The following is a 72,089-nucleotide window of genomic DNA, read 5'->3' as shown; positions in this document are numbered from 1 at the left end:
GCTTATTTATTTTAATTTTAAAAACTATATCTGTGGGGCAGGAGAGATGGCTCAGTGGTTAAGAGACTTGTCTGCTCTTCCAGAGAACCTGTATTCAATTTCCATCCTCCACATGCCAGCTGACAACTGTCTGTAACTCCAGTTCCAGGGGATCCGACCCCCTCACACAGACAGACATGCAGGCAAAACACCAATGCACATAAAATAAAAATAAATAAAATCACAAAATATTAAAAATATACATTTGTGTGTGTACAGATAAATGTGTATGTGAATACATGTCCATGGCAAGATACATTTGTGGTGGTTAGGGGACAGCAGTGGACTTGGTTCTGTCTACCATATGGGTCCCTGATACTAAATGCAGGTTACCAAACTTGGTGGCAAGTGCCTTTACCTTGTTAGGCCATCTCTCTAGCCCCAAATGCTTCTTATTTGAAGGATATATAAAGGCAAGTGATCCAGTAAATAGGCTAATGATTTGATAGATATTCTGTAAAAGAAAAAAATGTCTAAGGTTACTGAAGAGATGCTAAACATGAGGAAAACACAAATTAAAACAGGAGTTTACTCCTCTGAACATCCAACTGAATGACTGATATTAAAGAGTCTTAAATATTGAGCACTTGATGGCCATGAAGTGGAGTTTCTGGAGCCCTTGTACACTGCTTCTTCAAATGCAGACTAGTACAGCAATTTTGGAAAACAGCTTAGTCTAGTGTATTATGGGATTAAGCATGCCCTTTTCTGAATGCTCAGTTGTTCTATCTCCAGATATGTAGCTAACAGAATGAAAATATGCACCCACACAAAGATGTCCATGGACATTCTGCTAGCAACTTTGCTCATAACAGTCCAAAGTAGAAAATCAGTCAAATGTCCCTCAACATAGAAATGGAGAAACAGGTTCTTATATAGGTATATGTAAGAAGTGCTTTTCTCCCCCTATCCAGTGTGGTTAGCCCAATAAGGGCCCCACCCCTTCCCCTTTGTGCTGATTGGCCAGTAGTGTCAGATTGTAAGTTGTGATTCAACCAATAGGATGAGACACAGTCACAAGGATAAGAGATAGAGGCCATTTGAGGCATGCCTCTTTGCTAGCTTGGTTGGGGTTCTGGTACACTTCATCTTTTTGTGGATGACTTTCACTTTGGTTACATGTTTCTTTGGGTGAAATCAAGAATACTCATTCATATGACTGCATATTCCTCAGGAATAAAAAAGAAACAAATTAGTGATATATCCAACAGTGTGGATGAATCACAGAAGCATTTCACTGTGTGAAAGGAGCCAGACACAAGAGTGCATACCGGGTACATTTACATGAAATCCCAGAACAGACAAAGCCTATCTGTAGCCATGGAAAGTGGGTTCATGGAGAGTGAATGCCTGGAAGTGGGTGCAAGTGGGCATTTTGGGGGTGATGGGAATAGTTCATAGTTCAGTTGTGGTAATAGTTATGGGAGTGCATGTATTTAATAAAATTATCAAACTATATGCTTAAAATGAAGATATTTTGTTATATATACTATGTACCTCAGGGAATGTTTGTTTTACTTTAGAAGTAAAACAAAAATAGAGTGAGGAGATGTGGAATGCGAATTTTTAGAAGAGCTAAGTAGGCCACAGACTGTGTATGGAATGACCAACTGGGAAAAAGGGCTCCGGAGGTCAGCTAGCAGCAAATGTGTGGGAGGGTGGGCTTTTCCCAGAGGCCGATGGATCTCAACTTGTTTACAAAGATACAATAAGACATACTGTCTGCATTAATGCATTGGAAGACGGTCTCCAACCCTGTGCACCCATCCATCCAACTGCCTCAGTCAGTTACAGTTGCTCTGCTTTGAAACCAACGCTTCTCTTTAAACAAAAGATTCCTGGATAGACCAATTCATCCCACAGTTCATCAGTGTGTTGTGTTCGCCTATCTTGAAGAAGCAAACCAGAAACAAATAACCATCAGCATGATACAGCTAACTGACATGGTTTAGAAATCTCTGAGAAATAAAAGGGGGTGGGCAGTTGTGAGTGAAGGAGATCAGGAAGCAGTCACGGCATCTCTCTGTTGCTTACCACGTGACCTGTACTTTGCTAAACTCTACCCATGGAATCCCAACATTAATGAAATAGGAACAACCATCCCTGTTTTGCAGATGGGAAAATGGGTAGATACGTTACATAATTTATTGAAGTTCTTGGGATTAATAAGGATCACAGTCAGGAATGGGAATCCTGGATAGTCAGCCTACAGAGCTTCAGTTCTTAATCTTTGGACTCCAAGACCAGAGTGAGTGAGACCAGAGTCAGTGGTGGAAAGTGAGAGGGAAGAAGATAAACATTGCTGGGATGACCTAAACTAACTGGATTTACAAAGCGTGGGGAAGTATGACTGACTCTCCACTCCCTAACCTGATTAACTAGGTAGAGAGAAGCACCACGTAGAATTCTGAGGACACAAAAGAAATTACTTATTTTTGGGGGTAAGGGAGAAGGAACAGGAAGATGAGTTTATCTCCAGACAGACTGAACATTAAAGCAACTTTGGAGTATCCATGGGGACACAGCCCTGTGGTTTTACAGTAGGATTAGGTTTCCCTCTTGCTATCTTTAAATTTGCTTCATCTTAGTCCCTTTGTCCTCATAAACTGCCTATTAGTAGATCTGAGAGTCACAAACTCCCTGGTTCATTAGTAGGAGAAAGTAACAATTGCCTTCTCTACCTGCTCTGAAGATCCTGGTGGGTTAGAGTGGGCTATCTATCCACTCTCAACTGTCATTGAAGTTAAGTGTGTACTTGGAAGGTCTTGTTTTCTATTCTTGAGACAAGAACAGGACCACTCAGACCCTGTGGGCCACAGGAATGGGTCTCTCAAGAAAATGAGGCTGTTTTTAGAAGTGGGGTAAGTGGATTCTGGGTAGTAGAAACAACAGTCCATCCATGACTCAAGCAAGCTGAATGCCTTGTTTATTCTCAGATATCATGTGCTGTTCCAGAGGCACACAGCCCCATGTCTGTTGGATGAAATTCTCTTGGTATACATGGCATCCTTGCAACGATGCCAATATATCCATCTAGATATTCTTGAGCTGTTTTTTTCCCAAGCTTCATTGATATACTTATCTTTCTTTCATTCCTTTTTCTCACTCTACCATTGTGTTGGATTCATTTTGTGCCCTTTCCTCATCATTTTGTCCAACTATCTATATGCAGCTTGAGGGCAAGGCGTCCAGGACACATTGTCCAACAATGCCTGCTACAGTGGGTGTTTGTTATAGGCTTACTGATACAAAGTAATTGCAAGCAGTAGTATTTTAGCTCTGATCTGGGAGATGTGTGAAATCACTTGTTTTCACATGGAGACACATTTGAAAGAAACCCAGTGATTTTCCAGACCAGGTGCTCACAACAGAATCAGAAGGATTTGCCCTGGGATTAGATTTTTAAAATTAAACCATCTCAATGTAAGTTGAGGCCAGAAGGATAGACGACACTTTACAGACACACATAGCTATGGATTATAAAGTGAGATGGTTGCCACTATAAAACTAGTATTTGTCTTAGGAAACTTCGAAAACAAAGGAAAAATAATGTTGCTTTTGAAAACCACGAAGGCTGATAGATGGTAATTATTTTCTGCTCGGCTGCAATTATGATTTCATAACATAATATAGTATATTAATGACCGTGTTGCTTTAATTGGAGAAGCAAGTATATTAAGCATATCTATGAGAATTTAACACCACTAATGTATCTGAATTCTTAACTTTATGGGAAAGGCTGTAAACCATTATTTTTCAAAGTCAAAGCATTTAACTCTAAAGCCAAAGAATTTGAGGGATGAGCTCTTCAACATTGAGAATGGCAGAATTTTTGTTCACTATTTTTTTTTTCTAAAAATTGTTACACTCGAGCTTGGAAAGATGCCAATTTTGAAAATTCTGGTTACAAAGGGGAGAACACTAACCATGATGCTCCTTGACTCTGGCTGTTATTTCATTTGTTGTGAAGTTGTTCATGGTTGTTTTCTGTGTCCTCAACAGGCACAGACGACACAGATGTGAATTGGGGCATTTATCAATCTGGCTAGAGGACAAGACTTCTCTTAGGCTCTTCAGGCCTCTGTATGCTTCTCTGGGTCTTGTGTGTCCTTTCCCATTATATATAGGGGTAACACCAGATTTCACCTTGAGGGCTGATTTAGGTGACTGGAGAATATGGTTAATGAAAACCTTCATATTATATATACTCCCTCTGTCCCACTGGCATAATGGCCAGGGTTTCCATAAACCTTGGTGAAAACTGACAATATTTGTTGAGTGCCAATGGTATCCTGAATGCCACATATTATGTACCCCCCCACCCCCCACCCCCCCCAGCAAGGATCCTGAGTATTCTGTAGAAAATCCTATAAGGCAAGTATTATTGCTTTCATTTTACAGTGAACTGAACCTTTGGACAAATAATTTTGCTAAAGAATATACAACTAGTAAATGCTGGGGTTTGATGAATCCACATTTGCTTATTTGGGAATTACTTTTATAAAGGTGCTGTTTCATCGAGATCTTTGGCTATGAAGTAAAGTTAGAAGAAACAGGGGGCTGGAGAGGTGGCTCAGTGGTTAAGGACTGCTTTCTTGAGCAGGATTGGAGTTCAGTTCCCAGCAACCACATCACGTGACACCTCACCATTGCCTGTAACTCCAGCTTCAGCACTGGCTTCTGGCTTCTCTTCAAACACCTGTATGCACACCCACACCCACATAAATAACAATCAAATAAAAAGAAGGGACTGGATATATTCACAAATTATTCAAGATTTACTTATAAATGCATATCCTCACGTAAGCAGCATTTTATTTAAGGTGGGCAAAGTTAATTCACATGGTCCTCTTGGCAAGCCCTGTTCTTTTCTTTCTTGGAATTAATGTTGCCTTTGAAGCTGAATAAATAAGCGAACGTAATCAATACATTTGTCCTTTTAGTCTTTGGGGTTGAAAACCTGGTTTTAACAAAATCCTGTCAATGCATAGTTAATAGCCCCAGTGTATATACACAGATCCCTGGATGCATAAGGTTATGGTTTTACGTATTTGTCATGAATGGCTGCAGCATCCATATATTATCCAACCATGCTTTTCTAATGGGGATAAATGTGCCGCACAGTGGACTCTCAAGATGGCAAGATACACAACTCATGCTCAGTGAAGCAGGGGAAAATGTATTATCCCACTGCCAGGCTGTGACATGCATATATTCCATTCCAGCTTCATGAGGGTCTTAAATCCAGAGAGAGATCAAATGAAAATGCAGAGACAGATCTCCACTTCTCCAAGACTTTCTATTGGCCTAACGCTATTTGTATAGACTTGAGAAAGCACAACTGTTTTTCTTTTGTAAGAGAAATCTGCTAAAATATTATACAAGTTTTTTAATCTCCCTACAAGGTACAGTTTGTTAAACTGCGTGGGAATTCAGGGAGATTTTTAATAAATGATAACTTAAGGGAAAGCATTCCATTTTGGTTTGATAGTAATGAAATGTGGAAAAAATGTAAAAGTTACCTATAAATTATCAAAACAATGTAAGTTCAATATTTTATTTCCTAAAGGTCATAGCTTACATAACTTGTTACAAATAATTGTTTTTGTCTGGCATATTGCCCTCTGTCCCGTATTGTGGTGGCATTTTAGAATCTTAAATGTATGTACCTCTGGTTAATGAATAAATCCTGTAAGCAGACACAATTTCATTATTAAAAAATGCCTTCCCCTCAAAGCATGTCCTTTGGTAAGTGCATTTCTAAAGGAGTCACCATTTTCAGACCTGATTTTTTCTTTGAGAGAAGACTATTAACACTGGTGGGATTTGGGGGGGGGGGGCAGTCAGTGTCCAGTGGTTCACAGAAAGTACTCCATGATACTCCTTGTTTTGACAGGCCAAGCCTATTGTTTGATTTGTGTGGCTGGCCCCGAGATCAGATATCCTGATGGAAATGTAAGTGAAGAGTGGACTTGGAATCCTGGGTATCGGTCTCTTGGGAACATGGCACAGCTCATACAGCGCTTAATCAGAATTAGAGTCAGAAACTGTGGACTTAGTTCCTGTAACTTTATCATAATAGCCTGAGAATTAGAGATGAAAATGTAAATAAGAATTGTGTACTTGGACAGAAAATTTGTCAATGGTTTTAGTTTAAAGAAGAGAAAGCTAAGTCTTTTAAAGGGCATTGGTCTGAAGTTGGTTTGGCATGGGCGCCATTGTGGTTCACTCTCACGAGCCCGGATGTTTGCTTTTCTGGTTGTGGAGGTTCTATAACCTTTAGAGGGATTCAGATTGCCTTTCTTAGGATGATTCAAGATGATGACTAGAACTCAACCCATCTTCTGGTAAGGAGTTTACATCCTAGAGTGGATAAGGAACTGACATCCTTAAGAGAAATTTCCAAAAATGTGTTAATTTACTTTTCCTTACAACTCATTTGATATGTTATTTTTTCTGTGGCCACATCTAGCTGCAAAGTAATTTGGGAAATGGAGTCTTAACTCTATGAGGTAAGAGTCAATGGTGCTTGTTACTATAAGGAAGGAAGAAACAATATTGGAGTGGTAACCTGCGTCTCTGTTACAGCTTCTCTAAATAAGTATTTAAGAATGTGCAATTTTCTAATGGCAGAGAATGACTCTCTAAATTTAATAGGGCCAATTTCTAAGGATAGAAAATAAGAATAAGGACGTTTATGCATTTTATTATCCTTCTATTCACATATATTTGTCTACTACAACATCACTTTCACCCTCTTTAGTTTTGTTCTCCAAAGTTTCAATATAGGCAAAAGTCTTCTTACTATAAAGGCTATATTCTTTCCAACACTGGTGAAGCAAGGGAGAACGAGTCATCTGCCTTTGTTTACAGATCTCCAAGCAGGCTGTCTGCAGTGCTAGACAGCACTCAGAGCTCCCTGGACAGCTCACAGCTCTGCTCTTGGAGACCTAGCCTGGTCCTGTTCCTGCAGCACCTAATACCCTTTTCTTCCATGCAGATGGTCTTGTCTCAAATTTCACTAAAGAATAAAGATACACTGAAAAGAACAGTTCATGGCAAATTCATCCACACTAGATCCAGACCCTTGGGCTCTTCTTTGTTTCCGTGGATGGAGAGTCCTGTTTCTTTGGTAACCCAGTTCTGCTCTCCTGCAATAGATGCCATCACTTCTCACCTCCTCAAAGGCTTTACCCCTGCAGTTAGGTGTCCTTTCTCAAGCATCATTTTTTCCTCCATGGAATTACTGCTGTGAGAATTCAAAAGTATGTTAAAAGCTCCCATGGAACAGAATTTGCTTCCTATTTTTGGTTACCTTCTGTCCCTCTTGAGAGAGGGATGTGTCATCTGCATTCCTGGCCCACTGTACTTAAGTCTTTCTGCTACAGAAATCTTTGTCAAGCTTTCTAGGGGCTAACATCTTGCCACATCTAGGGAACATTAACATTGATCTTGCAGGAGATGTTTGAAACAAATACCTGGCCACTCCTCTCACCTTCTAGAAGCTGGTTTTCCACTTGGCGTATGTAATGCTTTCATGCTTCTATTCCTTCTCAAACACTGGTTGGCTTCTCCATTCTTCTCTGATAGGCACTCTTAATTCTGCCTTAAAGATTTTGGGGGTACTGTAAGGTAAAGTCTCATGGTTATTTTCTTTCTTTCTTCCTTTCTTTCTTTCCTTCCTTCCTTCCTTCCTTCCTTCCTTCCTTCCTTCCTTCCTTCCTTCTTTCTTTCTTTCTTTCTTTCTTTTTTTTTTTTTTTGGTTTTCACTCGTTCCCCAGGTGATTTCTCTAGGCACTCTGGGTTTTACCTCTCATATATTTCAAGGTAGTTCTAGACAATTCCAGCTCTCCTCTTTCATTGGCTTCTGATACACACGTTGAACACCCTCCTTAACATCTCTATGGGAAGTAGAAAGAACACCTTTAAATTTGGCACAGCGGACACAGAGTTCTTGGTTCCCCTCCCCCAGTCTTTTCTTCCTACCATGTCAGCAAACAGTACCACTGCTCACAGAGGGATTCCTGCCCAAAGCTAGACGTGACCACCAGAGCCTCTCCAGTTCACAAACCTCTCGATAATACATCAGAACCTATCATTTCCTGTTCATAAACATGGACAGAACTGATCAACTTCACCATGATTGTCATGACTTGACTGGCTTAAGCCCCTCCCTCCGACTTCTAGCCCATCACTCCACTTCTGATCTTGCCTCTCCTGTGTCAAGAACTCTGTCATCTGAGATGTGAATGAAATTGCTTCAGATGCCCTTCTGCTTACCCTCCAATGGCTGAACTAGAAAGACAACTTAGCTTCTTACGATGGCCCCTGGGCCCTGCATGTTCTCGCCTCTTCTTGACTAGGCAGTCTCAGTGTCTATTTCTGTTGCCATTGGCTCTGTCACGTAGGTTATTCATCTTCTCCAAAACATCAAGCTTGAGCTACCTGTGTGCATTTTGTTCTCGCTGCTTGGGAAGCTCTGCCTCTTCATATCTGTAAGGCTTGCTGTCCTCATTCATGTGAGCCCGTGTTCTGTGAAACTTCTCTCAGACAGACCTACTATGGCTCTGTTCTAGGCGTTTCCCTCCATTCCCTCGTCCAGGCTTATTATTCCTCATAACATTTATTAGCATATAAGACTGTACTACAGGCTCACGCCTCTTTTGGTTTCATTACTGTCTTCCTTACAGAGTAAGTTCCGTGAAGCTGTGGACTTTATCTTGCTTGCCTTTTGAACTCTATGCCTAGAAATGGCCAAATACATGGAATACTAATATATAAAGTTATGATTCTGAAATTTTAAGTTACTTAAAGAACAAATTAATTTTATTTCTCTTTTTACTTTATCTGGGCTGAGTGACTTCAGTCTTTAACCGTTTTTTCTTTCTCTTTCTTTTTGGAAGGGCACATCAGTATTCAGCAGGGTCAAGAACAGAAGGCAAGTAAAGGTCGGTCTGACACAGACTCTGTAAGGTTTTCATTCCAGAGTGGCCAGGAACAGCTCCATTAGCTGCTGGAGCACAGGACACACTTCAGAAGCAGAAAAACAGGGAGCACGTATTCTCCACCCAGCAATCCACTGGTTGCAAGCAAACCATGGTTGCGAAACAAGCACAAAATTTTCTTTCAAGTTTGTCTCTGCTTTCCACAGGAGCTCTTTCTACATGTGTTGACATAGATTTGGTTTGAACAACCATTTTTCAGGATGTTTAGGGCCACATCAAAAATACCTGAATGTCAGGGTGTGGTGGCATACGTCTCTAATTCAGTCCTGGGGAGGCAGAGGCTGGCATAGCCTCTCCAATTCTCTCCATGTTCCCTTTATTCCCTCAAGTTTATGACCTTATGACCTCTTCTTTATCATTCTTCTTACACACACACACACAGACACACACATATAGACACACAGACACATATACACACACAGGCACACACACATAGACACACCGACACACACACACACATACACACATACACACACACACACACACACATAGACACACAGACAGACACACACACACACACACACACACACAACCTACTGAGTCCATTTAGTGTTCATCTAATGTACATGTTTAGGGCTGAGTACTTGAGACTGGATTAAATATCAGAGCTCATCCCTGGAGACTGATTTTCTTGCTTCTGGCAGCCATTGATGACCTATAGCGTTTTGTCTAGGGTGAGGCCTTTTGAAAATCTCCCTATTTATGTAACATGGCCTTCCTTCCTTCCTTCCTTCCTTCCTTCCTTCCTTCCTTCCTTCCTTCCTTCCTTCCTTCCTTCCTTCCTTCCTTCCCTCCCTCCCTCCCTCCCTCCCTCCCTCCCTCCCTCCCTCCCTCCCTCCCTCCCTCCCTTCACCTTTTTCTGATGGCAGTTACTCTTGGACAGAGCAGAAAGCTCACCTGGACAAATTTCTATAAGATTAATGGAGCGTCCTCCAAAGGAACATAACATCTGCGCATAAATCTACTGTTTTAGTCCCCAGACTAGAGCCCTTCTTTTCCTAAGTCTTTGGTCATGATCACTGTTAAAACAAATATCTCTTTGAATCCTGGACCAACATCCACTTTCATATTGGAGTTTTATCTCAGTGCTAGAGACTACGAAGGGGCTGAAGGCTAGAAGTTGGTGCGTTTTATTTTAAGTTGCTCTATGTGGCCAATACCAGGGTGATTTCTCACTGGACTAAATTCCATTGTCATTTATTTTTATGATAATAGTAAGTAGGATCTGTGAACATTCTGGAGTTTTGGGGATAAAAGAAAATGTTATTCGTAACTTGCACTGTACTTGCCCCATAGGTATTGTCCATTTTTTTTTTTTAAGAAAGCACCAAATAGATTAACTGCTCCATATAGCTTTGAAGAAATGAAAAATACTATTGGAAAAGGTGCTGGTGACCATAACAATACACTAGCAATTGCCACTTAGCTTATCCCTTTGTAATCCTCTGTTCCGCCTCACTGAGGCTGGTAATGTAAAAAACATACCCAGAACCCACAGCACAGACCACGGAGACAGTTGAGCTTGCGCCTTCCAGTGCCCGCCTCTGCCCCTGTCTCCTGGGGATGGAATCTCCTCATGATCAGAGGAAGCCACTAGGAATGAGAAGGGCTCCTTGGCCCTTCCTTACTTTTTGATGCAGGCATTGCAGATGAGACACTGGCTCTGGAATGTGTGCAGGCGTTTGCTGTTTGAAGATGCCACCGCCCGTCACAAGTACCAAGTGGCCTGCATGCTTGTTTCTTGAGCTGTGGTCTCTGATGTACAGAATCAACACCATCAGACTGGAAACTCTTCAGATATACATAATTCAAACTGGCCTGGTGGATGCATGACTGTCATCCCCTCCCATGGGAGCCTCAGGAAGAGGAGGGAATTCTAGCCAGTTTGAGCTACACAATGAGGCCCTATCTCAAGACAGACAGACAAACAAACAAACAAACAAACAGCACCTGCCTACCATCCCTTAAAGGAAAAGCATGCTTTCCTAGACCTGAGGAATTTGCCTCATTGTAACAAGGTCCCCAGTGATGAATCTGGACATCCACAATACATTTTATACTTTAAATAGTCTAATAATAGTATTTACAATGTTTTTATCACAAAGATGAGACATATTTGAAGTGACAGATATGTTCATTATCCTGAATTGATCATTTCATAATGTGCATGTTTTTTTTCTATGAAAATATTGCATTGATTCTACACCTCAAATATACAATACAATTATTATTTCAGTTAAAAATAAAGGAAAACTCTGCTAAAGCTCCTGCCAAAGGCAGATATCCTACAATCGCGGATGTTGCACTCTGTGTAGCCAGAAAGACCATTCTGTGATCACTCGGTTTATTTAGCATTAGTTGTTCGGGAAGACTGACTGGAAGGGTCATCGGAGGTGTAGCGTTTCTGATTTGCTCCCTCACCCTGTGTCCCGGGGTAGAGAAGTGTGGTCTCCCTTCTCTACCTCCTGTCCTCATTTGACAATGTAAACCTTCCAATTTCATGTTTAGCTGTCCTTTCATACATAATAGTTTGTCTTTGGGGAAAAAAAAGAAATCAATATTTGTCCACAAGTCATTTCTTTTGGGAGGCTGGTTCAGAAGAATGAAAAGGATTGAGGAATATTGTTAGTGTCTACCGGAGCTCTTACAAAGCGGCAAACCTCCTAGGTCCGCAGAGAGGCTAGGATGACTAACGTGCACAAACGTGGCGAGGAAGGACACTGAAGCGTCTTCCCTACGGCATGCAGCTTTATTTCTTCAGTGAGACAGCCAGCACAGAGACCACTAGGGCAGGCCTTCAAAGAGGGCCGTTTTCTGCCCAAAGTGGCTCAGTGGGATTCACAACAAAGGACTTCTCAAGATCAACGGTCTTTGCTGACACTGGAACGGGTGAGGGGAATGAAAATATGATTAAAATAAAACCAAGAGACAATGGCACTAGTGGAGAGGGATCCCACTAGTGGCCCTGTGGGAGGGGAAGAAAGACTCAGCAGTTTTCTGGAGATGCGGCGAGGAAGTGGTTGCAGCTGCAGATCAAAGCGGTGGTTCTCTTTTTCATTCTTGAAATATCAGTAAACGCACACACGGATCCTACACTCCGAGATGCAGCATACTGTATTGCTAAGAAAATTTGAAGTAGTTATATCAATCACTCATTGTTTTATACTCCAATAAGCTCAACTCTTTTTTTTTTTTCAGGTCCCCTGTTCAGTTAATTCTATTTGCACATGTAGATGCTGGCACCGGCTCTCGGCTCTCTTGGCAAACAGAGTGATACGGGGCATCATCCTTTAGGGTTGGTTTCACGAAGCTTAGCATGTCAGTGTGACAATAGTCTCTACTAACAGCCAAGGAAGAACTTAAGGTATTAACTATTTGAAGGGTATTTGGAGAATGAAAACCCAAACAGAAGCCTGTCAAGATGAGGCATCTCAGAATAGGATTGCAGGTGAAGGCAGACTGCCCATAAGAAATTCAGGGCTCCAGCATATGGTCACACATATTGTGTACTGCACAGCTCCAGGGGGTGGCATTTACATGACCTCCATGAATGTCACTCCAAAGTTATGAAAGCAGCAGCTATGAGTGCTGTTACTACTCCCAGTATAAGACTCAAAATATTCCGGTCTTATTCATTTGTGCTAATATTTTAAATTCTCTAATTAGTCTAGAGCCATGCAAAGTTCATAAAGTGGCCCTAGAAATGGTCCTTATGTATCCTATTTGTTATATGACAGGAATCTGACAGAGCAAAAAGCCACCTTTTCTTTTTCTAAATGGAAGGATGTGCCAGAACACTGTTTAGAACTCTTTTGTTGGGATCACAGTTGTGAACTGGTACTCAGAGGCAGGGGTGCACAAGTTCAAATGGCATTGCATGGTAAGAGAGTTCATCAGTATTGTTCACTGTGGTATGCTCCTCAGGAGGAACACTTCGTAGCCCATACTTGAGTTAGAATCCATCTTTTGTCACTAATTATTTCTTTAATCTTCTTCTCTGTCCTGATTCAATGCTTGGATAGGGTCCCAGCATCCATGCTTCACACAGTTGCTATGAAGATTGTGTGGTGATTCCTATAGACCATGAAGAATCAGAATCTGCCCAGAGCTCAAGTAAATGAGAGGGACCGTGTATTTCAGTCTAATGCTCCGAAATCTAAGTTAATATTTCCTCAGTTTTACTGGTAAATGCTGCAATGTGTAATGTTAAAATGTTAGAAGAAGGAAGGGTGGTCTCCAATGGATACTCACATTTACATGTGGGTGATGCGAAGAGGGAAGAGAGACCTGTCTGTTGACGCATACCTCTTTCTTTTGGTCCTGAGACAGAATAGAAAGATGGAAAATTATGGGGATGTGGGAAGACAAAGGAATACTTACCTAGGAGTCTAGTTAAGACTCTCAAGAGCTGAGAAGTAAACATTTCAGCACAATCACCAACTACTTAGACTTTTCTCCCTTTCCAGCTAGAGACCCCCACCTCACCAGAAACCTCAGCCACAGCAGAAGACATGCACTAAATCCCTTGTACAACCCCAGTGGCTCCTGGGCTTTACCTTACCAGTTTATAATCCATCCAAGATATCTCTGGGGCACTTCATAATCTTATCAGAAAAGAGAGAGACAAGGAAATTTGTAGCTAGAGACACTCCAATGGTATACATGGAGGATGTTGAGATACTTAGTTACTGTTCTTCCTTGAGAAGCTCAGATTTGGGGTATGTTTTGGCCTTTTTTTTTCTCTTAGCCCTGTGCTCTAAAAATCCATGTCAGCAGTAGTGCTGCCCAGTCTTATGTCACAATTAATGACACAAGCTAATGCTATATGAAAGGAGGGAACCTTGATTGAGATGATGTCTGCATAAGATCTGTCCCTAAGGCATCTTCTTAATTAGTGGTTGATGGGGGAGGCCCCAGCCCATTGTGGATGATGCTATCCCTGGGCTGATAGTCCTGGGTTCTATTGAAGAAGCCAGAGGAAGCAATCCAGTAAGCAGCACCTCTCCATGGCCTCTGCATCAGTTCCTGTCTCCAGGTTTCTGCCCTGTTTGAGTTCCTGCACCTGACTTCCTTTGATGATGAATAGCAATATGGAAATGAGAGCCAAATAAACCCTTTCCTCCCCAACTTGCTTTTTGGTCATGATGTTTCATTGCATCGATTGAAAGCCTAATCAACAGTAACCTTTGCTACACTGGGCTCCCTCTTAAGAAGCCCATGTCCATGCTGTTTTGTGTCTTTACTCTCTTTTGTGAGCAGCTTCCTTTCTATTTTTAGTAAAACCCCAACTCAGATGATTAGTTCTGAAATTCTTTTCTGTACTGATGCCATGAATCTCAGTTTGTCTAGGTTAAGATCCCTAAATGATTAAAGGAACCACTCAAGACGCTGGAGGTGGTAGTATAGAGCTGTGACTTTGTCCCCTCACTGATGACAGTCTGAGATACAAAAGAATAGAATGAATTTCTTTGAAAAATATTTGGGTATTTGTTGGGCAAGCTTTTAAAACCTCTGCTTTCTTACTTCATTCCTCAATGGCTGAGTGAGTAGGAGGCATAGTACGACCAATGCCTTTCATCATGTGTGTTCTTTGATCCTCAACACACGGAGGAATGGTACTTTCTTTTGCACACAAAACTCGACAATGCCATGCAACTTGCCTTGGCTAATGAAGCATGTGGGGATAGGCAGGGGCAATCAAGGGTCTGGCTTTTTCAGGGACCTTAAACACTTGGTTTATTAACTCTTGTTTCAATGATTCAGTGGTTATTCTGAGCATGGGTGCATATGGGTGCATATGCTGGCAGATTTGTGATGGTCACACGCTCTGAGGCAGATGCAAATCTTATGTTTGCAAGCCACTGAGATCTGGGGAACTGTTTAGTTTTGCAGTGTGACTTGCTCCTGATTTCCCCAAGCAAGCTCTGATAGCTTCACATAGTGCTGAATCAGAGACTCTGAGCGCCGTACCTATTTTCTGGAGACGGTCATTGTATAGTATGACTGGTAGATATGAATCTTCTGAGTATTCCTTGTGTGTGTGTGTGTGTGTGTGTGTGTGTGTGTGTGTGTGTGTGTGTGTGTGTAGGTGCACTTGTATACATGGGTGTGAGTGCACATTTGTGTGCATACATATAGATGATAGATAACAACCTCAGTTATCCTTCTTTTGATGCTGTGTACTTTGTTTTTTAAACATGGTTTCCCACTAATCTAGAACTCAACAAATGAATTAGAATGGCTGGCTTGTCTCTTCCTTTTCAGCAGTAGCATTTTAAGCATACACAGCTCCACCTGGCTGTCCTCAGATTCTGTTTACTCTTGAAAATATAAACGCTAGTCAATAACTGACTGTTTTATGTATTATAATCAGTTAATAATTAATAATAAATGCTACTTATCAAAACATCAGTTATATTTTTGAAAGTTAAATATGATCTTTAACAAATTAATTGTCCCTGGTCAAGTGTGACATTATTAAAATGGACTGGAGTAAAATGTGTTTTGATATCCTCAAGCCTATCCATTCTTCAAGAACTCTGAGTAAAATTTGATCTGTCTAAGGACAAAGATTGTGAAAATTACTGGCTAATTTTCTCAAGAAAGAGAAGAAAATTAGGATCTACACAAAGTAATTCTTTCCTGTAACATGGCACCAAGCTAGTAACAGATATGAAATGATTATTGATCTCCACACATTGTTTATGGTGTTGAGAGAAGGCGACGTACATGGAATGTGAGGATGATTGCTGCATTTTGAACTCCCCAGTCAACTAAGACAGAACTGTCTCATAGTGAGCTGTGAAAACCAGGAAGATGACATCACAACTATGGGAGATGACACTGTAAAAATATTAAGGGTTTAAGAAAACAAGGTATTGCTTCTAGGATAGGAAATTTATATTTCAAATACTTTTAGTTATCTCATAGCTGATCAAATGACATGAATAGACAAAATCATAGATTCATAACCAGTATCCCTACTAAAATAAATTTGATTAAGGAAATATACAAAATAATGAGAAATCAATACACTTTCAAAACCAAACCAAAAATATGAAAAAAATGAAACCAGAGGTTGATTTATCAAAAATTAAATTCTGTGTTTCATAGGATATCTTAAATTCCTATTTTCTCAGATAATGCCTACTTTGCTGTGTTTTAAAGTAATTTGTTCATAAATTTTAATGTTAACTTAATATTATTCTTGCTTATGCTCCCTGGTGGTAGGCAAGAGATACTCTGAGGGCTAGATTAATTTTACTCTCACCAGGATATGGAGTTTTGTCACTTGCTAGGAATGACACAAACTTGTTTATTCATTAGCTTCAGTAGCCCACATGGGGTACTTCCTGTGCCTCTCCTTAGGAGTGTTTTCTTCACATTAAGATCTGTTTCATACATCCATCCTCTTTTGTTTTAGAGGTGAGGAAAGTGAACTTCACATGTATGAAGAGAGGCTGGAAGGGTACCATCATCTACTGTGGCAGAGTGGCTTCTGAGAGCCACATCCAAAGTGTCCAACCTACTTCAGTTTACTGGTGTCCATCTATATTATTTCCCTGGGTCAATCATGGGTGTGAAAGAGAAAAGAATATACCAATCTTCTGGTCTTCAATTTCCCTGTTGGCTCTGACAGATGAGTATGTCTAATCATGCTTATCCTTTGAGTGAAACTATCTAAGGTAGATGTTGTCAGTGTCTCCTATGGACCTCTCTCAGAAGCTCAGACCCCTGTCAGCCAGAGAGAACACTATTAGGTTCCAAGATGTTTTTCCAACAGAAGGCTGTAGCGTTCAGTATGGCAGCCCAGCATACACATTGCTATGAAGATCTGCTTAAGTTCATCCCCCAACCCCATCCACTCTTATTTAATTACATTTCACCTTTCTTAATTGTTTTTCCATTATTAAATTTGGATTTCGGTTTTATCATCTGAAAAGAGATCCACCCATTGCCCCATGGATCCGCCCATGTTTTAAGGTGTATTGTCTTGAAAAGTTGTTCTTCAATGAATTGATTATCGGATTGCATTTTATTTCATTATTTACAAAAATCATTTGAAGACTGAAACCTGAGAGTACTTAACAAGAACAAGTTAATAAAGATTAAAAATCTCTTAATCTACCAAAAATAGAAAACTTCTATTCATGGTTCAAGTAACTCCTTAGTTTGAAAATGGTGTGATGATTGAAATGTGAAATGTTCTCCATAGACTCATGTTCAGAAGGCTGTTCCTGGTAGTGCAGTGTCTCTACTTTGGAAAGCTGTGCAATCTTCTGGAGGTAGGGGCTAGCTAGCAGAAACACATCATTATGAGCTGGTCTTTGAAAGGTCCTTGAAAGACCTTGGTTCCTGTCCCCACAGCCTGTTTCCTCATGTTCTGTGATGTAAAAAACCTCCACCACACACTCCCACAACACGCGTTCCACCATCCTTGCCTCAGTGGAGGGAAATCCCCTGATACTGTGAGCCAAAGTAATTCTCTTTTCCCTTAAGCTGCTTCCGCCAGGTGTTTTCTCACAGTTATTCAGGAGTAACTACGGCAGATGGATTTTGTAAATGGACTTAGAAGAATAAAAAAGCTTATTTCACGAATAGAGCCACACTGCTCAGACAGCAGTCATGTTTCTGAGCCTGTGATAATGGTCATGACTCACACCAGTTTTCATATCCTTCCCTTACTGTTGCTGGTATAAAAAGTGTCTAATTTTGGTCATTTGTAGATGCTGGATATAGTTTCCTAAATATGTTTACTTACATATTTCTTTGAAGAAGTATTACATTTATTTATTGTGTGGGCACATATGTGCCAGAGAGTATGTGTGGAAGTCAGAGGACAACTTGCAGGATTCAGGTCTTTCCTTCTACATCTGCCATGTGGCTTCTAGGAACTGAATGTGTGCCATCAGACTTCCCCACTGAGCCGTCTTGCCAGCCTACTTAAGTACTTCTACCTCACAAGATAGCAAGTCCTTTGAGAATGAAAATATCTGATTCATATGCCACCTAGAGCAGCCACTAGCTCTGAAGAGGTGCTTGGTGACCTCATGAAACTCATGAAGAATTGATGCTGTGCATCGACACTCAGTTATCTGAGCCTCTACATGAACTTATCCCTCACCTTCCCTTCTCGTGGTACTGAGGATTAAACCTAGGATCTTTTGCATGCTAGGCAAGTGCTCTAACACTGAGATATATACCCAAACCAGCTTATTATTATTATTATTATTATTATTATTATTATTATTATTATTATTTTACAATTCATTGTCCTTCAATTTAGTAATAATTTTGCTTAATTTCTCCTCTGTGTTTAGGGCTCAGTTAGGGAGACTGAGAACTTAGCTTAAAAATGTATGAGTTGTTCTTTGGCTATGGTATAATTTATAATGTTGCCAGTCACCTTTAACAGACAAGGAAATTTACCTTGCTGTGTGAGTGTGCATGAGAGAGGCAAAGAATACCTTTAAAAAAATACTATTTCCCCCGATTTTGCTTCTAAATTGTCCTCAGAGAATTCTTAAATCTGATGAATCCAGCTAAGGTTTTTCTCAGTGGCTTCAGAGAGCATCAGTTGGCTTTTGAGGTTTCCCTAAAATCCCACATCTCACAATCAATTTTCTTCCTGTGCAAGGGCTTGTGGGCACAGTGTAATGTCTGTGACCTGCATGAGGGTGGGGCTCTGGTAGCACCAAGTGACAGAGCGGCTCAGAGGAAGCCAAGCTCTGCCACCTGCTCCCAAGTCTCTCCAGCTCTGGTTTCTCTGCAGCCATTCATTTCGACAACAAGCAGCAAAATAACAAAAAGCATATGGAACAGACCTTGGCATCCCTATGCAGGTGGGGAATGGTTACCTATACCACAGGAGAAAAGAACAATGCAGCTCACACAATAAAATCTCATTGGCTTTCTGTTAATTTGTCTTGGAACTGTGGAGCAGCTAAAGAAAAAAATAAAAATGACGATAATGTTCCCAGCTTTGGAGCGGGGAGTTTGGATGCTCTGGAGATTAGGTTTTCAGCCTAACGGATGGTTTTCAGAATTGCACAGCCCTGAATTGGCTACCTGGAATTGTTGGAATCAGACGAGGAAATATTATGTCAGGGAATCATAGATTGTGAAGTTGAGCCCTGACTCTTTCCTCTCTCCCTCATTTTAAATCCCTTTATGGAACAAAATTACATTTCATGTAAAACTCCAGGATTCTTAACTCTACCCTCCCTAGACAATCTGTCTCCTTCTTTCCCCCATGTTGCCTTTTATCTCTGTTTCTCCTTTTTTCTTTCCCTTTCCATTCAGGAGAACACATATCTGGCAGCTATTTTGCTGGGAAAGCATTGCTTTGTCTATTTTGTTTTAACATTCAAATGCTCAACTTGAATTCCTGTTTCTTTAGACCTCATGTAAGAATAGTATGCGTTGGAGTTGAAGATGTAATTTCCTTTCTCCCCACTCTGCTCCTTGTCACCAGCAGCCTGGCTCATGGCTTTGCATTTCCCAGGCATTCAAGTGTTTATAGAATCGAACGATCCCAATCTCTCACTTCTTCTTCTTCTTCTTTTTTTTTTTTTATAAAGCAGAAAATGATAGTCGAACATGGCACAGTTCCCAGGAAAGCTGCATGACAAGTGGCAGGTACACTGAAGTTGGGCTGTGGCAAGCAGCCATGGGTATGTGATTGTGATCTCCAAAGAGTTGCCCTATTTGCCCAACCGCCACGTTAAATGGCATGAGGACTCTGCAACTTCATTTGCTAGGAGAGAAGAAAACTGAAAGAAGATGTTTGAAATCTTCCCTCATTAGGCTCCTTTTGAAATTCTGTCTACTAGCTTATAGTAAAGACAAAAAAAAATTGTAATGCCAAATGAATTGAACAGCTGGGGCAAGATGTGATGGGATGATTCCTACAGCAAGGTGATTCCCTATGAAAAAACAAAACCAAAAATGAATAGAGATTACTGTTTGATTTTCTTTGTTCATTAAGCCAGCAAGGAGAGACATTTACGTAGTTTCGTATCAAGGTAAACTGATTAAATTCACAAGAATTCTTCAAGCATGAGGCTTGGATGTCTTTAGGCTACAAGTTTGTGTTGGCTGTATTGTCTCTGAGGTTGTTAGGTAGGAAAAGACTGCTAACAATAGCAGATGTGAAAAAGATCAGCTGGGCTTGGAAGGATTTGAAGATTGGATTCAGCGTTGGAACTGCAGGTGATAATGGATGCAAGAAACACGCCACTGGAACCCTGCTGTTGGAAGAGGGACAGTCTGAAGGTAGGTGCTGACACAGTTTAATGCAATGTGATGGCAGTAATTCCATGCCAGGTTCAATTCTAGGCAGTTCGATCAGCTGACATGTGATGCTTTCTTCCAGTTTACACATGTAACAGCTAAAGCATAGAGAGGTCACACAGGAACAGAGTGTCTGGGCCAGGGTTTGAACCATGTTCCTAACTTCTATAATGCTCTTCTAGTAGGTAAATGGCTTCTAGGAGACATAGCAGTGTCCAAAGACTGATCTTCTCAGAGACTCTGGTCGAGTCTACGAGTAAACACATCATTTGTTGACAGCTCTAGTCTAGAACCATGTGGTCATCATAATTGTGTCCTCAGCCACTTCCCCAGAGTGGGATTTCATTTGGCTCTTTCTTCTTCTACAGCAGTGGTTCTCAACCTTTCTAATGCTGAGACTCTTTAATATAGTCCCTCATGTTGTGGTGACCCCCAAACCACACAATTATTTTCATTGCTGCTTCATAACCGTCATTTTGCTATTATTGTGAATCTTAATGTAAACATCTGTGTTTTCCTGATGGCCTTAGGCAACCTCTGTGAAAGGGTCATTTGCCTCCAAAGGGGTCACAACCCACAGGTTGAGAACCACTCATCTGAAGGCTGGAAGGGATGCATGGCAGTGGTTCTGGGTCTCGTAGCAACCTAGACATAAAAATAACAGATTTTTGTGCTGTTCCAGAGGAACAAGGAAGAACTTACTCTAGTCCAGGACAAACCTCTTTCCTCTTGCCCATTGATGACATATTGCTGACAGAGAGCATAGCATTGCATCTGGGCTGTCCAAAGCACGAGGCTGATGGTTCCTGAACTACATGACACTGAGGAGTAGGGCCGAATACTTAAATATATCTCTAGATCTCTGAGGGAGAGGAAAGAGAAGCTGAATGGTTACCCTTAATGGCACTTCAGAAAAGCCAGAAGTTGGTCCTGGAGTTACTGATCATCCTCTATGCTGGGGATTGGATTCTTGGAATTGACAGGTGTGGGTGGAATTTGACTCATATCTTGGTTATATAATTTGACCCATAGTTCTGATATAGAGATGTAAGCAAGAAAGGTTGAGTATATAGCATGAGCCTTCCAGTCTAGGCTTCCCTTTCTTTCTTCTGTGCACAAGAAAACTAGTTTGAAACAGCCTTGTTCCAACTAGCAGAACCAGGCAGCGTTTTTTGCAAAGTAGTGTTGAACGTACAACACTCCAGGCCAGCAGTTGCAGAGAACTTTGGGAACAATACACACCACTTTCTTTCACTGTATTTTTCAAAATTTGTTTTAAAATTCTGGCTTTTTAGGACTGGAGAGTTGAATTTTATTTACTGATACTTAGGACAGCTACTGAACACAACTGTGAAGTCGGTAAGATCTTGGATCTGCTCCTTTATTAAGATGACAACTGCAATGTCCCACACAGCCACTGCTACCCCTGACTTCTGTGGCAGAAGTGGAACATTGATCATGGCCCTTCTCCCCGCTGAGCATTGGGATGGGGAGGAATTATTCCTCATCCAGCTATCAGGGCAGCCACTGGAGAGCTGGCACCAGAAGGGGAAATGATTTCCTATTCTGGCTTGAGGATCTTTGTCTCTGCCCCGAACACAGGAGAACAATAAGAGGAGGGTACTTGGGACTAGGCAAGCTTCTATTTGGATCCAGGCTCTGCCTCTTTCCAACTTGCTCGCCTAGCTTACTTGCCGGAGCCTTTTCGCCTTTGAAAAGTGAGACTAATGGGCACAGTTTTGTAGGCTGTGCTGTGATGCTAAAAGAGATGGAGTGTGTCCTGTTGCCAGATTGCCCAGCTCTCTAAAAGCTAGTGCACCTTTCCACCAAAACTTCCACCAAGGGGAAATAATAACAAATGCATTTTTCTAAGAATGCATCATATTCATGTCTTAGTAGGAAAGTATCTTTGATGAAGGGAGTTAATTGTGGTAGTATTGTATGTTGGGGATGAATACCTGGAGAGAGGCTCAGTTTGCTCCAACTACTCAGGCCATTCTGGTTCTGTAGACAGACATGGCTCAATTTCAGTTTCCAAAATGTCAAACTTGGCAGAGACTAGTGTTTCAGGGAGTTACAGAAGGCATAGAATCCATAATCCTTGCCCTTGAGGAAGTCAAGCCCAAGGTACACAATGACAAATAAACATTCTGTAGAATACAAATACTGAAGCCTGGAAATAGACCCACATATGCTAAATTACAGCTCCATAAATGTATTCGCTTTTTAAAATATCTGCATAGGCAGACAGATCAATGGAACAGAATAGAATCTTAAGTAGGTCCAGATACTTCAGGGAATCTAGTGGATGATAAAAGTGGCATTTTAAATCAGTAAAGAAAGATGGATTGTTTAGAAGATGGCACTGAGTCAACGTTTTCAGCCATTTAGAGAAAAAATTGGATCTCTATCTCTCTCCTCACACTAAAGTGCATTTTGGATGTACCAAAGCTTTAAAAATAAAATGAAAAACTGTAAAATTTTCATAAGGTATCATAGGAAGTTTTTTTTTCTTTTTTTAAAAAAAAGGAATCTTGAATTGAATAAGATTATTTCTTTTCAAGCAAGAAACCACCTGAGTAGGTATTAACAACAAAAGAGTCATGTAAATTTGCTCTAAACCTTAAACCTCCTCCAGGGAAAAATACAGCAATTAAAGGCAAAGACGAAAAGATGATCCATGAATGCAAATGTCTGTCTCCAAGTGTATTCCAAAGAGATTGAACCAAGTTTTACACATGTACACTGTGTGTGCACTGTACGGTCACACATATATTAAAGATTGTTCTAGACTGACAACAAAATTACAAGTGTTCTAGAAAAATGGGCAAAAGATATGAAAAAGTAGTTCAGAGGGAAAAAATCTCTATTTTATGCATACAAGAATCCTTGCTCTCATTCATAATTCAAGAAATGCAAATCCCAATTGCAGACCGGTTTCTCACTGACCAGACTGATGATAGGAAATGTAGAAATTGACAGAGTGGATGAGAGTGTGAAGACACAGGCACACAGACATGCTGATATGCTAAAAGTTGGTACCATTGGCTAATACTATGCAAATTGAAACCTGCAGATCTTACAAGTCCTAATTTTGGTGATTTGCCCTCTGGTTTTATTTGCAAATCTACACAAAATGGTGTGAATAAAATAGTTCATTACTACATTATTTCAAACAGTTGAAGAAAAATAATCCATGTGATGAACAACCCATGTGTTGATCAACAGTAGACCAACTATATGAGTTACAGTGCAATCATGAGAGTTGTTATATAGCCATAGAAAATAATGTAGTGTACTCACATGTGCTGTTATGGATTTTCAAGGCCTATTACTAAGTTGAAGTAAGAATGTCCATGGGCATACTGGTGCACAGTCAACTTCTGGGTGCAAGGAATACTTTTGACTGTGGTTACCTTCAAGGAGTAGGCAGGGCTGGGAGGGGTAGGGAGGGGTCTTCACTTATCCTGGATACATTTGCCCTATTTGAATTTCTGATCCAAATCATTTGCTCCCAGGGCTGGAGATTTAGTTCAGTTCTAGAGTGCTTACCCAGCATGCAGGAGGCCCAAGATCTATTCCTAGTACTATGCCAAAAACACAGTAAAAATCATATGTTGTGTTTCAACCAGTAAGTGAATTATGGCCGACTAAACTGATTGCATAGGCATAGCTCTTACATTGTTGTTTTTGTTGTTTGTTTGTTTGTTTTCTGGCTGGGCTGCACTCAGCGTCTCCCTCACCAAATCAAAGCCAGGGATAAATTTTTCTTAGAGAAATGAAGCCTTTTTGAAAAATAGGAAGCAGATTGAATCATAAGGGCCACTCCATGAGTTAAAAGCTTGGGGGTAGGTAGAGCTCTTCGCTAGTCCCCTCCCCTGTAGAAAGGAGTGATCAACAGGCAGGGGTGTGGCAGGACCAGCATGCACTGGGAGTCACAGCCTCTGAAACCAGTTGCCTGATCTCTGACTTGCTTCTGAGAAGAATGAGTTCACCACAACTGTGTGCCACCTGAAGTGTGCTGGGTCTGCAAAGCAGTGGCCCCTGCAGTTACCAAGACCAGGTGTCTCCACAGAAGAGAATGTACCACAGCGTTCCTCAGGCACCAAGCCCAACCCTGCCACTGCCCCCCTACCCCAGTGACCTTGGGCAGGCTGCAGCAACAAGAGACAGAACTTGTACGTTCAAAAGCAGAAGGCCAGTAGCCCAGGAACAAGAGCACAGGTAACAGCAGAAGTTGTCACATGGAACCACTGATAATGTGAAACACAGGCCATGCAATTTTAAGGATATTGTGACCACAAATCGTAGAATATATTAGATGAAATAAAACCAGAATACAAAGTTTCCTCACTTTGCACTATGTAAAAATTTTCATTGAATCAGCCTGTATACTGAACGGCTTCATCACTGGGTACAGGTGGGCATTGCTATGTCTAATAATAATGCACTTTCTGTAAACCGTGAGAAGTTTTCCTCATCTGCTTGTGCCTCCTCTGTAAAGTAAGTCAGACAGGGCAGGGCAGCTACCATTGTAGCCTGCAGAGGTAACGGCTTGGGATAGAGTTAAGTGTCTTGCCTGCAGTGAATTCATCTGTGGCAAAGCTGAGGGTCACCGCTAGGTTTTGAATTTCAAAACAATAGATCCTCAAAATCTCATGGTCTTTGTGGCCTTATTACATTGTGGCTGAAATGGCCACTATGGCTTTTAATGAGGCCAGGGTACAAGAAGACCAAAGAGATACAAGTGTGGAAAATGATTGGATTTTTGTTTTCACCTTGTATTTCTTAAACCTACTGAGTACAAGATTCCTCCGGGCACCTTCTGTGTACACAACACTTTGGATTTATGGTTGTAGGAAATAACAGCTGAAAACTAGTGTCATGACTTCATTCTCTCTCTCTGTCTCACGTGAATGTGTGAGGGGTGTATGTGCACATGAGCACGTGTGTGCATGTAGGTGTGTGTGAATGTTGTATATGAAATGTTTGTATGTGTGTATATGTATGTGTGATTGCACATGTTTGTGTGAATGAGCTGTATACATGGTGTGTGAATGTGGACAACACATGGTGTGTGTGTGTGTGTGTGTGTGTGTGTGTGTGTGTGTGTGTGTGAGCCTGAGGAGGCTATTGGGTGGCCTGCTCTGTAACTCTGTCTCATTCCTTTGATTCAGAGTCTTTCACTGAACCTGGCACTTGATAGGCAGCCTCCCCATCCCAGAGGGCCTCCTGTCTCCACCAGCCTCCCAGCCCTCACATAGGACTAGAGTTACAGGTGTAGATGGCCATGCACAGCTTTTGAAGTGAGTGTTAAGATATGAACTCAGGTCTTCAGGACTGCACAGCAGGCGCTATTACCAGCTCTGATTCAATAAAAAAATTTTATAGGGGCTGAAGAGATGGCTCGTGTTGAAGGGGTGTACTGCTTTTGTAGAGGGCCCAAGGCATGATCTATATAGCTAAAGAAAATCTTCTCGTCCTCACAAATGTGTGTTTCTGGATTTACTCGAGGTCCAAAGCTGGAGTTTGCAAGAATTCTGGGGTCACTGTCCACCAGGACCACACATGTTCTTGTCTATGAGCATCTTCCAGGCATAACGTCTTTCCCTCCAGTCCTCTCTGGATTCTGGGAGCTTGTAAACAGACCCAGCCTCGGTAGATGATGCTGCGCGGCGAATGAGCTCTGTGCCATTCAGCTGTGAAGTACCATGACCAGTGTCTGAGAGTTGAAATTAACTTTTGATTAGCATGACAGAGCTGTGGGCGGTTTCATCTCGTCAGCACGCATTTCTGGTTCTCTCTGGCCTTTTCATAGACCGCCCGTTGGTTCACCTCCAGCTACTCCCGCCACCCACCCTCACCCACACTCTCCCGCTCCTCGTCAGGTTTTCCTAGTGCGATAGCTTCTTTATGTGGCTTTTTGATGTTTCAAAAGAAACGTGCAATGTGATAGACCTTTCATTTTCAAATGTGCTTTTCCGGCTTTGATGCCTCATCAGAGCAATATGTCGGACAGACCAGGTGAAGGGGAAGTGGAGATCAGCTCTCCTCAGGGCTGATGAACAACCTCTGCTCTGCTAGATTTTTCCCATCTGTGTCAAGAATGTGGGTTAAACAGTATGTCTTCACGTCCCTTGACTTTTCAAGACACCTGCCAGGTTTGTTGCCGGGACACCTGACAGAATTCAGGCCTCCAGCGACTCAGACGCGCCCTAGATATGAAATGGTATAATCCTCAACTGAACAGTGGAGCGGTGTGAACTTCCGGTTTTCAAACATCTCTCTTTGGAACAATTAGGGTTAGGTAGGCATCTCACGCGCTGTTGTCTGTACTCCTGTCTTTCCCTGTTTGGGCACCCAGATAGCCATCTCGTTTTGGCCTGGGAGTGTTTAAAAGCCTTGACCTTTGGGAAGAAATAGCCTGAAACAGCTGAGAAAGTGTGAATATTCGCTTTGCTCTGCAGTCTTGATCTCTGGAACGTGGTGTTTCAGATTGCGGGGCGGGGCGGGGGGAGGGGGGCTGGGGAGAACAAAAGGCCTCGTCTTGACATTCAGTAATGGTACATTGTGTTCCGAAGAACTTGGACGTGCTTAAGCTATAATCGACAAGGTCAGCCAAAGATTAAGATAGAACAGCAAAGACATTAAAAATTCATGCTGTGCTGTCAATAGTATTTATATAGAAGTACCCAGTAAATATTTTAAAAAAATTTAAAAGCCAGCCTGGCATGGTGGCTCACACCTGTAATCTTAGTTCTTGCGAGGCTGAGGCAGGAAGATAGCTAAAGTTTGAGATCAGCTTAGGCTACAGAGTTAGAATATATCTTTAAAAAAAATAAAATCTCCAATTATTTGCATTTTTTCGTGGCTTGTTATCAAGGTGGGGAAGGGAGGTACTGGACTATGCCTTACAGAAGCATGTCATAGCTAACGGTGGTGAGGGTGTTTCCTCTAGAGGATATGAATACATTGCTATTAACCTCTGAAACTCTTGGTTTGAACTGGAATCTCACACAGCACGTCCACCTAAAAGTCAAATTACCAATTAGAACCAGAGGTAAAATATCAACTGACCCAAATTCCTGCCCAGTGACAGAGCTTTGACTGTCATCAAGTGAGACTCTTCCTGTCACTTCATTAGGTCTCCCCAAATTCAGTGAGTATGCTTGTCACTTGAAAAACAATGGCTCATTGTCTTCTAGGAAGCTGGGAAGAGCATACATCAGGCAGGCAAATGAAAGCACACTCCAGGTATCTCAGGAAAATGTACACCACTTATACAAACCACCATTCTGTTCTTCAGGAACCCTGGGTAAGAATAGGACCGAATGGAGATGGGAGACTTCCATTTGCTTTTACTCCTGGGTGAAAATATTCTAAAGGTGTTAAGTTGGTGTATGCATAGAGTAGAAAATTGTATCTATTTAATAAACATTAATGGGAAATGTGCTCAGAAAATTGAGTGTGATTTAGATCAGATGGATTTGTGCTGGAGAGTTGGTTTCCTTTCCGTGATACCACCTCCCCAAACAGAGCATATACCTATTTGCAGACCCAGGCTTCTCGAGGCATGGACCCTAACTCATCTAGATGGAGTGCTCTCTCTCTCTCTGCTTTTTGAGACAGGGTTTCTCCTTGTGGTTTTGGTGCCTGTCCTGGATCTCGCTCTGTAGACTAGACTGGCCTCGAACTCACAGAGATCCTCCTGGCTCTGCCTCTCAAGTGCTGGGATTAAAGGTGTGTACCACCACCACCCAGCTAGATGGAGTTTTCTTAATTAAGCTACCAAAAATGTTCCTCCGAGCTGTTGTAATGTTGACTATGGGAGATATTTGGTAGTGCAAAGGTTTTGGTTACATTTCTAAGTTATCTTTAAATTCTTTATCATATGCTAAATACCAAGGTTCATGTTTGTGGTACCTTTTGTGGCAGATAAAATACCCTTTACAGAGATAGACTCAGCCATCTTATAACTTGATGCTGCACCCTTCATTTTTCACAGTTAGTGCTGCAGGGTGTGAAACAAAACGCTGTAACTATGGAAGGGAACATCAGCTGCAAACGATGAGTTGGCCTGAAAAGTATAGAGAGGATTACACTCGGGCTTTTGGCTCAGTCCATTCCATGTTTAACAAGTGTGCTAGTCTGTGTTCCCTAGGTACTTCCAGGAATCCTACTTAAAGCAAAGAGCAAATGAGGATATAAGAGAGTGTAAGGACACTGTTTGAAACCCAGAGGTCAAATATCTGAAACTGACAAATTAGATAATTTAAAAAGTCAATTCAAATTCCACGTAAAATGCTGCCCCTGAGATATGGCCGATTCCTCACACTTGGGTCTTTCAGATTGTACACTGACTTTCAGTTCTCAAGGCAAATGAGTGTAGTATTTTGAGTGTCTCATTTATACGTGTATAGTACTTACAACTAGAACATGCTTTCCCATTGTAGCTGAGTCAAACTGTTCAGAGAACACAAAGCACAAACCATTGAGCCACTCCCCCACCTTCTGCCTTTGCTTCTGACAGTCCTTCCTAGAGGAAGCAGCTGCCCCTAGGCCATACATGTAGGCATTCTCTTTTGTATGAATTAGCATATACTCTCCTACACTGTATTACATGCTTGCTTACACATACAAGTGCACATGTGTAGGTTGTCTGGAGAAATAGAGCTGGGAAGATGGATATATCTATAAAATGGTTTTATGGGGTTGGCTCATGTGACTGCAAAGGCAGACAGGTCTGCAATCTGAGGACTTGGGAAGGTCAGTGCTGTAGTGCGTAGGCCTAGGAGCTGGAGAGTCAATGAGCAGATGCCTGATACCATGAGCACCAAGGGTGGGAGGAGAGAAATGGCCCAGCTTAAGCAGTTAGGCAGAGAGAGGGTGAATCTTTTACATTTCTGTTCTATTCAGGCTATAGCAATCTTGTTGGCCTCATCCGTACTGGACAAAGAGACCCTCTATCTCTGTCTCTGCCTCTGTTTCTGTCTGTGAGTCTGTGTGTCTGTGTGTCTATGTGTCTGTCTGTGTGTCTGTCTCTCTCTCTCTCTCATGTGTGTGTGTATGTGTGTGTGTGTGTGTGTGTGTGTGTGTGTGTGTGTGTGTGTGTGTGTGTGTGTTGGGGATATATGCAGGTGCCCATGTGGTGCACTGTGTGTATGTGTATATGTGTGCAGGGGATGAAGAGGACACAGGATAACTTCAGAATATCCTGAGCACATTGCCATTTGTCTGTCAATCTTCTTTTTTAAGCAAGGGTCTCTCACTGGCCTTGAGTTCACCATGCAGATTACGCTGCATAGCCAGTGAACCCCGAGAACCCACATTTCTGCTCCCATTGTGGGTGGGGCCATTCCCTAGGTAAGGGATTCTTCGAAGGTGTAAAGTGAAGACAGTAAGCTGATCTCCAGCATGCCTGTGTTCTGTCCTGCCTTCTGATGCCATGTGACCAGCTGGCTGAGGATCCTGCCACTGTGATTTCCAGTAGTGACGGATTGTGACCTGGCACCGTGAGTCAGAATAAACCCTTCCTCCCCTAAGTTGCTTTTGTCAGGGTGTTTTATTACAGCAGCAGGAGAGAAGATGAGGACACGTTCCCAGGCTCCGTTAGTTTGCTTGTTTGCAAGTACACACAAAAACTGTATCTTGCTTCCCCGATGGTGCTTTATATGTGTCTTTGTGAACTGTGGGTGGTCTGAGAAATTAAAATAATAAATAACAAGTTGCTACAAATGATGGTCGAGTTTCAGTTGTGCAAGGTGAGCAATTGCGGAGATCTACAACATAGCGTTGTGCCTGTGATTCACAATGCCTCATTGTGTCACTTAAGTCTGTGGATCTCACATGAAGTATTCTTACTATAATGAAAGACCACTGATACTCTACCGGAAAGCTTTGTAGTCCTCTGACGACCAGGGAGATGGTTTATTTCTGTAAGTTTACAAATCATTTTAACTTCTGGGACTCTCCTGTTCATCTGCTTTTTCTCCCCTCTTCTATCCGATTGTTTGATTTTCCTTAATCAGTGAGTGTGCTAAAATAGAGCTTGATCTAGTACAGGTATTATGCCTTTGTTGAAAATGCCATGGATGCCTTTCCCCTTTCAATCTGTTGTCTTAGACTTTGTATAGTTTTTCCATTGTACCGACATGTTCAGATTTATGAGTTCAAAGGTAAGTGTTATCTTGTAGACATTTCTATTCTCTGTCTTTCTCAGGGAGGCCTTTTACATTATACAATTATAAAAATAGCTCACTCTTTTCTTCTCACACATGTGCACACAAATTCACCTCTTTATTCCACCTGTAGTTTGTAAAGGACATCTGCAATTTTCTAGATCCAGCTGTAGGGCTGCAATCTAAATTCATATTTTCCTCAAACTAATTGATTTTATTGAATTATTGCTGAAGAGTCTATTTGTACTGTTATTCAATAGTATAAATTATATGTAATATAGAAATACATCCATATATTATATGGAAATTATTCAACAGTATAAATAAGACTAATAATAATTCTTATTGAATGGTCAATTTCCCTTACTAATGTGAAATACCAACTCTCTCTGTATGTATATATAGGTATGTGTGTGTAGACTCACATGGAACTATGTGAGTGGAACTAGGGAACTATGGAGTCTAGAAGGCAACATCGGGTGACTTCCTCAATTGCTCTCCACCTTATTTTGGGGGACAAGGTCTTTCATTGAACCTGGAGCTCACCACTGCCTTCACTGGCTAAATAGAAACCCTCAGAAATCAGTTCTCTCTGGCTCCCGACCCTGAGGTTACAGGTGCAACCTGTCACACCTAGCTTTTTGTTTGTTTCAGACAGAGTTTCTCTGTGTAGCCCTGGCTGTCCTGGAACGTTCTCTGTAGACCAGGCTGGCCTTGAACTCAGAGATCACTTGTCTCTGCCTCTTGAGTGCAGGCACCACCACCCAGCTCATACCTAGCTTCTACCTGCATGATGGGGATCTGAATTCAAGTCCTCATGCTCACATAACAAGGGCTTTACCCTCTGAGCCATTTCCCCAGCCCGGATGTTGACTTTGTTATAAACTTTATAATCATAAACCCCCATGTGTATTTGGCTTTGTTTCTACACGGCAGTCTACAGGTTTGGATTTTAATTCTCACACATCTTGCTCAGCAGAGGACTTCGGTGGGTTTTATGTCAGACAAGAAAATACCGCTGAGTGCTTGGTACTAAGTTGACCTTCATATGATTTAATTCTGACTTCTAAATGCTTAATAGTATTTAGAGATTTCCCAGCATGTGCAGGTTTTCTAGCTCTCAGGATGTGGACTCATGATAAGCAACGCTGGCCCAACTGCATCCTGTGTAAGTTCACAGTGTAGCCTATGTGGCCTTCTGTGCCGTGGCTCCTGCCTGGCACCCTCTTACTGCCCATCTCACCATATGCTTCAGGATGATCCAACACTTACTTCCCCCAAACTGTGCCATTTTATTTTATGTCCTTGCATATGGGACCCCATGTCCATCGCTTCAGGACCTTCAGTGTCTAACTCCATCATAAACATACAACACAGAGGCTCTTGGCCCTGCTTTAATGGCTCAGAGAATCTACAAAGCGTGTGTAACTGTAACAGCAACTGTAACAGCATTTTCTTTTTCATTTGAGACTATTAAATATATACACGCCAAGGTGTCTATCTGTCAGCTTTACCAAGTTCTGAAACTAGACCATAACTTCCCAAAGGAGAGTGAAGGTCCCTGATGGAAGGATATAAATAAAAACTTGTCGAACTGAATTCCATTCTAATGATAAATTTTTAGAATTCCATTCTAATGATAAATTTTTCCTCAAGTCGACACAGCTGATTAATGTGTGTCCACGTCTGGGTGTGAGCATGCATACATGCCATAGAGACAGAAGATAAAACCAGTGAGTTCCTTCAGAGGTAAGTGCCTTTAATTGCACCTTCTCTTCCTAGTTTAAGTGGAGAATTAATGCATGAGGCCAGATGACACTTGCATGCCAAATACCCATTACAGACAAGAAGCCGTTTTTCCCCAGTGTGATTCCTAGACTGATTGACTCTGCCCCATTTCTCACTTAGTATGTGGACTAACAGGATTGATTATTTTGACTGACTTAACTTAGCTTCAGATCAATAGAATGAGACGATTGGCTTTCTCCACCATGGCATTGACCAGACCCACTGGCTCTTTTGGTGCCTGAGAGAAATTTTCAGTGTCTTTAATCCAAGGCTTCCCTGTTGGAGAGTAGTCTGTGTCACGGTCTTAGTTCTGGAACATTGAGTTTCATGTCAATGAAGTTTCTATTTCTAGTTCAGTTCCTTGCGGACAATCTCTCTGTCTGTGCTTCCATGACTCACAATGATCTGGTCAGTCTTGGTCTTTCCATTCAAATACTGGCCATAGGTATTCCACAGACCTATGTATATGCTATAGAATTTATAAAATTACTCATTGAAAGAAAAAAGGAGGGGATAGTTTACACATAAATCAAGAAAGTAGCTGAGGAACAAGTTCTGAATCTTTTCTTTGCTAACATTCCATATTAAACACAATACAGTCATAACTGGAAATTTGTTTTATTTGATAATAAGTATGAGCATGGTATCTAATAAAGAGGGTTCAGAATGCATAGTGAGCTGGTTAACTACATGTCAAACGGGGTAGAACTGTCACAAATCTGTGCAGATTCCTCGTTTCCCACTGCAGTTAGTATAGACCCAGATCTGAGGTTGTCTTAGCATCCAAATTGGTTTATTTTGTAAGAAAAATCAAAGGGAACAAAAGGTTCTCTACCAAGTGCCCAAGAGATGTTAGTGAATATGCTAATAAAAAGTGTGATTTGAACATGAGATTCCTTTGTTCTGTACTTTGTGTTTCCTTATATTGACTATTTCATAGTAAAACTTACACCTGCTATTTATGTACTATCTAGGTCCACACATATGCATATATATCTTTAAAAATATTTTTTATGTTTAATTAGTTTGTGTATATGTGACTGTCTGAGTGGTTTTGTGTATGTGAGTGCACTGCCCATAAATGCCAGAAGAGGGTGTTGGATCCTCTGCCGCTGGAGTCACACACAGTCCTGAGATGCCTGCCATGGATTCTGGGAACCACACTCTGATCTTCTTGAATAACATGCTGTGCTCTTAAACACTGAGCCATCTATCAGGTCTGAGTAATTATGAGAAAGTGTCCTTTGCCTTGAAGTCAGTTTTGTGATCTGCAAGTCTTAGTTATTATTTGAAGACATGGATCTGCGAGTCTTAATACATTATGAAGTCTCCTTGTGAACTTCTCTTGCTCAAAATAAAATTCCCGATTGGTTGTGAGCTCCTCAGAGAGAGGGGTGTGTAGTGGGTCCATGGATTGCTATGGCTCGGTTCAAAGCCAGATAGACATTTACTGCTCAGATGAGGCAGAGCCCCTGGAAAGTCCTGCATAGTTTCCCAACACCAAGGCTCATGCCCTTGTCATTTGGGTATGTCACAGTTTCATGTTGCACATGAAGAACCTGAAACAATGGGTTCCCATGACTTGTTACTACATGGCAGAGCCAAGCTTGAAACCCAAGGCCTTTCCCATCTTATTCTAAGGTTACCAGTAACTCAATAACTAGAAATCTAAATTTGTAACCTCAGATGGAAGAAGATAAATTACTGCCAAGCCACCACTAAGATGGAATAATGTTGACCACTAGGAAAGAAGGGGGGAGCTGACAGATGTGTCTCCCTCTAGTCCAGTCACCCAAGTGTCAGAGATGGTTCTGTCCTGCCTTCCTTCCTGTATCTTTTCTCCTCACACCACTGAGTCCATTTGTCTGTTAATACCCTTGGTGCTATGTTAACTGAACTTCAACTAATTCTCTATGCCTTGGATAACTTTACCGCTCATGAGAAGGAGCAAGCACCATTTCTAGTGAACTAATAGGCATCCAAACAGACCCAAGAGCAATAGAATGAAAAGATAATAGGTAAGAAGTGGGAGGGAGACATAAATGATCTTTGAAAACCAAAGTGAATTATAGCACTCATTATCTCTTGAGAAAGAGATTAGAAACTGGAAACTCCATCTCTAATTCTGAATGTCCCACACAGAAGGGGTTTGAAGCCCACACTTGTTCTCTAGCTTCACATAGCCACTCTTCTCCAATCATCCATCATCTCAGAATTGATTGACTTTGTTATTTTTTCCCTCATCATTAAAGGATTTTACACAGAGCCCCGGAAGATTTCAATTTGGGATTTGTCTCATTAAGAAATTGAAGCAAAAGGGTAACCTAGATTAGTCTCTCAAGGCAAGAATTTGTTTTTGGAGAAGGAAAAAAAAAGATTATGGAAATTATGTTGATACAAACTTCTACTTTTTTTCATATAAGTAACCTTTCCTGTGGCTAGTGTTTCATGTTTCAGCATTTTTAGATGTAAATATTTCCCTCTGACCCTGGCATAAATATGTTTTCAGTAGCACCGAGGTATATTTGGCTTTAAAATCAGTGACCTCTCATTAAAGGGCTTTCTGAAAGACACAGAAAAAGAGAACGTGGGAGGAGGTTGTGGTCTCTTTAGTATTATCAGGCTTCTTCTGTGTCCCCACTGGGGTCCCCAGTGTGGCAGTCTCTGCTCTTGCCACATTAATCACTTTCTCCTTTAAATTCAGGAGCATCATGCTTGGGCGTCCAGGGTCAAAGACAAGATAAAACAATGAGAAAGTCAATTATGGTAAATAAGCCTCTGATAGTAAGTTAGAGGGAGCTCCATGATGATTTTGGCAGCAGCCGGTAAAAGCAGCCTGCTTTCAATTTATATCATTAGGAGTAACTGTATTTATAACCTCGATTAGGAAAAAAATCTATGCCTGGGAAGGTGATAAGGTACAAATCTTGTTCCACTTAGAGTGATTTGAAATGTAAATATGCAGCATCTCAGGAGAGATCAGACCCCATGCTTCTGAGGCGCTCGAGCATGCTTCCACCCTGCAAGAGCTACTTGCCTGAGGCTGGAATCTGGTTTCTCTGCTTGCACCATCAGCGACACTCAACTCTGCCCACTGTAAACAGAATTCTTCCCTTTCAGAAAGGACATGTAAGGAATCCCTACATAATTTTTCTCTTTGCAAAGTCATATGTCTCCTTATGACAATAAAGAATAGCAATATAACCAAAGGGAGTCAAGCAGGCTCTGGTGTCTGATATTTTCAGAGATAAGGACTTTGTCATCAACAAATGTCACTATCCCTCTCCTTGTGATAGAGAGTGGCTAGATGCTTAGTAATTTTTTCAATGAATGTCTAAGTCATTTTCAAGATTTGCATGCATTTGAACAATGGTAGTGAGCAAATGGGGACAGTGGAGTCCTCTAAGAGTGGGATGACTATCACACTGAAACACCCTTGTAGCTTCATGTTATTCCCAAGAACCACTGGAGAACATCTCCTTTGATCTCCCGTCTCTCCCTTCTTACAGCATTCTCCATGTTCCAAGAGTCAGTACAAAGACTGCCTTCTCTCTGGACCCACCAGCCCATCTCTACATATTGGCTGTCAGATGTGTTCAACCTTTCATTGCACTCTTTCCTCCCAAGGTCTTCTCAAGTCTGCCTGAGATGATTCCTCCATGAAGACACCCTCTATGGCTACTCAATTACAAACCCACACTTCCCCCTGACAGCCACTCTTAATTGAGTGCCTTGTATCAGTAACACTTTTTACAATGTGTAATTAATTACTTGTTGGTGATGCTTCTTGCTAGACTATTCTCTATGGTCTATCAGGCTTTGCCTTTCTTGTTGTCTAGAGCTGTGAGCACCTGTCCTTGCAGGTGCTCATTAAATGTTCATAAATGAAGGAAAGTGTATAAGTGAGGTTGCAGATGCATGATAACCCCCAGTTTTCCTCCCAACTGGAAAAGATTGGCTGAAATTCTCTTCTTTCCATATAGACCCGACTGACAAATTGGCTATAAAAATAGGTATTTGATGACTGTTATCCTTTTTGTTTAGGAAATTTTAATTATGCTCCCAAATTAAATCAAAGAATTGTTCAGAGAGATTGTAAACAGACTCTAACAGTGCTTACTAAAAGATTGCTAAACTGTCAATTCTGTTTACCTACTCCATAATTATTCATTATTGTGACCAAAATACCCATGAGAACAACTTAAATAAGAGAACTATGTTTTAGCTCACAGTTTCAGGGGTTTGGGTGGTGGACACATGCCTCTGTGTTTCTGGGATTATGTGAGGCAGGACATCACGGTAGCAGGAGCACATGGCAGGATCCATTCTCCTCATGGTGGCTAAGAATCAGAGTGATAAGAAGGATTAGGAGCAAGATGCCCACAAGAACCCACCTAGTGTTCTGGTGTAGTAGGACAGGCCCACAGGGTTGAGGAAATCGGCTCAAACAACTTTCCAAGACATGCACATAACATACTTCCTTAGGAGCCAACCTGGAGTCTGTCTGAGGGCCTAGCAACAGGCGCTGTCAGAGGTCCTGATCATGCCTAGCTAATGAGAGATGACCATACAATGTATCAGATTGGGACACAGCCGGGGTACTGGAAGGAGGGTATATAAGGCCTTCCCCATTATTGAATAAATGAGTCTGTTGTTTGCCTTCACCTGACTCCCGGTGTCTATGTCGCTGACACTGTGCCTTCTCACCCCGCCCCACCCCCCAGGGAGCCATTAGGACCCAGAAACCTTCTGCATACTCCATCAAGACTATCTTCTAAAGTCTTCTCTAATGTCCAAATATAGCACTACTAGGTAGGGACCAGACATTTTAATTCAAGCTCTTTAGTGAGACACTTCATCCTTTAACCATAAAAGCCCACCTCTGGTCTCTAAAAGACTCCTATCTGTCTTGTGATAGAAAATATATTTAGTCCATCTCCAGGAGTCCTTTGTAGTTACAACAGCTCTAGCATTATTCAAAAGTCAAAGTTCAGTTTTAATTATGAGCATCTATAAAAAATAATAAAACAAGTTACATACCCCAAAAACAAGATAGTTCAGACTGGACGTTCCTGTTCCCAAATGGAAGAATATGAGGTTGAAAAGAAGGATTGAGCCAACAGAAGACGTAAACAGCAAAGGGCACAACGTTGTGTGTTCCTGCATGTGTTGTCATGATGTGAGCTTCAGTGTGCTTGGACGGCCTTGCTCCTGTATTCCTGCGATTTGTAACTCACATGGCCTCTCTCTTGGGCCATTTCTGCTTACTGCCTGCAGAGTTTCTTGGCAGAGAGCCTAGATTTCTGGAATCTCCAATATCCTGGAGTTTCCTCTGTAGCTTTGTCTTTATTCTCACAGCTTTGTACCTCCCACCATTAGAGAGTAGCCATTAGAATTCTAACCTTGCCACATACTGCCTGGCCTCTCATGCTTGGGTTTCAAATCTCGGTGGAAGCTACTGTTACATTCAATATGTCCACAAAACCAGCTTTACATGTTCAATGCCAAAGTCTGGGGCAGGCTTTGGTAGTAACCGAGCCTCCATAGACTATGGCTGTGGCAGCTTCAGGGTGCCTAGGCAGCTGAACTGGTGAAGTGAGCCCTAGAGAAACAAGTTCCTAGGCTGGTGTGTTTAGGCAGGGTACCCCACAGATTCTCTCTTCTCAGGGAAAAGCCTTTCTAATGAGTTTACTCTTCCATGCTCTTGACATGGGAAAATATGGACTCTGGATAACTCCTCAGGTTTACTCAAGGTGTCTTTCCTATGGCTTTGGTGTACATAGCTCTTTTTCTTTCTTTCAGCAATAATAATAATAATAATAATAATAATAATAATAATAGTTATTATTATTTGAGACAGGGTCTTACAATGTAGCCCTGGCAGGTCTGGAACTCTCTGTGTCAGCAGTTCCCAACCTGTGGGTCATGACTCCTTTGGGGGGGGGTCAAAAGACTCTTTCACAGGGGTTGCCTAAGATCATAAAAAATACAGGTATTTACATTATAATTGTAACAGTAGTAAAATTACAGTGATGAAGTAGCAATGAAAATAATTTTATGGCTGGGGGTCACCACAACATGAGGAACTGTATTAAAAGGTTGTGACCTTAGGAAGGTTGAGAAACACTGCACTATGTAGATAAGGCTAGCTTCAAACTCACAGAGATCCACTTGTCTCTGCATCCTGACCAAATTCTGGGATTAAATGCATGCACTGCCATGACTGGCTTTCTGGCTTTTTTTTCCCATTATGTGTATGTGTGTATGTCTGGGTGTGGGTATGTTCACATGACTACAGGTGCTTGCAGAGGTCAGAGTAGTCTGATACCCCTGAAGCTGGAGTTACAGGCAGTTGTGAGCCACCTGCTGTGGGTGCTAGGAACCGAACTCTGATCTTCTGCAACACTCTTGTAACTGCTGAGCTGTCTCTCGAGCCCTAGATCAGCTTCTTTTTAATCTCTTCAGATTCTTTTCCTTTTCTGTCATCAACTTCGCACTGGCTTCTAGGACTGACCCGCAAAGTTGTCAAGTCCTTCTGGTCTCACGTCCACCTGGCTAAAAGCAGAGAGAGTAGTCACCTCACCACAGCTGGACTCTTGGGTTCTTTTCATATTTTCCTACCAGACTGATAAATCATGCACCTTTAAACTCAGGACCCTTTACAGAGTTTCAGAGCACAGACATGTAGACACCTGGGCAGGGTGAAATCATTTCATGGAATACTTCTTAGTCACTGGATGGGAAATGAGTAGCCATCATTTAAAGCCATCTCTACATAACCATATTCAAGAAAAATCTCTAGGGACTGTGGTTTGGTTAACCTATGAAGGATTTTACAGGTTATTTTATCCCCCTTCAGAGCGGTACAGGGTGGGACCCTATGACATGTCACCCAGGTTACCACTTCAGTGAGACATGCCTTCAGACAGTGATCACGGCAAGGGGACTTTAACCAGTCAGGGGGATTGCAGAGCACCAGTGGGAAACAGACTTTGCCCTTCTAATTCTTGCCATAAAGGCTGAGCAAAGGAGGGAGAGAGAAGATGGAACAAGCCTTGCATCCCACTGTTGCCCTAAAACAATGCTTGTCCTGCATTTATCATTCCTGTTCTTCACAAGACCTGTTAGACCCCTGCCCCTAAGTGCCTTCTCCCTTTTCCTCTTAATTATGCGCTATGGATTTATTGTATGCTATGTGATTTGGCCCTTTGGGGGTCCACACATCACTGAGACAGCTGAGAAATTTTTGTCCTCCTACCAACCCTTTATCCTCTTGAGGGCAAAATCACCCCTACTAAGAATACTGTTTCTAGACCAATAATTCGTAAGTGAGGACCATTCTGTATCCCAAGACAAATTTTGACAACATATGTATATTTGGTTGCTAGAACTGGAGAAAGTCATATTGGGATCAATCCAATAAAGCTGGACATGCCACTAAACTGCCTTTGACATTCAGGACAGCTTCCCACAACAAAGGCTGAGGTGAAAATCTAGCATGGGTTCTAGAACATATAGACTGAGAATCTTGGGTAAGATGTGTTCTTAAAGAAGGGGTGGAATTAACTCAGAGCATGGAGTTAAAAATTAAAAATCTGAATATGACCCAAAATCTACAGAATTTGAACCCAGTGCTCTACATAGCAGTAGAGGAAGGTGTGATGAATGAACCAGAAGTGTGGGAAAAGAAAGTGGTTTCCTGACTGCGTGCTCCTGAGTTCAGCTTGTTAGTGATTTGGTTTTTATGAACTCTCTCTCTCTCTCTCTCTCTCTCTCTGTGTGTGTGTGTGTGTGTGTGTGTGTGTGTGTGTGTGTTCGAATGCCATATGTGTATAGGTGTTCACAAAGGCCAGAAAATGGTGTTGGATTTCTTGGACCTCGAGTTACAGGAAGTTGTGCAGAGAACTGAGGTCAGGACCTCTGTTAGAGCAGCAAGTACTTATCACTGCTGACCTACCTCTCCAGCCCTCAAAAGTCCACTTTTAAATGACTGGTTTAGGGTTTGAAAACTGCATTTGTATGGGTGTTAGTGATTTTCCTTATTACCGTGGGCCAATACTGACAAACAACTCAGGGGAGAAAGGATTTATTTTGAGTCACAGTTTCAAGGACACAGTCCATCATGGTGGGGAAGGCATGCTGGCTGGAGCAGCTTGATCCATGCTGGGGGAGCTTATGTTATGGTTTGTTCAAATCTTGGTGGACCCAGAAGCAGAAAACTAGAGGCAAGGCTTGGCCCCAAAGTGCCTGCTTCTAAGAAACTCAGCTCATTTGCCAGAGACTCTTCAAATGAGGGAAAACAGGTATGGGATATGGCCAAATGCCCTCTACTAAGCAGATGCCATAGTTTTTCTAGGATGGTTCCTTTCTTCAGAGCACCTGGAGGCTTTTCTAAAACATGTATTTATAGGTTGCACATATTACAAGTAAGAAAAAAAGGAAAAGAAATCAAAGCTTCTCTAAGGTGAATTTTTTGCAGGGTCTGTGTTTCTATACAACTATACAGTGTGTGGAATGGGGCTCCTGAACATTGGTGAATCCACTGGGAATGAACTGTTTGAAGAGAGTCTCTGCAGTACATCTGATGCCTCAATAGAGATGGTTGTGTTAAGGTCCTCAAGAAGTCCTGTAAAAGACCAACAGACACGTAGGCAATCAACAAGAGCATTTAATTTCTCAAGGATAAAAATTCCAGCATGCTGGGGTCAAACCATCTGACAAAGTGGCAAAAGGATGACCCAAGAGAAGCTTGCAGGCTCCTTTTAAGTGGGATTAAGGGAATTCCAGCTGTGGTTAAGTGTCCTTTGAAGTGATTGGGTATAGACCCTTACTGGTACAGGAATCACTTTATGATTGGCTCATGACATCTGGTCAGCAACTGTGGTTGTGGTGTCAGGGGTCTTTTGCTGTGTCAGGGGTCTATTTGATTGAAAATAGCAAGAACAGTTCCTGCTTGTGGCCTGGTAGGATGCTGATTGGCTATCAGACTGGACATAGTTCCTGAGGGTCTGGTTGAAGTGAGACATAAGTCAACACAGAATGGTGGGGTAATATGGGGCAGAGGTCTTAACAAACTGGCCCCAGTTAAAAACAAGAAAAAACCAACTAACCTATTAGTGTCAGTCCTGTTATAAGATGGGATGACTGCTTCAGTTGGGCCTTTCCCCTAAAGTCTCTTTCCCCATGGTGCACCCCCAAGGTGTTACCTGTCAGGGCAGCAACAGGATAAGAGAGGAAGATTCCAACTTTCTAGAAGGAATTTTTTGAAATCACACTTCTGCCTGCCATTGACTTGACAAGTTACGCAGCATGGACAGCCCATATCAAGGGAAGTGCCTTAGTTAGGGTTTTTATTGCTGTGAAGAGACACCATGACCACAGCAACTCTTACAAAGGAAAACATTTAACTGTGTTGGCTCACTCACAGTTCAGAGGTTCAGCCCATTATCATCATGGTGGGACATGGCAGCATGCAGGCAGACATAGTGCTGGAGAGGTAGCTGAGAGTTCTATATCTTATAGGCAACAGGAAATGAACTCTCACTGGGTGTGGCTTGAGCATATATGAGACCTCAAAGCCTGCCTCCAGAATGACTCACTTCCTCCAACAAGGCCACACTTCCTAATAGTGTCACGCCCTTTGGGGGCCTTTTTCTTTCAAACCACCATAGGGAGAAAAACTAATTGGATCGGTAGAAGCATGTCAAAGGCACTTTCTAGAGATGTATGCTTCCAAGAATGGAAACCACTAAGGCAGCCATCTTTCTAAACAGAGCACTGGGGGGAGGGTATCTTAATTTATCAGTACAGATACAGAGAACCATGTTTGTAATTTATTTGTGGCTTAAGTTCCTTCTAAGAATGATGAAAAAATCTTAAGAAATTATTTGTATGTAGGCTGCATACATCTTATGATATAAAAGGACATACAAAATACAGAGCAGTTTCTGTTACCTGTCTCTTCTGAGGGATAGGTTCAGAAGTCTTAGGAAACATAGATAGCCAATCAGGTTCTTGCTTTATGTCTTACATCATTTTGTCTTATAGGGTAAAGTTGTCTTCAGACCTTAGGGTTCAAACTTTTGTTCTAAAATACAATATTTATTTTCACACTTGTTTAAATTCTGTCTAGTACTCAAGGTCATCCCATAAATTAATGGTATGGAGTGTGACCCTCTAAGCTGAGAGTTGTGTGCCTACTGCCAGAGTGAAAATTCTGGGCTAACATAGCTTGACTCTCCTCATGGCTTAACAACTGGAATAGATCCAAAAGATCTTGTGATGGGAAGAATCCCTTGTGATGGGAAGAATCTTGTGATGGGAATCTGGACTGCAAGTCAATCCTGCACTTGCCCAGAGCCATGACAGCTCCCTGCTCTACCTGGTCTACTGCTTTAGGCTGTAAGTAACAGAGCAGCAGCTGGTTCAGTCTGGCTGAGGCAATGAACACGCAGAGCATCTCCCGTGACTGAGGCTCATTCATGTAAGAACGCGATAGACAGTAGTGCTGTTTCTGCCTCTAGTGTTAACTCTAACCTCTCATCTTTATCTAGCAGGAGAGAGGGGAACAAAACCAAACCAGCAGAACCTACCCCAACCACGAATAGCTCCCATTTGGTCCAGTTGGTCAACTGTCACAAGCATTGTCTTAAAAGTCATTGCCCCAAACAGTGGAGCCACTGGAAAAACGAAAGTCACCATGGGGGCAAAAATAAAAATTAACAAAACATAAAAAGTGTTAGAAGGTATTTTAAAAATGAGAAAAGCTTGCTAGTCTTGGATTCTATTTTGTTGACTATGTATGAAGTCTCCAGCACGAGCCCTTGGTCTCCCATCTTCCCTTTGTCTAGTACCACATAAGAAACAACAATTCACACAAGGTGGCGGGGGGGTGGGGGGGGTTGGGGTGGGTGGGGGATGGGTGGGGGTGGGGAGACTAGATTCCACTTTGTTGTCAGGAAGATGGTGGGCTATTCTTCTTTCACTTCTCCTGCTCCTCTCTTAAACTCCCCAGGTCCTTGAAAGTAAGCTCCTGGGAAAGCAACGTGTGTTTGACTTATTCCTGATAAGTATCACTGACAATGGTACAAAACAGATGCTCCATGAGCTGCTGGGGATGGATGCTGTGAAGCTTCTCAGCAGCAAGGCAAGAGCAGTCACAGGCATGGGACACTTCCAGTATGTGAGTGGGAGGAGGGAAGGGCAGGTTACTGATGGATCGGTTGGCTGTTTGCTAAGTGGAGACCACTTGAGCTGCATTCTATCAAATTGTCAGGTTTTTTTTTCCTCCCAGAAGTAAAAGTAGTTTGCTACTTCCACAGGGGATAAAAGAGCCTCAACTTATGTCTAATGGTGGTGTTTTAAGGAGAAATTTAATTAAGGTCATTATTTTTGTCATATTTGTGAAGCTCTTAGCTTTTCCTTAAGATAACAGATACAGGGCGAGTACAAAGAGCCCTGTGTGTTTTGTTGAAAGATGTTGGTGTGAATGGCTGCTCTTTGATGCCCGTGCTGTGAAATTTTGATACAGACATCTTGATAAAATCCGAATTCCCAGCTTCCTTTCAACCGTTTGATGCCTTGCCATTAAATGAGTGACAGCTGGTGGCACAGGGCAGGAATGGTAAACAGGGTGGCTTCTGGAGTTTGCCTGAATGAGTCCTCAAATGTAAGGCATTTCGCTGCTTTTAAGACTTCATTGACTGTTGCTCACTTAATTCAGCTACTGATCCTGGGGCTCCATGAAGGAGGTGTCAACCCGGGTTCTCCATTTATGTCTGTCAGAAGGGTACAACCATTCCCCCACGAGACTCGTAATAGCTCCCTTTAGTCATCAAGGTGAATCAGTACCAGGTCTGTGCTGGGCTTGTCACATTAGAGCCATCTATATTTTGCTTCTGCCCTGTTTCTTCTACTGTCTTAATAGCACAGAGTGACCCTGTTCAAAAATAAGCCACATGATGTCACTTCTCTGTCAGGGCCTTCCTGTGTCTCAGAATGTCAGTCAGAGTCCCTGCTTTAGTTAACATGTCTTGGATGACCCCTCCCTCCTCTCTGTCTCTCTGATGTCATCTTTCCTTCCTTCATTAGGATTGCTTGCAATTTGTCATGCTGGCCACTGTGCTATGGTCTCAGGATTCCTGTCTCTTCAGAGTTCTGGTGTTTTCTGGCCTCGCCGTGTAGAGGGTTTCCTCCATGACTGTACTTTGGGGAGCAGGCCACTTCCTCCAGGTCTCCCCTTGAAAGTTACCTTCTCACCAAAGTCACCTTTCCTGGAAATCCCAACAAAAAATGCTTCCTGTCACCCTAACAACTAATATTTTATCCTCCTCATCACCATTCTAACAACTCATAATCCACCCTCTCCGTCACCCCCAACAACTAATACTTCATCCTCCTCTCCAGCTAGGATTTTGTTTTTCTATCAGTTTGATTATTTGTTTTGAAATTGTCTTCCCCATCAGGATATAAATTCTACAAAGGAAGGATTTTTTTTTTCTGTCTGCCTACCCTCACCCCATCCCCAACAACAAGCACGGTACCCGCACCACTGGAGATTGTCACATCAACCCACTGAATGCTAAATGGCTTCATTCTTTCAGTCCTAGTCAGTCTTCATTTACCGAAAGCCAAGCATTATGCTGAACACGTTTACAACAAAAAGAAACCAGAGACGAGGTCTCTAACCTCATAGAATTTAAAATCAAGAGTGAAAAGGAGGAATTAAGCAAGTATCCATTTTCTGCAGGGAAATTTGAATTTCTTATAAATTAACTGAATTCTACAGCGTTCACAATTTTTAATTGACACAGCCAAGATGAACACCCAGAAGCTGAAAATTAAAATATTAACCTCCTTCCTTTATACAATGCTAGAGTTAAGATCCCTGCTCTGGAATGCCGCTAATTGCTCCTGTTTGTGCTTCTTCCAAATGCCCTTCCCCGGGCAGGAGCTTCGCTGCTGTTTGCATCTATTTAAAAATTATTAGATGAAACTCATCAATCATTATTACAATGGATAAGCTTCATTTGATCTGCCCTTCAAGGACTTCAAAATAAGAATAACAACTATTTTATCTTATTCCTTCCAAATTTCAAAGGCGCCCTTTAGCTCCCAATAGCACAGAACAATGTGAAAATGGAATCGTTGCTAAGTGGGCATCTTCTCTTCCACCTCATACCAGGAGTTGTTTTTGAAAGGGTACAGTGACTATCACATTTCAGCTCTAAGTCACAATTCTTTTTTCAGTCTGATGTTTTTGAATAGAATGAAATCTTAAAACAGGGCTCTATTTCAAAGTCAATTGTTTTTTTGTGAACTCTGCTTTTGTTACATTGGAAATTTTCTGAGAAATTCAAGCTTTTCAAAAATTTAATTTTAGGTGTGTTCTAAGAGAGGAAATCTAAATGTCAAAAACAAAGTTTTAGACAGACACTGGCTGGTGCCGTAGGAGACCATGGTGTATGCTGTTCTGCAAGTATGGGGAACTCTTTGCACCTGGAAATGTGTCAATCCCAAGAGCAAAGCTCTCATTTTTGCTACTGTTCGATGGTGTAGACACGAGGCCACGGCTTGCTCTCCGGTGAGAAAACAATAGTTCAGTGAAAAGAGTCGAGTTTGTGTACAAAGCTTGATGTAAACCAATGTAAGAAGTGAGCAACTTGCCAAGAGAAGAAGCTTCAGGAAGTTATCTGACTTAGGGCCTGTGGCAGCACATGGCAGTGAGTATGAAGGAATTGTGCTCGGGAAGCCAAAGGTAGGAAGAGATGGAGGTAGAAGTCTCACTTTATCTCTAAAGAGACAGTTCTTCAACAACCCAAGATCTCCCAATAGGCTGTACATCTTAGAGGTTCCACCCCTTTCGACATGACTAGACTGGGGATTAAGCCTTTCCACATGGGCCTTTCAGGGGTCATTTCAAGTCCAAATTATAGTACAGCTTCATATCACTGTGTAGGAAAAAGAAGGCTCCATTCTAGAAGGATCCACGTACTTCTCATACACCCTGATTTGAAGTGCAAGAATTAGTGTGGGGTTATCTCTCCCTTCGATTATTTAATTCTTCCTGTCTGAGTTTTGGGCTGGAAGGGGCTTTTAGTGCATTTTGAAGATGAGCTCCTGCTTATCAATCAGGGTGGAACTGGGTCAATCAGCTAGCTGCAGAGGAAAGCCAGGATCTTGGGGAAAGGGACAAGCTAATGGGAAAGTGAGAACCAGGGAGGAAAGACTTTCAACAGACTGCTTAGTCTTCCTGAACACAAGCAGGTTCCAGTGTCAAGCAGGAGCCACACTAGACTGGCTTGCGTTTCAAGAGCCTTGTAAAGACACATTGAGCACATGGTCTGAAAAGTCTGTCAATTTCCCCATAACTTGAAGGGCAAAGCATTGGCTTCTGAGGTTGGCATTACATATACTATAAAGACACAAAGAAATGATTATTAGATATAATTTCCCCCAGTCATGGCATTCCCAATGGAAAGCAGTAGGAAAATGGTAAAGGCTTGTAGATGAATAAAATATTCTTTCCAGACTGCCTCCTTGTCATGAGCATTAATATCTAAACAAGGGGAATGTCGGGTGAAGCATGTTGCCATGGCCTTCATCATGCCACCACACTGGCCAACGTCATTTCTTTGCTTCATGAGATCAAGCAGGGTAAGTGTATTTTGTCCTTTAGTTGTTTTGTGGATCTGCTGCTCTTGGAATAGAAATGTCCAATCTTTTGAAGAGGAGGACATATTCTCTGCATTCCTTCAGCTTTGCAAACTCAAAGAAAATTACAACACCTACTTTTAAAATTTGTATTTGTAAAGAGATAAGACATTTCAAATTGGACTCTAAATATTGTTAGTATCAACACTCATCACAAAGACTATAAAATCAGAATTACTTACAGATATTTAAAAATAAGAATAAATGGGACCTGGGAGGAGGGAAGAGGATAATCTTTGAGGGGTGGAGATGTATAGTGTGTATGGTGTTTGTGCTTATTTGTATGTATGTCCTGCTGTGTGTGGGTGCATGTCAAACATATGAATGTATGCATGTGGAGACCACATATCAGGTGTCTTCCTTATATACTGAGGTGGGGTATCTTGTTAAACTCAGAGTTTACTGTTTCAGCTACTCTGGCTGGCCATCTCGGTTCAGCAATCTCCTGTTTCTGCTTTCAGGGTGCTGGGATTACAAGCAGGTTTAACATCTATCCACCATTTGCATGGGTGCTGGTGATTTAAACTCCAATCTTCAAGCTTGCACAGCGAACACTTGAACCACTGAACTCTAGAGCTCTCATGGGAGAGTTCTTCTCACATGTATTTTAACTTCTCTGAAACTCTTCCCTGAAGTCCAGTTTTGTTAGCTATTCTGGCTGACTGAGGTGGTGGCATGTTTAGGTTGTTTCTATACTATTGCATGTTAACTGGGTCTACAGATACAGTTCTTAACCATTTATTGGAAATTAGCATAATTCAATAAGAAACAATAGGGTCTGTAAATAGTATGGACAGAATTTTTAATGGAATGAGACTTCTGACTTGGAGAATTTCAAATCATTCAGCTAAAAGTTACCCCACACATAAGTCTTGTGGAATAGCCCAAACCCTAACCAACACTTTCATCACGGTATTCTTGTCTACGTCCTTCTCAGTGATTCACCAACCTGAAATCTTCAGTCATCCTGCTTTTAAAACACTACTGGGAAGTGCTGTCTTGCAAGCAGCTAAGATTGGTGCCATTTCGAGTAAGCTTTATCTTTTTGGCCTCAAAGATGGACACTAAGTTTATTACTCTGTACATAGATTGTCCCATAATGGAAGAGGAAGTGAAAAAGGGATCATTTTGCATATTGAAAGCTTCACTTGGCAGTCACAACTGAGATACTCTAGACTAGAATGCTTTCAATATTCCCCCTCCTAATACCCAGATGGGGCCAAACTTAGAATCTCTCCAACTCTGATGAGTAAGGATGCTACATGGATGGGAAACAGGGGAACCTCTGCAAGGGATATTATCAGTGCCAAATGTTTGAACTAGAGAATAGGTAATCCATGCAATTTGTATTCTTTGGATAATACCTGAACAAGACAACTCTACAAGGCTCTAGAGATCTGGGGACCATGAGTTTTACATAGTGCCAAACATCCAGTGGCCAGATCGACACCCATGCCTGAATCAGCTGCAGACCATGTGTTTTAAATACAGACACTTTTCATAAGGCAATGTCCATGGAAAAACTCTAGTTGCCATTTGGCAAAGACCATTATTAGTTCTTGTCTTGAGGGTGAGTGTTTTGAGCTCTTTCTTAGTGAGGAACTTCCACTTCATCTAGGCTCTAGATCTTTCCCCAGAAAATATTACTAAGATATCTTTCACCCCACTTCTAGATGTTTCCAAAGAGGAAGTAGGCTTACCTAAGTGAGTGACATAGTGTATTGAGGTGACCCACAGGCTCTTGCTAAAGCCATCTAATTTCTGAGTAACATATGACATCTCGTGAACTGTAGAGACAACAGTGCCTCTGCTCATTAGAATACTTGAGACTACCCTTACTTACTGGTAGCACACAGTATTTAGAACCAAAAAATTTGAACAGAAATCCCATTTTTGCCACTTCCTGAGGCTAAATACTGTGCCTGATTTATGATCTCCAAAGCAGATATAACAATAGTGTATACTGAAAAGGACTTCATTTTTTGGAACAAAATCAGTATTGTTGAGCCCTATGTTTTTCTCCTTTAATATCTACATTATGAATGTTCTGCTCCATTCTTGTTAGTAGTCTCTGATTTCAAAACATGACTTTTCCCCTCCTTCCATTCCTCTCTTCCTCACTCCTTCCACCCCTCTCTTCTCTTCCTTCTTTTTTCTTTTCCCTCCCTCTCTCCCTCTCTCTCTCCCTTCCTTCCTTCCACTGGAAATGAACCCAGGAACTTAGAGCGTGCTAGGCAAGTGTTCTACAACTTAGCTTATGACTTCTTTAAAGCAACATTGATGGTTGTGGCTGACATAATGAGGATATGTTTATGGCTGTCATAAAAAGCGTATTTGGTAGGCAATGTCTTAGTAAAATGCTGCTATAATAATTCCATGAAACTAACAGTCATGGAAGTCTCAGTGAGAAGATCCTGTCTCCAAAACAAACAAACAAACAAACAAACAAACAAACAAACAAAACCAAGGAAGTTGACAGTCCCTCCTGAGAAACAACACCCAACACCCAAGGTTGTCCTTTGGCTTCCACATGCACACACACAAACGTGCATGCATCAGTGCACACTTGTACACCCCCCTACACATGAACATATACACACCCCTCAGTGAGCTAAACAACACGTAGTCTTCACTTATGAGGCCAGCTGCCAAGAAACTCATCTTTGCTAGGCTCAGTTTGCTAGGACTTGGAGTCAGACTGAGGGTTGTGTTATGGTTGGTTTTTTATGGTCTCTTCCTTTTGAGGACTAACATCTTCATGTATGCTCTATTCAGGACTGCAGGGAGGCAAACAAGAGCCCCAGGGATTTGCCTCATAATGCTTACATCAAATTTGTGAGCATTCCACTGGTTACTGTGAGTCACATGACCAAACTCAAGTCAAGGGATAGGGTAGCAGGGTTGTGGTGTGTCCACGTCAATGTTTATCAGTGTTTCGTGGAACCCCAGATCCTCCTGTCTCTATCTCCAAAGTGCTCATAGTACAGGTGTGTGCTACCGTATGTGACTCTTAATCTCATTAGGTGTTTGAGAGTCTCAGTTCTTGCTCCTGGCAAAATGAATCAGTGGCAGAGTTGACTTCAATGTCGTAGTTTGCATACCTTAGTGAGCTTGCCCATTTCTAGCAACATCAGTGTAGAAAGGGCATTTACAGATATTTAGGCTTCTGCCCCTGGTTATGCGGAGATGTAACAGGTTCATGGGCTTGCAGGGTCTGTGCTAGGGGACACAGGTGGACTCCTGATTGAATGTCTGCAGCACACTTTCTGCTGTCACAGTGATACGGCAGGGCTGATGGTCAGGGGATTTAGGATGATGTTGTCTGCGGGACGTTTACCACCAACCCCACAGCTCCCCAGAGTTTTCTTGAGTGAGAGTAGCAGGAACTATTAGATAGAAGGATTTAGATTGTGGAACTAAATAGATAGATAATAAAGGATAGCCTCGAGAGAGCCTGGAATGTATTCCAATGGGCCCTGACTGTCTCTGCCCCAGGGTATTTATAGAGACTCCAAGGGGTGGAGCAAAAGACCTCCCCCCCCCCAGCACAGCCAAGTGCAGGCCATCTCAGACACCTGCACTCAGGCCCATGGTCCTAATCATCCTCTCTATACTGACCTGCTGGGTAAGCCACGAGGAACCTGAAAACAGGCTCCCACGATGTTGATATTCAGAATTTTCTTTTCCTTCAGCTTCTTGGTCTAGCCTTGAAGATACTGATTTCCAAAAGAGAAGTAGCTTTGCTTTGCATGATTTTCATCTCTATGTAGAAGTGGGTAAAATACACATGAAGAATGAGAAGCACTGGTTTTCTCTTTCCTCCATCCAGCATAGTGATGGAGCTGATTTTGTGAAGATGTGTTATAGGAGAGCTCAGAGAAATAAATAAAACCCTGGTTTTAGCTTTAAGCTTTATTGCATACGTAGCCTTGAGTGGGCCCTTGACTACCCTGGGACTCGGACCTGCCATTTCTTCAGATTCATTTTATGTTTCCAATATCTTTCTGATACTCTGTGTCCTAGCCAGGAGGTTACTGTAGCCAGGAGGCTATAGATTTTCCCCTCTTTGGGATCCTTTTCTATTTTATTTTCAGATTTGAAAATTATCAATCAATTATACTATTATTTTAAATATTCTCTTTTATTTCATGGTGTTCCTTTTCTAATTTTTTTTTACAGTACTAGGAATTGGACCAAGGGCTTCATGCATGCTAGAAAACTACTCTACCATTGAACTACCTGCCAAGCCCTATTTTTCTAATGATTTTATGTTGGCTACATAGATTAATAGTTTTTCAATGTTCATCTCTATTTAATTTAGATATTTAAGTTATTAATTTTTCACTTGTCTATTCTTTAGTAATGTCATTAGGCTTCAAATATCCTTCTAGGTATCAATTTTGTTGACCCCATACATTTTGTATATTCTATTTTCCTGGAATTGCAAACTAAGGCCTTTGTTTGGGATTTATTGCCCTTGAAGCTACTTTTGGATACCTGTAATGGTTAGCTTTTACTGTCAACATGACACAGCCCAAAATCTCCTGAGAAGAGCCTCAGTCAGGGTTGTTTACTTTGGGTTGTCCTGTGGGTGATCTGTGGGAGATTGTTTTTAGTGAAGGGAATGTGGGGAGAAGACTCAGCCCACTGTGGGCAGCACCATTCCCTAGACAGGAGGCAAGTGAGCATGTGTGCACCCATTCTCTCTGCTGCTGACCGTGCATATGATGTGACTGGCTGTTTGAAGTTTCTGCCTTGAGTTTCCCACAATGGTGGACTGGAACCTAAGCTGAAGTAAACCATTTTTCCTATACATTGACTTTTGTCAGATTATTTTATCACAGTAAGAGAAATGACATCAGGACAACATCTAAAGAAAATATCAATTAGGAAGTTATATGTAAGCACCCTGGTTTCAGGGAAAGAGTTACAAGTGAAGACAAATTCTCCAAGTGTTTCATACAAAACAATAAAAAATGTGTGGAGCAGATGAGGCTATCTAGGAAGATTAAATACCTCGGGGCATGGCAAATTAGAGGCTGGGTGTGGCTTAAAAAAAACAGCAAATGATGTACAGAAGGACACATCAATAAGTAGGAGGTAAATCAGAAAGTATAGACTGAAGTAGAGTTCCACATGGGAGAAAGTAGGAATGGAGTACAAATTTCCCGTTTCCATGGGGAGGGGGAATTAGCAGATTCAGGGGCAGCATCAGCTCTAGTCAGGAGGGGAGGCACCACTCTGCACTCTTGTGAGAGTTTTGTTATTTGCATAGAGGTTAAGAGTTAAGGTTTTGTCACCTTGACAAGGTCTACAATCACCTCGGAAGAAAGTCTCCATGAAGGATTGTCTAGTTCAGTTTGGCATGTGCGCATGTCTGAGTGTGTGTGTTTATTGTCTTAATTGATGTGGGAAGACCCAGACTAAGATGGGAAGTACCATTCCCTGGCTTTCAGCTCTGGTTTGTATAGGAGATGAAAAAGTGGAGAGTATTAAGCATCTTCGAATTCAGTCCTCTCTGCTCTTGACTAGATACAATGAAACCAGAGTTTCTGGCTCCAGCTGTGACTTCCTCCATAGTGATGACCTGTAGCTTGAAATTGTGAACTAAATTAACCCTTTCTCTCTTGAGTTTCTTGTCATCAGGGTATTTAATCACAGCAACAGAAATAAAACTAGAGCAATTGTTGGGGGGATTCTCTCCTTCCTCAAAAGATCTCTTGAGTTCTACATGTGATCATCCCCTTCCTGAGCAGAGCTAGTTCTCACCTTTTGTTACCATTCAGTGTGGAGATATATATGTACACACACACACACACACACACACACACACACACACACACAGAGAGAGAGAGAGAGAGAGAGAGAGAGAGAGAGTAGTAACCAATGACTGAAAATGTCATAGGCCTTCTACACAGGGAGTCTTAAGAGTTGCTGATAGGAATGCAGATTTCTAGGTCCAGAAGCCTCACTGGGCCATGAGGATATTCCCTATGCACAGTAGAATAGATGGTCAGGAGAGGGTTCTTCCTGATGATTTTGGAGAATGCCACGTGCCTTTGCCCCTTCACTTTACATCGAAGTTGCTGTTTGCTAAGATAGTTTTATTTTGTAAGCCTAACTCAAATCTAACAGCCATGCTGGCTCTTTCGGTTTTAAAGATAATTTTATTGAGTTTTCTATGTTGAACAATAAATGCTCTCTGCAAATAAAATGATTTTTGCCTTCCCCTCTGTAGCACGTATACTTCATTAGCTGGGGATTTCAGAAGATTGTTATAGAAGAATGAACAAAGGAGACATTCTTCTCTCATTCTTGACTCTAATGAGAAGGCTGTTACAGATTTAGTACTAAGAGCAGTGTTGGCTGTGGTGATTCTTCAAGTTTAGCATGGAAATAATGACATTGGTTTTACTTTATGGACTTGTTACAAAGGTTAAATACACGCGTTAATATAAAAATGCCATGTGACTGTGAGAAGTGGACCATGGTTGTCTGACACATTACTTGCGCTCAGCCAATGCTTTCCGTGTTATTTTTGCTGTTGGTAATTTATAACCTCCTGTGTTTAATACTATAAGGAAAACCACTAGGTCCATGGAAGAAGGAGTTGAATTTGCATTTGGGTGGAATCCATTGGTCCCACTTTGGAAATAACTGAAACTTGATAGCTGATAGCTTGATATATAATATACTGGGTATAATTTACATTTAATAACTTTATATAATGTGTTTCTTTTCTTAATGAAACAAATCCCTTTGCTTTGATCTATATACAAGTACTTAAGTACATCTGTGCAAAAGTGAAAATTAGAGGCTATTATCTGGAAAATCAAAACAAAACCAGTCATAAATCAGAACAATAGAACTGCTTTATGTTAGGTGTGTGAAATGTCCTTTCTTCCATGTTACTAATAATTACCTTGAATAACTACTTGAAAATGTCTTCTTAGATTAAATTAATCTAGTATTAACATTTACCAAATATATGTTAAGCACCGTGGGCTCTGGTGTGTGTCTGTGATGACAAACAGTAAAATAAACATATATTTTCTTGCCTGTTAATTCAATTATCGTAAAATTATCTGACAGTAGAAAAGAAATATTTTCACATATGGTATAGAGAACAAAAATGCATTAATCAGACTTTTTATACACATAAAAAATACTGGATGAATATAGTCTTAATTGAGGATAGAGTTTTGGCTCACGAACTCAGAGGTTTCCGTCTATGGCGGCTTCTGTTGCTTCTGGACCCTGGTGCTACAGAACAACATGGCATGAAGGCAGGGCAGAATGAGGTTGTTTACGAAGCAGGATGAAGAAGGCAGAAGCTAGAACAAGGTACATCTTTTCAGGGTGTACCCCACCCACTTCCTTCCTCTGACTATAGCCTGCTTCCCATTTTCCACCATGGCAAGTCCATCAAAGGGTTCATCCATTTATCAAGTCATAGTTCTTATGATCCAATTGCTGAGGGCCATCCCTCTATACATGAGGAACATTTCGTGTTCAAACTGTGTCAGGGGTTATTTCATAGATCGCACGGCAGATAACCCTACAACTCCAACCTGAACCCAGAATGAGTGTAAATTTTACATGTATTCCTCTAATAGTCAGCATCTTTACCATTTGATTTTAGGCTTAGTTTGAAAATACTACCTAGTAGCTATGGATGGACACTAATTTTGTGCTGGATATTCTTAAGTTCATTCTATCAGTTTCTTCAGTTGTTATTACTCGCCCTGGGTGGTAACTGTGCCTATTAATCCTGTTTGCCTATACTGAAGTCTAGTGAATAATTTGTCCAAGGGCTACAAAGCTATCTGCATAGCAGAGCCAGGCAAATGCAGGCAAGTGGCTAGAGAATTCTATCTCTGGAAATATTAGATCCCCACACGGCTCCTTTAGGAACATACCTCCCTCTTCTTGTATCCATTTTTGATACACCTCAGAGCAGGTAAATTTTTCATTAGAACTAAAACTTATACTGGTCTTTTTTGTCTCATATCTAGATAAAAACCAGAGAATGGCTCATATCTTTAGCTTTTAAACTCTAAAAAGAAACTACAGCTCTGTAGAGCTGATTTTTTCAGAGCTGTAGTAAGTTTGTGTGCACAAATGTGGACGCTTGCAAAATCGTTTGATTCTTCAAGCCGATCTGTTCTCTGCCGCTGTGTTAATGGAAATAAATGGTGGAGACTGAATTTTACAGTCCATTTGCACACAGAGGCAATGTACAGATTCAGCCCACATCCAACTATTCTTGGACTTACTTTTATTGCATTCCTCTGAAGTGCCTCCAGTGCTTTAGAACTATTACACACGATGATATCCAGAACTGACCAGTGCTTTGGAGGTAAAATTTGGCTCAGGCTCGTGATCCCTTTGAGCTTACAGCAAAATTACATTAGTTTCTGCTTTCATCCTCCTATTTCTGTATCGTAGTGCAAACCCATAGATCATCTGTCATCGGTTCTTTTCTCCAGGTCTTTTGTGTCATTACCGCCTTCTAGGAGTTTGGGATTATTTTACCTAAGATATATTGACTTCTCTTTGTCCAAGCTAGGATATGATTTTTTATTTCCTTCCTCACTTATCAAGACCACATCCATATTTGCAATCGCTTTTAGTATGTTTCTGTGACTTGTATTCCCACCACAAAAATATAACATAAAGCATTAATTATGATTGACTTGTTCATGTAGTTACTTTCTTAATCTATATTTGCTCCAAATTCAGGAATTTTCTTTTGGAAAAAATTATTTGCTCAGTGTTTTAATTCATTAGGCATCTACTATGTCCAGGGCACGGTGCAACTAGGAACATGAGTGACAGGACTGTGGTCGCCCTGAAACTTCAGATTGACTTGAGTCTCTGCTTCTTCAGATGCTAAATGGCATTAAATCTATTTTGAAAAATCCTGATGAGCACTAAATGAGATTAGCATGGGAAATTTGCCGGCACATATGAAAGCTGAAAAATACCTGTCAACTCTGCAGTACAGAACTGATATGCATAATTAATCTTTAAAATATATAAATGTGATTAGTTTTATCCAAGCTTCTGCAGATAATTTGCCTGGGGTTAACGCCTTGCCTTAAGATTAATTATTTGTAAATAGTTGTGCTAACCAGAACCTCTGTCTATTTAATTCTGAAACACACAGGTTCACTGCACTGGCCAAACTAACCACTTAATAAGTTGCATAAAATCTCGAATACAATGTATGAACTGAGAAGTGTGATTATTTGCATATAAATATAGCAATGCACAGGTAAGTGAAAAATGAGGTTGGTCAGTTAATGAGACATGAATGATTTGTGGCATTTATCTTGAACTTGGATAAGACAGAATGTGGACTTCAAATGAAAAATGACACACTCCTACCTAAGGGCTGATGTAAGCAGTTCCGGGGTCATGGGTCATCTGTGGGCAATAGCTGCTGATGTGTGCCACAAGTGAGTAAGTGTCAAGGCAACAGAAATGAGACTGCATGCCTTGAGCAGGACTCTTGGTAGGGTATTTTCAATATTAGATGGGTTGTTCGGAATTTACAGCAAACAATGGAAAGCCATGGGAAGATTCTGAAGATCTGGGGAAATGCTTTAGTGAGATTAGTAACAAATGTATGAAATAGGGAGAGAGTAGAGCCAAAGCACCTCATTGGAATGCTATCCCAAAGACACATCCTGTAGGTGTGTAGTGATCAGAATGTGAAGCCTGGCATTTGGAACAGAGGAGGGAAGGAAAGGAAAACAGCAATGTGTTACACAAACTGCTTGGGTGTGTGGAAGTTCCAGCAGGAACGAAATAAGGGCATTTGATTTCAGACACACCGAGTTTGAAGACACGGTGAGCTTTATGATTAAATGTGAACGGGTAGTAATCCTTGGGGAATATAGAATTCATAGGAGATGCCAGACAGCAGCAAGAATTGAAGCTACAAGGTTGGATTCGATTCTATAAGTAAAGAAAGCGAAAGAAGACACAAAAAGTTAAAACAACTTATGTCTCACAGTGATACTTACATGTAGGAAACATCATTAGAAAATATGCTTGGTGACATGTACTACATATCTGAAATCCTGTAAAACACTTCACACATATTTCTTAAACTTCAAATCAAACTGATGAGCACTCACCATTTTTTTTCCACAAAAAGAAAGGTCTATTGAAGAAACAGTTAGGATGATCTGACAGATAATCATGTGTAACTATAAAGATAATGCTCTTACCCACTGATTCCGGCCCTCCAGGCACCAAAGCAGGCCCTGGAGATAAGATTATAAAGACTGCTTCTAGTCATGAAACTTTGTATCTATAACACAGATATACTTTCTGAAATCAATTCAACAAAATGTTAGAGATATAGAGAATCAGAAAGAACCAATCTTTAACAAACTGCATGTGAGGGAGGACCCACAATCTGACTTTTCAGTATTTCACATCTAGGGGACCCAGGAGCAACCATTTTACCGCTTAACAAACTGCAGCATGTGCTGATATCACTCTGTCTTAATTACCTACTTTACCCCAAATGCACTTCCACTTAGCTGTCTCTTGATGCTTTCTAGGAAAGGTGATACAGTGTATTTAAACGAAGCTATTATTGAGTTTAAATAATAAAGGTCGTGTGTTAACACCAAAGTGGTAAAGACATGGGCCATCTAAGCCAACCACACTTGTAGATGACAGTACAAAATGGTCTCAGCCCTTGGAAAGTTTTTTGGGGACATCTAGACCTCTTTTTCATAAAGTAAAGTTAACATAGGTATACTCATAAGAAATTAAAGCTTTTCCACAAAAAAGACTAATATGAGAGTGTGAAAGGGCTAGCTGGGAGCTGTTCGGACTCACGCATTGCTGCTCTAGTCATAATAGCCAGATACTAGAAACAACCTAGATATCCCTCAACTGAGGGATGGATAAAGAAAATATGGTACATTTACACAACAGAGGATTACTCAGCTATTAAAAATGACATCATGAAATTTGCAGATAAATGAATGGAAGTATAAAAAAAAATTATCCTGGGTGAGGTTACCCAGACCCAGAAACATAAACATGGTATGTATTTGCTTTTATCTGGATATTAGCTGTTAAATAAATGATAACCAAGCTACAATCCGTAGAGGAAAGGACCTGGTGGGGCACATGGATCTCCCTGGGAGAGGAAAATAGAATAGATTTTATGAGTGGGCTGGGAGCAGATGGGGACAGGAACAGGAGGATCGGTGGTAAGAGGAGGAGAAGTGTGATTAAGGGAGGGAATGAGGGAGATACAGCTAGAACTGAAGGGGATCTGAGGGGTGCTATGGAAACCTAGTGCAGTGGAAACTTCCTATAATATGTGACGGCAATCCTAATGAAGTCTCCAAACAATGAGGGAGATGGAACCCCTAACAGTCATCAAATGAAGCTTCTAATACAGGGACTGGATTTCATCCAATTGAGTTATTGGCCAAAAGGGCCCCATGGAAATCCCCAAACAACCCCAGGCTGTTGCCAGAACAATAGGTTGGTCTTCACAAACTGACAGCCAGGTTCCATTGCTGAAAAGAACATCCATGCAACTCATTAACCATGGAAAGGCCAAGCTGGAACTACATAGAATCTTCCCCGTGTTCTAGTGTCTGTGACATAGAAAGGTACTCTTGCAGGCTACACAAAGAGAAACATAAAGACCAATAAGCTGGAGTAATGGTTATACAAACCTTGTGGGAGTGACCAACTGATACCTGATCTGACTTAAGGCCCACTCTATGAAATGAAATACCTGACACTGCTTGATCAACCAAAAACCAGAGACTAGATAGCCCAAAGACCTAGGGTATCTACTAGTAATATACTACTAGTAGTATACTACCAAGTACTACTGTTCTTTAAAAAAGTAACAAAATAACTCCTACTGGTATTCTGTTATATTCACCGATCAGTGCCTTATTTAGACATCATCAGAGAGACTTCCTTCTGCAGTAGATGGGAACAAAGATCCACAACCAGATATTACAGAGAAAGAGAGAGACCTTGGAACACACAGTTCTAAACATGATGTCTCCATCAAATCCCTACCCTCAGAGCTCAAGGAACCCCATGGAAGAGGAGACTGAAGGATCAGGGAGACAGGGAATGGAGGACACCAGGAGAACAAGGCCCTCTAAATCAACTGAGCAAAGATCATGAACTCAGTGAGTGAAGCAGGACCTATATGGGTCTGCACCAGGTCCTCTGCATATGTACTATAGCATTCAGTTTAGTACTTTTATGGGACTCCTGGCTGTGAACAAGTGGATCTCTGATTCTTGTGCCATCTCTTGGGGCTCTTTTATCTTTCTGTTGGCTTGGCTTGTCCAACTTTGATATGATGGTTTTTGTTCTATCTTATTATATTTGTTTTGTTATATTTTGTTATTATCTCTTAGAAACTTGTTCTTTTTCTAATGAGAGACAGAAAGGGAATGAATCCAGATGAGAGAGGAGGTGGGGATGAATTGGGAGTTGTAGAGGGAGGAGAAATTGTAATCAGGATACAATGTATGAGAAAAGAATCCATGTGTAATAAAAGGGAAAAGAACTTCTATGCTAAAAGGACTTGAAACTATAAAAATGAAATATGATACAAAAAAGAAATGTCCACAAACAGAATTACATAACTCAGATGGAATACTGTTCAGTGATGTACAGGAATTCACCTCACATGTAAGGCAGCATGCTTAGTGCCCGGATCCACTCATGTGAAATTCTGTGCTAGGCTAGTTAATCTGTGATGAAAATGTTGGAATGGTGGCCGCCTTTGTGTATAATGGTTAGAAACTGGGAAATGGCAGGAGGAGGCCTGCTGGGATGATGGAGCGTGGTTTGGGCTGGACAGCTATGTGCATTTCTTACAATTTCCTAAGAAGTACACTTAAGATTAGCATATCCTACAGACCATGCATTTTTTAACTGGAGAAACGGGGGCTTGTGAAATAGCTCGTTTGGTAAAATGCAACCCTGAAGATCTGAGTTCAAATGCCTAGAACCCACATAATTAGATGAGAGGAGGATGTGCCTATAATCCCACACTGGGGAGGTAGAGGCAGAATCCCGCGGCTCACTAAACAGCTGCCTTGCTGAATCAGTGGGCTTTAGGTTCAACAGGAGACTTTGTCTCTAAAAAAAAAAAAAAAAATAGGATGGAGAGCAGTTGAGGAAGACGCCCAGTGTCAACATCTGGCCTTCACACAGGTACACACATGTGTATATGTGCTCGATGGCTGGCCAGCCTAGCCTAATGGGCAAGCTCCAGACTAGTGGGAGACCCTGTCTCAGAAAGCAAAGTGAACATTTCTGGAGGAACAACACTAGATACTGCTCTCTGGCCTCTGTGTGCTTGTACCCACACGTTCGTTTGTATGTCCCCACACAGGTGCACCTCCCAAACAAGTAAGATCAATTAATGGGTGCATAAGTGGATAGTTCTACGATACAACAATTCTCAGAGCATATAAAAGCAACTCAGAGCTGAGGTAGTAAGAGCTCAGGTAAATATAATTCTGTTAATCTTTAAAGTGGTTTGGAAAGTGCTATAATAAAAATGTGAGAGGAAAATAAGACTCGGTAAGTGGTGTAGCAACTTTATTGCCCATCTAGTCAATGTTACAGCAAATGAAATGCTTCTCATGCACCACACCCTGGTCTCATGAGTACTTCTGAGAAACCAGAATCTTTGCTACTGGCTGGGATAGAAAGAGGCTGCTTGTTCTCAATAAATTCCATGGAGGGGTGGATTCAACAAGACAGTGACAGCGCTGGAGAAGAAAGATGGAGGGTATCTTACTAGGACATGGATGCTGGGAACAAAACCCTGAAATTTCTTCATCTCAATACTAAGATCTGTGTTGCTAGGGTGGTGCTGCTATGTTTATTTGTGACTCATGCTTCAATATAGACAAAGTTGTCCTATAAAACTTGTTCTTATTAATTGATTCACGGTCCAGTTGATACCAAAAGAATTCTAACTATACAAATACCCTTGCTGTGTTTCACTTTCATATTTGTCAATTTAATTTCACTCTATAAAACAGATGCATTCTAGAAAAGCAATTTTAAATGTAAGAACATCAAAGGAATAAAAATCAATGATCTTTACATTTAATCTGTTACACTTGAGGTCCTACTAAGAGGTTTCACTTGAAGTCCCACTAAGAGTAAATACAAACAACTAAGATAAAGTATGGAAGAATGTAGTATTGCTTTGAAGAATTGAGTTTATTCTTTGGAAAATATGGAGCTTACATTTTTGAATGTGTTTTTTGTATTAAGCGAAGATTGACACAGCATCTTGCTAATTGGATAAGATATTATAAACTTATTTTTAAGATTTTAAGTTTCAAATTAAAATGTGTGTGTGTGCGTCTGCTCCTCTGTATGTGCACCATGTGAATGAAGGCACCCTCAGAAGCCAGAAGAGGGCAGGCACTGGATCCCCTAGAACTGGAGTGTAGGTGGTTGTGAGCCACTTAATATATGTAGGTTCTGGGAATCAAACCTGGATCCTCTGTAAGACCAGCAAGTTCTCTTAACCATTGAGTCATCTCTTCAGCCCCACAAACTTACTTTAATGTACACAAAATAATTGATAACTTATCTGATATCTTGAGATAGGTAGGATTGCAATTTTTTGTTATTTTTTTTAAATTTTATTTTATTTTACAATACTATTCAGTTCTACATAACAGCCACAGATTCCCTTGTTCTCCCTCTTCCTGCCCCCCTCCCCTTCCCCCCAGCCCACCCCCCATTCCCACCTCCTACAGAGCAAGGTCTCCCCCGAGGACTGAGATCTACCTGATAGACTCAGTCCAGGCAGGTCCAGTCCCCTCCTCCCAGATTGAGCCAAGTGTCCCTGCATAAGACCTAGGTTTCAGGTTCTCTTACATCGACCGCCTAAGAGTCGCGCTGTAAGAAGCAACACCTCCTCCTCCTCCTCGCCTCCGCCATCCTCCCGGCAGCCGCGAAGCAGCAACCATGCGTGAGTGCATCTCCATCCACGTTGGCCAGGCTGGTGTCCAGATCGGCAATGCCTGCTGGGAACTCTACTGCCTGGAACATGGCATCCTGCCTGACGGCCAGATGCCCAGTGACAAGACCATTGGGGGAGGAGATGACTCCTTCAACACCTTCTTCAGTGAGACAGGCGCTGGCAAGCATGTGCCCAGGGCCGTGTTCGTAGACCTGGAACCCACGGTTATAGATGAAGTTCGCACTGGGACCTACCGCCAGCTCTTCCACCCTGAGCAGCTCATCACGGACAAGGAGGATGCTGCCAATAACTATGCCCGGGGCCACTACACCATTGGCAAGGAGATCATTGACCTTGTCTTGGACCGAATCCGCAAGCTGGCTGACCAGTGCACGGGTCTTCAGGGCTTCTTGGTTTTCCACAGCTTTGGTGGTGGTACTGGCTCTGGGTTCACCTCCCTGCTGATGGAGCGGCTCTCTGTTGATTACGGAAAGAAGTCCAAGCTGGAGTTCTCCATCTACCCAGCCCCCCAGGTTTCCACTGCTGTGGTGGAGCCCTACAATTCCATCCTCACCACCCACACCACCCTGGAGCACTCTGATTGTGCCTTCATGGTAGACAACGAGGCCATCTATGACATCTGTCGTAGAAACCTCGACATTGAGCGCCCAACCTACACTAACCTAAATAGGTTGATAGGTCAAATTGTGTCTTCCATCACTGCTTCCCTTAGATTTGATGGGGCCCTGAATGTTGACCTGACAGAATTCCAGACCAACCTGGTGCCCTACCCTCGCATCCACTTCCCTCTGGCCACCTATGCCCCTGTCATCTCCGCTGAGAAAGCCTACCACGAGCAGCTTTCTGTAGCAGAGATCACCAATGCCTGCTTTGAGCCAGCCAACCAGATGGTGAAATGCGACCCTCGCCATGGTAAATACATGGCTTGCTGCCTGCTGTACCGCGGTGATGTGGTCCCCAAAGATGTCAATGCTGCCATTGCCACCATCAAGACCAAGCGTACCATCCAGTTTGTGGACTGGTGCCCCACTGGCTTCAAGGTTGGCATTAATTACCAGCCTCCCACCGTGGTACCTGGTGGGGACCTGGCCAAGGTCCAGAGGGCTGTGTGCATGCTGAGCAACACCACAGCCATCGCTGAGGCCTGGGCTCGCCTAGATCACAAGTTTGACCTGATGTACGCCAAGCGTGCCTTTGTGCACTGGTATGTGGGTGAGGGCATGGAGGAGGGGGAGTTCTCTGAGGCCCGTGAGGACATGGCTGCCCTGGAGAAGGATTATGAGGAAGTGGGTGTGGATTCTGTTGAAGGAGAGGGTGAGGAAGAAGGAGAAGAATACTAAATTAAATGTCATGAAGGTGCTGCTTTTACAGGGAAGTTTATTCTGTTCCGACATAGAAAGTTGTGGTCTGGTCAGTTAATTTGTATGTGGCAGTGTGTGCTTTCATACAGTTACTGACTTATGCTTTAAACGTGAATGATTTGTCATAGACCCAAGCTGTCCATCTCACTGATGGGTTTTAAATAAAACATTCCCTGTCTTAAAAAAAAAAAAAAAAAAAAAAAAAAAGACCTAGGTTTCAAACAGCTAACTCATGCAATGAGCCCAGGACCTGGTACCACTGCCTAGATGCCTCCCAAACAGATCAAGCCAATCAACTGTCTCACCTATTCAGAGGGCCTGATCCAGTTGGGGGCCCCTCAGCCTTTGGTTCATAGTTCATGTGTTTCCATTCATTTGGCTATTTGTCCCTGTGCTTTATCCAACCTTGGTTTCAACAATTCTCGCTCATATAAACCCTCCTCTTTCTCACTAATTAGACTCGCGGCGCTCCACCCGGGGCCTAGCCGTGGATGTCTGCATCCAGAATCCTCAGTCCTTGGATGGGGTTTCTGGCACAACTATTAGGGTGTTTGGCCATCCCATCACCAGAGTAGGTCAGTCCTGGCTGTCTCTCGGCCATTGCCAGCAGTCTTTTGTGGGGGTATCTTTGTGGATTTCTGTGGGCCTCTTTAGCACTTTGTTTCTTCCTTTTCTCATGTGGTCTTCATTTACCATGGTCTCCTATTCCTTGTTCTTCCTCTCTGTTCTTGATCCAGCTGGGATCTCCCACAGGGTCAAGGGTAGGATTGCATTTTAGTAATTAAATTTAAATACATTTTTTTTTTTTTTTGGTTTTTCGAGACAGGGTTTCTCTGTGTAGCTTTGCGCCTTTTCCTGGAACTCACTTGGTAGCCCAGGCTGGCCTCGAACTCACAGAGATCTGCCTGGCTCTGCCTCCCAAGTGCTGGGATTAAAGGCGTGCTCCACCACTGCCCGGCTAAATACATTTTAGTTAATATTATCTCTTTACTTTCTTTCCAAAAAGTTTTGAAAATATGTCATTCTTCTGATCCTGACTTAGGGACCCTGACCTTTGGGGCCCTCTAATTCATACTATGGACACAGAAGATTATTGGACAAATAACTGAACTCCTTATGGTGGTCTATGGGCTTTATATGTATTTAATAAGTATCTACACAGTCACACACTGGGTAGTTAATGTGTCTAAGTTTCATATTCTTTATTTTTGTTCAGGAGTTCAGGCAAATTGTCTTTAATGGGTTTACATTTTTAAAACTTTGTTATGAGCCGGGCTGTAGTGGCACACGTCTTTAATCCCAGCACTCAGGAGGAAGAGGCAGGTGGATCTTTGTGAGTTTGAGGCTAACCTAGTCTACCGAGTGAGTTCCAGAAAAGGCACAAAGCTACACAGAGAAACCCTGTCTCTAAAAACCAAAATCAAAACCAAAACCAAAACCAACCAACCAAACAAAAAACAACAACTTTATTATGAACCTGACAAATGTAATGGAATCTTTAAACAACTGTCCTTATAGGTCTTTATTACTGTTGGTGAACATTGGAATGTACTCATTGTATATGATGGTGGGTTTCACAAGAATGTTTTCATTCAAGTATTTGATATACTTCAAGTGTTTTCCCTCCCTACATGCCCCTTTCTCTCTCTTTCCCTTTCCCATGGGCAGCTTCTGCTCTACTTCCATGTCATGTATCTATATGAAGTCTAGGAACTACAAATGAGGGAAAATGTGTGATATTTACCATTCTAAACATGATTGAACTTACTGAAGATGATAATTTCATTACATCCATTTTCCTACAGACAACATGTTGATTCTTCATTATGACTGAAAAATTCTGCTGTGCTTATATAACACATTTTCTTTATTCATTCCTCTGTTGCTTAACTTAGTTACTATGAGTAGTGATGCAATAAACATAGATGTCTTTCTGATGGGCTGATTTGGAATCTTCAAGGTATATACCTAGGAGAAGTGCAACTGTGTCATGAAGTAGACCTGTTTTCAGTTTTTCTAAGAACCCTAGTGGCTGGACTAATTTAAGTTGACAACTTCAGTGTGTAAAGGTTCCCTTATCTTCACATATTCACTAACATGCTTTTCTTTGTTTTCTGAATTATTGTCATTCTGATTAAGGTGAGATAGAATCACAACGTTGTTTTCATTTCTTGGATGGCTGGAGGTGTTCAAGATGTTTTTCATGTGTATTTGGCCATTTGTGTAGCCTCCTTTGAGAACTGTCTGTTCCTTTCATTGCTCATTTATTGATTGGGTTGTTTGACTTCTTATTATTTAGTTTTTGAGTTCTTTGTATGTTCTAGATGTTACTATCTTGTCTTTATTTTTTAACGTAGGTGTTCTTCTTAGACAAGTAACTAGACAAGGAAGAAGAAAAAGGATACAGAGGCCTGATTCTTACAGGTTTAGGCAATGGCTTAGTCATCTGTAGATGTATGTAAATGATCTCATATAGGCTTAGGCATAATAATGAAAAGACTAATATCTGTCTACTGCTTAGTGCACTGTGTACTGTAATTACTGTTTTCTGTGTATTAGCTTATTTTATCACCAGGAAACTTTATGGGATACAATAATGCTGTTATTGAAATTCTACACATGGAGAAACAAAGGCAAACTTATATATCAAGATCATTCAGTTTGTCAGTGGAAGTTCTAAGAGCTAAATCAGATTATTTGTATTGAGAGCTACCACTTTTAATTGTTAAAATTATCCGCTCTTCTGATGAATATAATGTCTGTGTTTATACCAGTTTCTGTCTGTCTGTCTATCTATCTATCTACCATATATCTATCATCTGTCATCTATCTCTCTATCATCTATCTATCTTTGTATCATCTGTCTCTATCTATCTATCTATCTATCTATCTATCTATCTATCTATCTATCTATCTATCTATCTATCTATCTATCATTTCTATGTATCTTCCATTTATCTATCATCTATTTATATCTATCTTGTATGTATGTATGTATCTACCTATCTTTCTATCATCTATAATCTATCTTTCACATATTTATTCATTAATCTTCTATAGAGTATGATGTTATATAGTAAAATCTTAAGTTTCCCCCATAGAATACATTCAGTTTAAGGCAAAGTCTTAATTACTGATAACTTTTAATTTTTGACTAATTATTTTTAATTTTTTGATATTATTATATAGTTGTATCATTTCTTCTTTCCTTTTTCTCAATCAAAATTTTCTCATGTACCATCACTCCTTGTTATCTTTCAGTTCATGGACTCTTTTTACTAAACTGTTGTTACATATGTACATATGTTACATATATGTATAATAAAACTATAATCTCCTTAGTCTGCATATGGGTAACCATTACTTTTAAAGTATCCTGTGTATTTTTTTAAAAAAAGTGCTGTGATAAATATTCACAAAGTCAGGTTAAGACTCTTACTAGAATGGATAAAATGAAAAGACTGGTATTACTAAGTATTAGGGAGATGTGTGTGATTAGACCTCTAATTTGGAGCTGTAAGAGCTGCATTGATAGAACCACTTCAGAAAAGCATTCCTAAACTCTACAAAACACTGAAACATGTGTTTGCTTTCTGGACCAACAATTCCACTGTTGTATTCCTTTGAAATTATGCACTTAGGCATGAGCAGGAATATCGATTGCAGCCATATTTACAGATGCCAAACTCAGGGAAGAACTCACATGCTCCTCAACAGTACAGTGGATACACATTTGCAATCTCCTTATCACTGGTTATTCAGGAGTGAGGATAAACAAACTCTAGAAGTAATGACAAGATGGACTGCCACAAACAATGCTGTACAAAAGACAGCAAAGGTGCCCAGTGACAGATTCTGTCCCCAGGAAGTTAACAGAGCATGAACCTCACTGTGCCTACAAGGGCACAGGGAAGCTTTGAATTACTAGTACACTTAATTCATTGTATATCTGGACCAAACTGTTATGTTCAAAGACTTATTTACTTTGTGATACTTCCTCTAGCTGTACACACTACTTTGCACTTTTTATAAGAATATTATAGCTTATCCAAACAGTTTCATTAGTAAAACATGTATGAGGCTCAGGGAATCCTGCTTCAGTGCATCCCCACAAGCACTCATGTTAAGAATACCATTTTTTTTTCTGATGTCCTTTCTATACTTTTTATCTTCCTTTACAATCTCAAAGAGACCCTTACCCTGAATTAGTATGTATTAATAGCATTATCTTACCATATCGTGTTTTAAAACAATGTATTTATTTGTTAATTTATTTTGTTGCTTTGCTAGTTATCAAATCCAGGGCCTTATACATATTAATCAAACATTATACCAAGTGAGCTACAACCCATGGCCTAAAACAATGACTTTAAATACATGCTGCATTTGTGTAATGTTCTTGACTTTATGCCTCTCATTTATCCGGTTCAGATCCTAAACAGGGGTTGACTTTCTGTTGCCTTGCACAGTCACCTGCACTGAGCTGAGGCAGGTATGAGAGCGGGGTGTAAATGTGTTCTCCACTCTACACATGCTTTCGTGCATTGGGGAAGAAGGCACACATCTGTAGTGTGGTTCAGAACAATAGTTTTCATCTTCACATATGCAAAACAAAGAAATTAAATCAACAGTCTCCCAATTTTCTCTTTAGTTCTACAATCTGGTTTTTTTTTTTAGTATGTTTTTATGGTAAAAGTATCATGTTTCAGATATTAATTATGTAGGTATATAACATACAGAACAAAGCCATCAGAGTTACTTTTCTTTCCGTGTGTGTGTGTGTGTGTGTGTGTGTGTGTGTGTGTGTGTGTGTTTTCAGAACAGAGTCTCACTATGTAGTTCTGGATGTTCTGGAACTCACTATGTAGACCAGGCTGGTCTCAAATTTACAGAGATCCACCAGCCTCTGACTCCCATTAAAGGATTAAAGGAATACACCACTATGCCTAGATTATCAGAGAAATTCTTATGCAGAAGACCGTTCCCAAAATTCCTTTATAGATAACACACACCTTTAATCCCGGCACTCGGGAGGCAGAGGCAGGCATATCTCTGTGAGTTTGAGGCCATCCTGGTCTACAGAATGAGTTCCAAGACAGCCAGGGTTACACAGAGAAACCCTGTCTTGAAAAAAAACAAAAACAAAACAAACAATCAAACAAAAAAAATCCTTTATAGATGTAGAGAATATTTTAATTTTTTTATTTATGTGTATGTGTGTACACCTGTGTGAATTTATACACACCATCTGTGTGCAGGTGCTAGCAGAGGCCAGAAGAGGGCGTCAGATCCCCTGGAACTGGAGTTACAGGCAGTTGTGAGCCACTTGAACCTTCCATAAATGCCTGAAACCAAAGCCAGGTTCTTCCGGAACAGCCCTGATGCACAAGATTTTAAGACAAGGACCAAAATGATTCATGCAGCGATGAGTATTCATGGCCTCACAGCAAATTTTGGTGACTCAGTAAGTAGAAGAGTCAAAGAGGTATACTCTAAAATAATGACCTAGTAAGAATCCGTGCTCAGAAAAAGACAAAGTCTAGATTAAAAAGATGGGGAGAAAGTACAAAGAATTAGAGGCCAGATTTGGAAAGTAGGTTAAAAATTAGGAGTAAAGCAGGGGAAGAATCGGGGAGAATATTAGCAGTGCCAGTAGACACAGAGATGGTTTCCCGGTACCTTGCAGAGCAATGAATATCACCTGGTCCTATCTATGTCATCCTGATGTGGGACATTAAAATCAAAATAATTTTCACTTACCATTTTTCTGTCATTTGAAAGTTACAAATGGCTTGGGCCAAGTGAGGCTTCTCTTGCAGATCAGCTGCAGCTTTTACAGTCAGAACAGTATGAGGACGTTCTAGGAAGTAAGAGAGTCAATTGAGAAAGAGGAGCTGGGAGTCGTTAAGTTATGCTAATTAGGAGTGATTAGACTTCTCCCGCAAACGCTGGTGTTTTATATCGCAGCGTTTGAGAGATGAAACGGGCTCGCTGATTGCAGATTTTAATGAACTGAGATGATTAGGTTAAGGAGCTGGTTTGTAAGGCACTCAGGAACTTCGAGTTCCTTCGGCTTCTCATTGTTTAATCCTACGTGGCGTGAACTGTGAAGGGAAGCGTTGTAAGCCCGTAGAGCTGCAATTATAGGAATTCATCATTGAAAGTGTGACGTTTGCTGCGGCACTATGGCAGGGTAAATACAGAGCGAATGCAGGAAAAAAACTATGAGGACAAGGAAAGGTCAGACGGAATGTTCACACAGAAAGGAAGGGAAACATTAATGACTAGCCCAAGTTTTGAACACTATGAGTAGGGAGAATTGAATATTACTAACAAGCTATCATGGAAGTCTTTCAACACTGAAATATTTTACTTCTTAAATTTTTTCATATATGTGTGTGTGTGTGTGTGTGTGTGCCTATGTGTGCAGGCATGTATGTACCACAACATGTGTGTGTGTGTGTGCCTATGTGTGCAGGCATGTATGTACCACAATGTGTGTGTGTGTGTGTGTGTGTGTGTGTGTGTGTGTGTGTGTGTGTAGGTGAGAGAACAACTTGGGTCTGCCTTTGCCTTCTGTCTTTTTTCCCCCACTTTTTTTTTATTTAAAATTTTTTTATTTTACATACCAACCACTATTCCCCCTTCCTCCCCTTCTCCTGCCCCCTTCCCCTACTCCCCCCCCCCCCCCCCGCATACCACCTCCATCCACTCCTCGTAGGGGGTCAGGCTTCCCTTGAACTGGGGCAGGACCAAGCCCCTTCCCCTGATCAAGGCTGAGTAAGGTATCGCACCATAGGGAATGGACTCTAAAAAGCCGGTTATTTCTGTCTTTTTTGAGACAGGGTTTCTTGTTAATTACTGCATATACCAGGCAAGCTGACCTGTGGGTTTCTGAGGATTCTCATGCTTCTGCCCACCATCTCATGGTGGGAGCCCTGGGATTTCAGGTGTGTACATTCTCACATCATCATTTATGTGGGTGTTGGGGATTCAAACCCAGGTCTTCAAGCTTGCACAGCGAACGGTTTGCTGTGCTACTTCGTAAGTGCTTTTGTTCATTGAGTGAACACGTTTATTGAGTTCTCTCAATCATTCAGTTCCCTGCAGCTCGCTGAGTAAATGATAGTAAACTATCAACAAAAGCACGGTCCCTTTTCCATTGTGTTGATCATTAAAAAATACTTCATTTTTTAATTATGTAGACTGTAACATGTTTGTGTAGATCAATGGATTGTGTGTGCGTGTGCGTGCATGCAAATGCACCTGTGGAGATCAGAAGAGGGTATTGGATCACCTGGAGCTGGAGTTACAGGTAGTTGTGAACTTCCCAAATTTGGGTGCTGGGAACTGAACCACAGTCCTCAGCAAGAGATATATGTTCTCTTAACCATTGAGCCATCTCTCCAGCCCCATTGCCTATCATTTAATTGGAGATTTATACATTGTCTCAGTTCAGAGTGGCAGTTATAAGAAAATATGGAATGACAGGTAGCAGAAATTTTTTCTTACCATTTTCAAGATCCAAGATCAAGATGCTGGAAGATTAGATGTTTGTTGAGGGCCAGCTTCCTCATGGCATTTTCTCCCTATAATCTCACAAGGCAAAAGGAGCCAGAAACATGCCTGGTGTCTCTATTATGATGCCTCTGCCTCATGACCAACTCACATCTATAGGGCTTCCCTCATCATGCCATTGTCTGGTGGATTGGCTGTCAAAACGAATTTTAAGATACATATAAACACTAAGTACATCTCAGACACATGATACCATAATTACACACAAATGTGTAATTATTAATGACCTCAAATTAATGTGTATTATAAAGAATGATTTTTGGTTCTCTAAGAATGTTTAACACAGTGGGTGGTGGTGGTGCACACTTTTAATCCCAGCACTCCAGAGGCAGGGGCAGATAGATCTTTGTTGAGTTCAAAGCTAGCCTGGTCTACAGAGTAAGTTCCAGGACATCTAGGGCTACACACAGGAAACCCTGTGTTGAAAAACAAACCAACTAAAAAAACAAAAGTAAACAAACAAACAAGAACGTTTAATATAGGGATCATATTTTGCTTTGGGTGAGTAGGACTACCCAGGCCTGGGGAAAAGGCTCAGTGTGTAAAAGTGCTTGTCATGCAAGCCTGAGGACCTGAGCTGAAACAGAAACAGAATTCACCCGGAAGCTAGACCGGTTGCAACGCACGGGCATCTGTAACCACAGTGCCACCTGGAGAAGAGCAGAGGTAGAAGCAGGGAGCTGAGGGGAAGTTAGCCTTTATACTTCCATAGTAAGGAGTTGGGCGTGGCCACTCTCATGATTCATCTGATGACGAATTCTCCTAGTTTAGGATGCTGAAATTAGGAGGAGAGAGGACTCAGTTGGAAATGTCGGTCATGGAGTTGGGTGATGTATTGTGTGTCAGTGACGGAAGTGCAGTTGCAGCTCTCTGAAGCCTGGCGTCAGAAGCAGGAGGCCTTACTGCAGAGATGAGGACCTACGACTCCAGTGCCTCGCACTCATGTCAGCACCACAGAGGAACCCACAGCAGGCCTGGGGGATGCTCTATATGATGATTTATTTGAAAGCATTTGGAAGAGTAAGTCTGCTTGGCCGTAGTTGGTTAAGAACACTTGACTTCTCATTCTAAACTCCATCATGAAACTTTTCTTCCTTTTGCATGGTGT

At 41.5% G+C, this 72,089-nt stretch overlaps 1 protein-coding gene and 1 long non-coding RNA gene across 2 annotated transcripts; one reads left to right on the top strand and one right to left on the bottom strand.

The window, feature by feature from the left end:
• Nucleotides 1-40,405: 40,405 nt before the first annotated feature.
• Nucleotides 40,406-71,115, bottom strand: LOC143273728 (uncharacterized). The gene is made up of 3 exons (XR_013051915.1): nt 70,916-71,115; nt 69,164-69,263; nt 40,406-40,928 (listed from the first exon to the last, which is right to left on the bottom strand). It is a non-coding gene; the product is annotated as an uncharacterized LOC143273728 (long non-coding RNA).
• On the top strand, nt 61,930-63,592 carry LOC102919867 (tubulin alpha-1A chain-like). The gene has a single exon (XM_076574042.1). It carries the CDS (start codon nt 62,027-62,029, stop codon nt 63,380-63,382), a length of 1,356 nt encoding a protein of 451 aa, XP_076430157.1. The 5' UTR covers nt 61,930-62,026; the 3' UTR covers nt 63,383-63,592.
• Nucleotides 71,116-72,089: the final 974 nt, after the last annotated feature.

This window comes from Peromyscus maniculatus, chromosome 6 (assembly GCF_049852395.1).
Source record: "Peromyscus maniculatus bairdii isolate BWxNUB_F1_BW_parent chromosome 6, HU_Pman_BW_mat_3.1, whole genome shotgun sequence".
NCBI classification, from domain to species: domain Eukaryota; kingdom Metazoa; phylum Chordata; class Mammalia; order Rodentia; family Cricetidae; genus Peromyscus; species Peromyscus maniculatus.
The sequence above is the reverse complement of the archived record's forward strand: the minus strand, read 5'-3'. Positions and strand labels throughout refer to the sequence as shown.

What these genes read in the sequence shown, in the direction of transcription:
- LOC102919867 (XM_076574042.1), top strand. Translation starts at nt 62,027, where the DNA reads ATGCGTGAGTGCATCTCCATCCACGTTGGCCAGGCTGGTGTCCAGATC.